Genomic DNA, 51812 nt, shown 5'->3' with positions numbered 1-51812 from the left:
TTGGTTGAAATCTTAAATTTGAAATTCAAAATTTGAAATTCGAAATTCGAAATTTGAAATTCAAAATTTAAAATTTAAAATTCAAAAATTAAAAATTTGAAATTTGGTTGAAATCTCAAATTTGAAATTTAAAATTTGAAATTTGAAATTTAAAATTTGAAATTCAAAATTTAAATTTTGAAATTGGTATATTTAGATATACTTGATCCTAGTAGTGAGTAATCTAATTGGGTTGGTTGCCATGGCCGTCCGATCATAGGAGAAAAGTAGGGTTTAAAGGCCCTCTCTTCCCATTCGATGGGGTCTCCTATGGCGGTAGGGGTGCCGATGCAATTATATCCCATGTCGATGAAGCAGCGAAAGGACTTAATTAAGAAATTTATCATGAATGTGTTAGATTAGATCTAAAAAAAATAAAAAAAAAAATTCATGATTTATTTTGAGTTATTTTCTGTTATGAAGTGAGCAATGAGATTGCTGTTTATGAAATGTGCTGATCCGTTTATGAAATGAGTCAACACATTTGGTAAACAAAAAATAAAATCTTTCAAAATTTGAAAATTTATTTTTGAAATGCCAAACCCTGACCCATCAGCCCAAGTACTTAATTAAAAGAATTAAGTGTTATCTAGTAGGTCTAGAATTATGAATTAAGACCTAAGACAATTGCATAAACTTGTAGGTCAATGGGTTAGATGAATTAGGTCCATAATTGGGTTAGACCTAAGGTTAGCTTAAAAAATGGACTAAATGGAGTAATTGGTCAAATCTAATCAAAAGTTGAATTAGATTAGGTCAAGGATACTCTAGACTCAACTTCAATAGTTGTAGTTGAATGGGTCCATGTCTTTAACTAGACCAAGATGGACTTAATTCATGGCTACGCGGTGGAGCCCTATTTACTAAATTGATCAAAATTAAAACTAATGAACTGGTTGGTGTCTAAGGTAAGTTCGGCAGTTTTGATCAGTGGTTCTTAAGCAGGAGCTACTCGCATTGATTCGATCATTGACGAGTTAATGGTAAATCTCCACCACTGATCTCACTTACCTGGCCAATCTGGTAAGTTAGATTTTGATTAGATCACTTGGTGATTAGAGCTCACCCATGTCATTAGGTAAATCAGTGTGACTGATTTAGGTGCTCCTAATGCCAGCTTTAATTAAATCTTTTTTTAATCTGACTTGGTGAAGTCAGTGGGAGGATTGAAATTGGCTGGATGATTTCTTCTCTACTATTCTTTAATAAAATCCTCAAAATTATTAGGTCCCTAAAATGATTAAGTTATAATAATAACTAAGTCATAGCCTCCCATTAAGTGAGTGATAATGAGTCCATTAGTTCAATGATCATTGGAGGCCCAAAGGCCTGGTGCTCATTGGCTAATGGAATTATTATTCATAATATGATAATTTGATTGAGTCTTTCTGATGGTGGTTAGGTTGGCCGGCCAAAGTCGGGCCTGATCATTTATTGGTCTGATTCACTAAATTAAGTCATGTTAATGGTTGGACCTAACCAGATCTTTTCAGTGGAGGCTAAAGCCTACTGATTAGGTTCTGGGGCAAAATCAATTACTAGAAGTTGTTTAGAGAAACAACTGGTTAAGAACCTACCCATAGATGCACATGGGTTGACCAACCAAAGTTGGGCTCGTGTGTAGTCTGTGTGGATTCTAGTACCCATTAAGGAATTAAAGTAATTCCTCGAATTGGAGGATGAGGCTATCAGTTCGTAAAAATATTGAAAAAAATTTTAGACTGAAGTTCAAGTCTTTAGTATTAATTTATGTGCTAATAGAGGTCTCGTTTTCCTTTATGCAGCTATGGCCACTACCCTGTCGCTCCGATCATTATTAGATAATGACAAGCTCATGGGACCCAATTTCGATAGCTGGTATCGAAAATTGAAAATCGTCCTTGAGCATGAGTAGATCCTTTATGTAGTAACGGATCCAGCACCTGAGGAGCCAGCTCCGAACGCTAGTAAGGCGATCCGAGGTACTTACTTAAAGTGGCTCAATGACCGCACCATCGTTTGATGTATTATGCTGGCAGCAATGAATGACGAGTTCAACCGAAGGTTTGAGAATGCCCAGCCACAGGAGATGCTTCAAATGTTGAACGACTCCTTTGGCACGTCTGACGATGTTGAAAGGCACAAAACTAGTTGTGCCATTTTCAATGCTCGGATGAGGGATGGGGCCTCAGTCACTGATCATATACTGTACATGATCGAGATGATTAAGCGCCTAAGCAAATTGGGCTTTCCTCTGCACGAGCAGCTCGGTAAGGATGCGATCCTTAATTCCTTGCCCAAGTCCTTCCTCCCATTCCTTACTCATTTTTGAATGACAAAGCCTGCAGTAAACTACCACGGATTGTTGGGTTGCTGCAGAACTTTGAGAAGGATCACCAACTCCATAAGGAGTCGGTGAATGTAGTGGGAGGATCTTCTTCTCGTCATCAATCCTTTGGGAAGGGGAAGAAGAACAAGAAGAAGAAAAATAAGAAGGTGCAATCTCATGCTGGGACAGTAGCACAGGGTCAGATCAAGAAGCGCAAGCACGACCAGAGCCAGGTGGAGTGCTTCTTTTGTAAGAAGCAGGGGCATTGGAAGAGGAACTGTCCTCAATACATTACCTCCCTGGACCCGAACAGGCCAAAGAAGAAGCAAGATAATTATATGATAACTCCTTGCAACTTTTCGATTTGTGATACTACTGCCTGGGTATTGGATACCGGAAGCCCTTATCATATTTGTAATTCGATGCAGGGTCTGCAGGTCAGTAGGAGATTTGATGAAGGCGAGAGGTTCCTGAACGTTGGAGATGGAAGCAAAGTTCCAGTTCTAGCTTTAGAAATCATGAGTCTTGTAATCAATTCTTGTAATGTAATTCTGAGTGAATGTCACTATTGTCCAAGTTTTTTTATTAAATATTATTTCTGTAGGCCTTTTGGCCATGTACGATTTTGATTTTTTAATAAAAAAAAATATTTGCAATATCATTTTGAATGGTGTTACAATATTTGTTAGATAATTAAATAATAAAATTTACTTACTATCACAGCCTGTTAATGTGGTTCAAAACTTCGGTAAACGCTCTAGAATAGATAATGTGTCAAAAGTCTATCTTTGGCACTGTAGGCTAGGTCATATCAATAAGAACAGGATAAACAGGTTGGCTCAAGAAGAAATTCTTGAAGTTAGTGATTGTGAATCACTTCCAACCTGTGAGTCCTGTCTTCTTGGGAAGATGATCAAGTCACCTTTTACTGAAAAAGGTGAGCGAGCCAGTGAACTCTTAGGTCTGGTACATTCTGATGTATGTGGACCCATGAGCTCAAGTGCAAGAGGTGGATTTTTCTACTTCATAACCTTCACAGATGACCTATCTAGGTATGGGTATGTCTATTTAATAAAGCATAAGTCGGAATCATTTGAAATGTTCAAACTATTCCGAAATGAGGTAGAAAAACAAACTGAAAAGTGTATTAAAACTCTTCGATCTGATCGAGGAGGTGAATACCTTTCCAATGAGTTTCTGACGTATCTAGGGGAGAATGAGATTCTCTCTCAGTGGACTCCTCCTGGAACACCACAGCATAATGGTGTGTCTGAAAGGAGGAATCGGATCATGTTAGACATGGTTTGATCCATGATGGGGTTTGCTGGTCTGCCGATCTTCTTCTGGGGATATGCGCTCGAATCGGCTTGTTACCTTCTAAATAGAGTTCCGAGTAAGTCTGTAGCCAAAATGCCATATGAGATATGGATAGGACGTAAGCCAGTACTCTCGCACCTTAGGATTTGGGGGTGTCCGGCTTATGTTAAACATTTAATTACAGATAAGCTTGGACCTAGGTCTGACAAGTATAATTTTATTGGGTACCCAAAAGAGACCAAAGGGTATTATTTCTACCTTGCTGATGAGCAAAAGGTGTTTGTCAGTCTTAAGACAATTTTTTTTAGAAAAGAAGTTCCTTAGTGAAAAAACTGTTGCCTCTAAGATCGAACTTGACAAAGTTCGATAGGTGAAAAAATCGACACATGTTACTGAACCTGAATCGGATTTGATTAGATCAGATCTGGAGCCCATTGATTATGCACCCTTAAGACGGTCTGGTAGAGTACCACATCAACCAGACAGATACTATGGTTTCTTGGTCCGGGATGGTGATCCTATCGAACTTGATGAAAACGATGAGGATCCGATCACCTACATGGATGCAATGCAGAGACCTGACTCTGAGAAATGGCTAGAGGCCATGAAATTCGAAATGGAGTCCATGAAGGTCAACGATGTGTGGACATTGGTTGACCCACCCGAAGGAGTAAAACCCATAGGGTGTAAGTGGGTCTTCAAAAGGAAGAGGGGCACAGACGGAAAGGTGGAGACCTATAAAGCCCGTCTGGTTGCCAAGGGATATCGTCAACGTTATGGTATAGACTATGACGAGACATTTTCTCCTGTGGCAATGCTCAAATCCATTCGGATTATGCTTGCGATAGCTGCCCATCTGGACTATGAAATCTGGCAGATGGATGTGAAGACAGCTTTCCTAAACGGAGAGCTGGACGAAAAGGTGTATATGATACAACCTGAAGGGTTCACATCCATAGATGAGTCTAAGGTGTGCAAGCTACAGAGGTCCATTTATGGACTTAAGCATGCATCTCGGAGTTGGAACATACGTTTTGATAGGACGATCAAAACGTATGGCTTCGTTAAGAACGGAGAAGAGCTCTGTATTTATAAGTGGGCTAATGGTCCAGTAATAGTATTTCTTGTATTGTATGTGGATGACATTCTCTTAATCGGGAATGATGTCCCTGTATTACAGGGAATAAAGATTTGGCTATCGTCACAGTTCTCCATGAAGGATCTGGGAGAAGCTTCCTACATCCTAGGGATGAGGATCTATAGGGATAGATCCAAAAAGTTGCTTGGCTTATCCCAGTCCACGTACATTGATACTATGCTGAAAAGGTTCAGCATGGAAAATTCCAAGAAAGGCTATCTACCGATAGGCCATAGAATTTTTCTCTCGAAGAGGGATTGTCCGACAACACCTCAAGAGAGAGCGTATGGGTAGGATTCCATATGCTTCGGCAGTGAGATCTATCATGTACGTCATGACATGTATACGACCAGATGTGGCATACTCACTAGGGGTAGTGAGTAGATACCAATCTGATCCAGGAGAGAATCACTGGAAGGTTGTTAAAACCATCCTGAAGTATTTAAGAAATACTAAGGACCAGTGGCTTATATATGGTGAATCAGACTTGAGACTTATAGGGTTTACAGACTCTAGTTTTCAGTCTGATCGCGATGATAGCAAGAGTGTGTCAGGATTTATTTTTACCCTTAATGGTGGGGCTGTCTGCTGGAAGAGTTCCAAGTAGCACACTGTGGCTGATTCAGTATGCGAAGCGGAGTATATTGCTGTATCAGAGCTGCCAAAGAAGTGGTGTGGCTGAGAAAATTCATCACCGAGCTCGGAGTAGCACCCTCCCTTGTTGGTCCAGTTCTGCTCTACTGCGACAGCTCTGGAGCCATTGCTCATGCGAAGGAACCAAAGGCACACCAGCGAACGAAGCATATTCTGCGCCACTACCATCTCATCCGGAAGATCGTGGATCGAGGTGACGTCGACCTTCAGAAGATCGACGGGAAGGAGAACCTGGCTGACCCATTCACTAAAGCCATTGCGGTGAAGGAGTTCAACGACTACAAGTCGAAGATGGGTATTAGATACTGCACCGATAGGCTTTAGGCCAAGTGGGAGATTATTGAGAATAGTGTCCCAAAGTCAATCGTCAGTCTGTTGACGGTTGTGCTCCTTTTGTATTAGTACATGAATTATAAATAAATAAAAGTTATTTTGATATTTTTTCATCACAAATGTTTCATCTTCTAATGAACTCCTGTGTTGTGGTGAAGTCCTTAGGACTATTTAGACTCGACAAAGGAGGATTTATCGCTTAGTCCTTAAACATGTTCGCGATCAAATGATACGTTGTTACCAAGGACAACAATGTTTATCGAGCATAGGTCATTGTGTGCCATATGGGTTGGTTGTCCTCATAACCAAAGAGTGTAGAGACACTCCTATGGCATACAGGTGAGATGTAATGGTACATCTGCACTGAACGTGACCAACTCCGGAGCTATTTCTGCTGTCAAGATTTGCTCCGATGGGATATGGGTATAAATGTCCCTCCGACCTGAGACCGCCACGGTGACTTGCAAGCAACTCACTGCACTTAGGCACTGGACTACCTGAATTTCTAATTCAATGACGGAAGGCTGCTGGGTGTAGTCAAGTACTTGACTTGTCGGTGCGTGTGTCAAGATGGGATTGACCACTCCAGTTTAGGAGCTGTGTACAGTCATGTTTTAATTTAGCAAAACTTTGGCCAGGGTAGTCCTAGTGAGGAGTCACGGGACTAATTGAGTTGAGCACGATTCGGATGATATCATCAAGGTTGACAGTTTAACTCTGAGTCATCCAAAACACAGGGGTCAAAAGGGATGAATTATACGGTAACCATATTCACGTAGGTTCTGAATGTTGTGATTGCGATTATTCGACCTATCCGATCGTCGGGTACCATTTCTAGATGGTCACTTCGATTGGTACAGAAATTGGTTCTTGTGCTACCGACTTAGGTTCGAACCTGTGGGGTCACACACATTAGTGGTTCCTTTCTGATCAGATGGCTGATTATGAGTCTTATGTGTCTGGGACTCTATGATTGAGAATTAGGATTCTCTGATCATGAGTTCCACACATTTTGGGTACCGGGATCAAAATTTTGAATTTTAAATTTTGAATTTGAAATTTGAACTCTTTGATCAGGGTTTCATATCGATGGTCTCTGATGTCTGATTGCCCATCGGATTTGGACTCAATATTTATGAGAGATTTAATTAGTGATTTGATCACTAATTAACTCAATTTGATTGAGTAATTATTTTTGGATCAAGTCCAATTGAATTGGATTCAGTTTGGATTGACCCGATTAGGTTAAATGTTGACCTAATTGCTAAGGTGGTTTAGTCCCTGATTTGATCAGGGGTTAGGTTTAGTTAATTTCTGATTTGATTAAGATTTTATTAAGCCTAATTAAATTGGATTTAATTTATTCTAATTGTGCTTAACCTATTTAGATTAGGTTGGCTCAATTAGGTTCAAACCACCTTGACTTTTCTCCCTGCGCCACCTCACTTCTTCTGTGCATATTTAAATTCATGAGAAGTAACTTCTCGTGAATTTTCTCCATGTAGAAGCCATCCCATGCCCACCCTTGTGTGCCAAATATCTGGATAAAAATAAGTTGGTTGGCTATTCAAATTCAAAAGAAAGTTTGAATTTGAATGAGCAACCAACTAATCCATGCGCCATGGTCTTATCTTGTGCGGCCCATATTTTGCACGAGAAAATGTTTCTCGTGTAAACTCTCCACACACAAATCAACTCATGCCCCTTCTCTTCTCACGCACAAGTGGATAGGGATGAGTTGGTTTTGCATTTGAATTCAAATTTGATTTGAATTCAAATGTGCAACCACTTATCTTTATCCTCTCACACGGATAAGACACGTTCGACGTTGTTTTAAAAAGAGAAGAAAGGTGGGACGTGCATAGATTTTTTAGGAGAGAAACTTTGGGGCGTGAGGAAAGTTTGTGCGCAAGGTGAAGGTCTAAAACCTTTCGAGAGAAAAAGAAAGAAAAGAAAGAAAATTGAGCGCAGAGTTTCTAGTGTGTACCCTAGGGTTTCTACTTAGGATTTGGGAAGTGAGATTGGTGTGCCACGAGTGTCGTGAGTCCACCAAATTTCAGGAAGAGATCCATCAGCCTCTCAAGCAATCGTGCAAATGATCCAGAGCATCCGAGGAGTCGGCACACATTGATCGAAGGAGTTCGATCAACATCTGCCATCAAAAGGGTGAAATCACGAACTAGCATTCGTGAGGAGCTGATCAGACGGGAGCTTCGTGTGGACGATCCACAGAGGCCAGACATTTGTGTCGCTGCGACGTGATGATCAGAGCCCTCCGACGGTGATCAGATTGCGGTGATCGACTACCCGCAAAAGGTGATGTGTTCTGAACACAGTACTGTAAAAGGTTTACTGATTCAAATTTGAATTTCAAATTTAAATACATGCTGTTGTATCATATTTAGATCCTAGTGTAGGGTTAATTAGTATTAATTAATGAGATTAATTAATAATTTTACTGTAAAATAGTAATTTTGAAAAAATTTTAAAATTACCATTTTGCCCCTGCACTAAATTTTCGCTACAGTAGAGTCATTGAACGTGGAATTATCCTTAATACATTGATTTCCTTAACTTGAACAAGCCAAATAAGAGAAAGAAGCAATCAATTACTGGTCAAGATAATTATATGATAACATCTTGCAACTTCTCTACTTGTGATACTATGATTTGGATATTAGATACTGATAGTCCTATTAATATTTGTAATTCATTGCAGGAACTTCAAGTTAGTAGGAGATTTGGAGATGGTGAGAGATTCCTGAATATTGAAGATGAAAGATCTGTTCCATTTCTTACTTTAGGAATTACTAAGCTTGTATTCAATTTTTATATCATTGGTTTGAGTGATTGTCCCTTTTGTCTTAGTTTCTTATTGAATGTAATTTTTGTAGGTCTTTTGGTCAAGAACAGTTATGAAATTTCAATAAAAAAATTTCTTGTGATATCATTTTGAATGGTGTTACTGTGATGAATGGATAATTGAATAATAACATCTATACTTTATCACGGCTTGTTAGTATAATGTACACATTAAATAAATATCCTAGATTAGATGATGTCTCGGATGCCTACCTTTGGCATTATAGGCTAGGTCATATTAACAAAAATAGAATGAACATGTTGACTTAAGAGGAAATCTCCGAGATCAATAATTGTGAATCATTGTCAATCTGTAAGTCTTATCTTTTTGAAAAGATAACTAAGTCATCTTTTATTGAAAAAGATGAATGAATTAGTGATGTTCTCAGTCTAATACATATTGATGTATGTAGACTCATGAACACTAGTGTCAAAAATGGATATCACTACTTCATTACGTTCACAAACGATCTATCTAGGTATATGTATGTCTATCTTATAAAGCATAAGTCTGAATCGTTTGAAACGTTTAAACGATTCTATAATGAGATAAAAAAATAAACTAAAAAGAGTATTAAAACTCTTCGATCTGATCGAGGAGGAGAATACCTCACTAGTAAGTTTATGACATATCTATAAGAGAATGAGATTTTTTCGTAATGGACTCCTCCTGAGACATCACAGCATAATGACGTCTCAAAAAGGAGAAATCGAATCATATTGGACATAGTTCGATCTATGATGGGCTTTGTTGGTCTGTCAATCTCTTTTTGGAGATATACACTCGAGTTAGGTTGTTATGTACTTAATAAAATTTCGAGTAAGTCTGAAAGTAAAACACCATATGAGATGTGGATATGGTGTAAGTCAGTACTCTCTCACCTTAGGGTTGGGGTTATTTGGCTTATGTCAAATATTTAAAAATAGACAAGCTCGGATCTAGGTTAGACAACCTCGCCCCTCCACCCTTGCCGACATCACCGCGCACTCACCCCTCCGCCCAACCCCCCTTTGCCCTTGCCTACATTCCTGCGGTCTTGGCCCAACTACTCCTCCGCCTGATGCTTTTGGCCTGATCGTCTCTTTGCCCGACGATCTGGACCCGACTGCCCTCTATGGCTCTGCCTTGCCTGCATTGCCATGCTCTTGGCCCAACCGCGCTCTTGCCACCTATAGACTCCAGTCTCCAACTCTGCTCGACCGCGCCCTCAGCCGCCTCCAGCCCTTCGCCCCACCAGGATCTCTCGATCGCCTCCATCTCCTTCGCCTCCGATAAGTCTCCGTGGTCTTGGCCTCCATAGTCTTCGCCTCCAGCAAGCCTCCGACGATGTGAAGAAGAAGGAAAGGGGAGGGCCGAGGGGAAGAGAAAAAAAGCCCTAACGGAGCTACAGGATGGAAACTAGGGCTCAGTCACTCGGGCGCGAAATCAAGAGGTAGCGTGGCGTGTTATCGACTATGGGATGTCAATATTATCACGTGGACACGATCCAATTGCCTACATGCAGGCAGGTGAGTTTGGGAAAAACGAGCGCGCTCCACACCGTAGGCTCACATGGGAGGAGTCTATTAGCCTATTATCCAATGGTCCAATTCATAATTAATCCAAAACTTATACGGGTTAAACGGGACAAGCAAGTTAGACATATAAAATCCGAATCTGACTCAAATAATAAACAAATCAAATGGGTCGATCTATTTACAATCCGAAGTTATTTAGTTCAAACCCAATCCTATTTATGGTAGGTCTTATACGGATCGAATTGACGGATTGGGTCATATTTTGCTACCCCTACTATTGAGTAGAGATACATCGAGTTGGCTATCACCTCAAGGTGATCTCTCTCTCGCTTGTTTCTCCCTTTCAAACCCCTCGCTTGGTGTGCCAAAAAAGTCAAAAAAAAAAATCCTCTTCCAAGTATCCTCGCTGGGACTAAAATCGGATCGAATATGGATCGAAAACTAGCATATCCATATCCATGTTTTTTTTGTCTCATGAATACAAATATGGAGACGGATATTATTTGGATAAAAAAGTTTATATCCATATACATTCTAACGGATCTTGATATAATTTGGATATTGAAAATATGGATATAATTATATATATAATATAAATAATTAAATTTTATAACTACAGAATCAAAGATGTTATTAAATATATAATAAATTAAATTAATAATATATTTATATATTATATATTTTTTAAAAAATTAATAAATAAAATATAAAATTATATACAAATATATATAAATTAAATACTCAGATATAAATCAGATAATTATTTATCTATATATATATATATATATATATATATATATATATATATATATTTTGATGAATATAAATATAAATATAAATATTAATCGGGTCTTGAAAACGATTCAGACGGATGATATCCATCCCACTTTCACTCCTGGTCCTCGCCTTGAAATCCTTGTCGGACGAAAGAATGGCGGACGACCCTCTCTTCCTCCACCTCCACAAGCTCCCAGCGGCGACGTCGGAGGAAACCCTAGCCCGCGTCCTCGAAATCCTCTGGAAGACCCGAAAGACCGGCCTCGCTCCTCACGAGAAGACCCGCCTCCACTCCCTCCTCAACCTCCCCACGCTCCAAGAGCTCGACCCCGTAAGCCTGCCCCCCCCCCCAACTTTCCACCTTGCGAAGTCCAGGGATTCAACCTGTTTTTATGCTTAACTTCGTTGATTTGATGCCCTTCCGCTCTCTTTCCCCTTTGAACTCTGGATCCGTTTTATGGAATGTTAATAGCCTCGATTGTCATTTTCTGTTACAATTAATGTTTCATATTGGGCTACGCATATCTCAATTGATAATTGATCAAAGTTCATTTGGAACTTTTTTTTTGCCCGATATTTTTGTGATTTTATAAATCTATCAATGTTGCTTTCCTAGTTATTTCCTTTTTAAAGCCCTTTTCTTTAGCAAAAATCTTATGTTCAAGCATTTAACTTAGTATGTTTTAGACCACCTTCGGTAATGCGCAAGCCTTTGTACCATCATAATGGTCTTGATGATCTATTTTGTTTCACATATCTTATCTTTTTTTTGATTGCTTGCGGGTCTTCGATCAGAAATCCCACTTAGATCTGTAGACTTCATTGTTCACCTGACAGAGTCTTGGTGCATGTTATGCTGCTAGGTTTTTGTATGACTCACAGGCTAGGTTGTTATTATAGTTAAATGAGCCTATTTCGGCCAAGTCTTGATCTCAGATTTCTTGTGCTATTAAAATATGAATTCAATTGTAGGTTTTGGCATGCCTTCGCTTGATTATCAGGAAGTGTGTACATGAGAAGCTCACAAGTGAAGATGTCCAAAGTTCATTTCCTGTTGATCTGTCTGTTGAACTTCAGAGCACTCTTGTGAAGGTACTTCAGAAATATCAGAACCAGTGGATGGAGGAAGCATCTAGAGACCAGGTATTCAAATCTTCTCTTAAAATCTTTACATAAATTAGAACGATGTTCTCATACAGCAATCAATCAGGGTAGTTTATTGGTGTACTGCAGGAAAGGATGTTTGACTGCCCTATCCGTAGTTCTTTGTTTTATACAGCTCAAGTTTCAAACTTTTAGCTTGTTCCAGAATTCAGATGGCGATAAATATAGGAAAAAAATTCTGAATTTTTTGGGAAAAGATATTGGTAGAGAAATGCAAAATTACGATGAAAATTAATAGTAAAAGATTCCACATCAAGTATATCATGGCAACCTCACTATCTTCTTGTGAATGAGTAAATTTCTAGATGCCTTCATGTCATATACTTTACAATTTGCTTCCATGTTACTTTTGGAAAGATAGACATGTGATCAAATATCAGAGTAGCTTATAAATTATAAGGTTCATCTAGAAGTTTGTTGGTCACTCTCTTCCTAGAAATTGATATTTCATGCTTGTCCTAAATTTCAGAAAAATCAGGATTCCCTCAGCTAACCTGTCTTCATTAAATTGGCTAGATCTTGCTTTATCTTGTAACTGCATAAATATAGAGGGTTCTGAAAGTTTACAAGCTAATGTTGCAAACATCTGGGAAGTTTGAGATAACACAGTCTGGCTTATGTCGTTTTCAATGTTGACTGCTATGTCATCAGTTGCTGGATATAGAATTTGGCAAGTTTCATACTTTTCTCTATATTTCTTATAATATCTAAGAAAGCTTTAGATCTTGATTTTTTTTTTTTTGATTGTATAATGAATTTCAGATACAATACTGATAAGCAAAAAGAAATTTGTAATGAGTATGGATTTAGAAATATTTATATTAAATTAGTGTTGCAAACTTTGATGCTCATGTGGATATTATTTTTCTCTTTTCTCTCTTGATGACTGATTCACCAATTTTTGTTGTTGTAATACATCCTTTTAGCCTCTTTGGCAACAGACAAGGGTGTCATATCAGGTTAGAGTCAATATGCCACCAGCGCTTCCACCTCTCCTGGCTTCGGAACAGTCGTCATCACTATGGCCACGGCAAGATAATGCAACTAACTATCCTAATGGCAATAATTTCTGTGGTTCTGTTCCAAGCAAAGCTGATCCAAATCTGCCACGCATCCCTCCAATTCCCCTTCAACGGGATAATGGTTCTTTTGATAATCTGGTATGGCACATATGCTCTAATTGGAGACTTATTGAGTTATTCAGGTGTTTGTTGACAGGGATGCATGGTGCCTCTTGGGCAGTAGATGTATTGATAGTCAGAATGTGTTAAGTGGTGGTATTGATAGTTAGAATGTGTTAAGTGGTGACTGTGACCCGTATATATATGAGTGCTAATGCCTTTTTTTTCAGTTGATGTTGACTTCAATATGAATATGCTTTGCTTTTTTATTTTTCTGCTTTATTCTGGTTTGATTTCATTATAGATCCTGGTTACAATAACTATAACCATAACTGTCAATCCTTGTTCCCACTATTTGGTGCTGACTTTTGGATATTTTTATAATTCTTTTTGTTGCTTCATCTGATGTTAGAGCATTAATCTTCTGATATATTTGGACACTAAGATACTATATCTGAGATTCAACAGTACATTGATTTTAGTAAGCATCATGATATGCAATTTATCAACAATGCAGTTTGTCTATGGAAAATGTCAACCTTGACATGAAATAGCAGTCATTTAGATAGTAAGAACATGAATGTCTGACTCTGCTAAGAGATTTATCTGCTGCTTCAATTATGAAGGTTCCCTTCTGGCTTGAGCAAAATATTAGCATAATTATGCCTCAGTTTAGAGTAATTTGAATGAGTATATTGCAGGCAATTCTTCCTCGACTCAAGTCAATGACATGGACTATGGAGAATCGAAATTCAACACCTGCAAATCGGGTGGCGATCATTACTTTGAAGGTAGTCTATTTATACATGTCAGGCTGTTCTTTTATCATAGATAAATTCATAATTTAAAATGCAAGCATATTTTATTGTTAGTGATGCCTATGTTCCATCTGCGAGTCAATGTATGACGTCTATTTTCTACTCCTGTTGTATAATATGCATGCATATATGTATGTATTTATTTATTCTGGATAGGAGAAAGGGTTTGAGGTTAACGGAGGACAGTTGTTTTTTGGCAGTAGACATCAGATATTCATAATATGCTGCAATTCCTTCCATATCCAGCCCGCCCCCTCCTCCTCTTGCCTCTTCTCTGATAGGCACAACAAACTAATGAAGATTATCATATGGAAAATTACCAACACATGGCCTAAACGGGTCCCTACTTAATGCTCCATAATGCTGCTTTTATGCAAAATGTAAAAGTGGTCGTTTTGGTTATGGCACATGTGTGTAGCTTGGCAATGCAAGAGTGCATCAAACATGTTATAATACATGAAACTGTAAATTTTCTCCCTTTTTTTCACTTTTCTAATTTGCTTATTCCGGCGGTCCACTTAACTGTTAGCTATTATAACCAGGATAAAAATTAATGCTTTAAAGTATCCATTACCATATTTTTTCTTCACCCTTTCCTCCCTTTTTTGTGCTTCCAGCTGCAAGATTATACAAAGTCTCCTTCAGGGGAAATAGAGGTGAAGTTTCAGCTTTCAAAAGACACACTGGAAGCCATGTTGAGATCAATGACCTACATCAGTGAGCAGCTCTCAAGCACTGTAAGATATTGACTCTAACCTGCTGTAGTTTTCTTGTATATAGATCACCATTGTTTTTTTGTCATTTTAATAATTTTAATACTAAATGAGTTGTCCAAAATGAACATCAGATAACTGAAAATATCAAATGCCTTACCATGATTCTGCTCGGGTAACACCACTTGACCTGGATTATGAATCCAGTGAACTGCCGTGCATAGCCAGCACAAATTTTTTGATTACAGATGTTCATCAAGCTAAATTATGACATTATGGTTTCGAATGGAAAGAGAAAAATCATGCTCTATGAATCTTTTGACCAATTTCTTTGTGGTTGACATGGATATTTTGTCTAGATTGGTGAACTTTGGATTCTAAATTCAACAATTCAAAGATTGTCTTTTTTTAAAAAAAAAAAAAAAAAATTGGTCCATGTGGCTGCATATGTATTGGGCCTCTTGACGGGGGCAGGATCTAAGCCACTTTTGTGGATAGACAGGCTGCATGGTGGACATCCAACCGACCGCATAAGCCCAAGCTTCAGTCCTTTATAATTTTTTCTTAATTTTCTGAATTATAATTAAACTATTTCTAGATGTTTTATTATTTTATCTATTGTTATGAACTTATTTATTTTTTAGATCTGTTACATACGAACTTCATGGGTGCCTGGCGAAGTGGACTTATACCATTACGGCACCATGTGGTACTTTGACTGCCCACGTATTGTGGTTGCTTTTTGAAACCTCAGCTGTGTTATGCGTCCAAATACATTTTTTTACATGTAAATGTATTATGTCATTATTTCTGGTTAGTTTGATGCAACTTTATCTTATCATTGTGGGATAGGAAAGTGTAGATACATAAATTAGAATGGGTGGCAATCATATCGAATTTGAAGGAGGTCATGTCCATCATTGTTATTGATCATCAGGTGATATCATGTTATTGGCTCGAGCAAGAAATCACTGAGAAAATACTAGTCCACAAAACATAGCAGGAAGAATAAGGAGAAAGTGATATATTCGTGTATGCAGTCTTCACAAAAAATATGGGTCCACAAGAAATCAGAGGCACACAAAACCCACCACCACATGTGTGGAAAAATAGCAGGAAGAGAGTGATTTGATTGTTTGTGCATTTTTCCCACTAATAAAATTAAATTTTGTGAAGCAATTGGTTGCACCAGCCACTTGGAGACAAATTGATTTATATTTTATGTTTCTGATTATTGATGTGAGATTTGGATCAGATAAGCTTCTACCTACCTATGCTCGACTTGGATCTTTTACTCCATAAATATGCCTACTTGAGTGTCAATTTGTCCTAAATTGGATTTATAAGTTCCAAATACTCTTTTTTGGAATAGTGGAAAGGTCACATTAGTTTGTCGAAAGAGGGGGTAATCAAAATCCGAAACTGATTGCTCACGAATTTGACTGCCAACCCATTTCTTTTAAGAGTAAACCATTAAGGGCCTTGAGATGAACATTCATTTATTGATCCTTAAACATGCTACAAAATTATAAGAAGCCATACTACACAAAAATATGAAGAACAACAATGCACATGCCTGACATTGATCATAAGCTGATGATGAACACTTTGAAAGTGCAAATCTATTCTTCACATCTTCCATCATTTCAAATATCCATTTGGTCTTATCTATTAACCACACCAAAATCACACTCAAGTTCAGCTTACACAACCAAGATTGTAACTCTCCTTATCATGTGTCCCATCTCCACCTTAATGCCTCCAGCCTATGAACACAACCAAGATTGTAACTCTCCTTATCATGTGTTCCATCTCCACCTTAACACCTCCAGCCTATGGCCCATTTACGATCGACTTCACTCCAGCACTCTCTCCTCTACACACGAGTGGCTTGTTGGGCATTGTCCTTTGATCCAAGCCTCTGACCAAAGACAGGCAGAGTCCACTGGGTTCGTATCCCATTTGCATCAATAAATGGCTTCAATCTCGGAACCTGAACACTAGATGTGTCCTTGCTAGCTTATTCAGCTACAGGCATGAGATTTTCGGTAGGAAATATCCTGTGGGATATAAGTCTTTATTGTGGTTAAGCTAGCGTGTGACTGATGTTAATTTGTCCTCATTTCAAGCTCTTTTTTTATCCTGAGAGCTTGCTTTGATTTTTTAAATTAACCGCTACCATTGGGAGAAGCGGTTTATACTTTATGCAGTGCAATCCCGAGTTTTTTTACTTTATAATTGGAGTCCGGTATGGAACTTCTATAATTGGTGCACAACACCTTGTATATAAGAGGCCCCACAGGGTTGTTCACCAGTAAAATGGGGGAGAATGATGTGGCTTAGTGGCTCCGTATACATTCCTTCTGACTTCAGAGCTGGGGACTAAGTCCTAACAAATGTTTTGTATTATGTAACTATGCAAAATCTAAACATCAATCTATAAGCTCAAAAAATGAGACTGCAGCGCAGCATTCAGTCTGGCCTTGGACATTTCATATATTATGTATGTTTATATGACTGCATGGTTGCTTGGTAGGTGGAGCCGCCGTCAGAACCATCATCAAAGAAGCCGCGGCAGTAAGAGTCGAATCCATCACTATCTTATTGCACCACCGAGTTTCAAAGCCAGCAACATCCGAGCAGGCATGCAGACTATCATGTTGATGTCATGGCACCCTCTCCAACTTCATTTGCAGACAATGAACATTTGTATGTATAAATTGCCACTTAATGTATTTTTCGTATTTGCTTCCTGAAAATGTGGTACCAACTACAGTATGAAATGATAGATGGATGAGCACTCGTCATTTTGTAGGGATGCAGGAACGACAGATATCACTGTTAGCGTGTGCGGAAAGAGAGATGGGAATGTTAAATTGTACTATTTATTAGTGGAATTGAGATTACCAAAAATTTGAAATAGACACATTGTAATGATTGTGAAAAAGAATAGTACTCTTTAATTTCATCTGCTTTCCAATTTCTAAGGAGAGACAGGTACTCCACATTTGCTCATACATCTGTAATCTCCAATGCTGGTGGCAGATGTGATTTTTTGGCTCGTTATCCTCCACTGCTGGTGGGATCTTGCCATCGGAAACATCAGAGAGACCGTTGCTCGTGTATTGACTACAGATCAGATTTTGTTATGATTTTTGATGTGCTACCCATATTGTGTTAGGTGGTACAATATGTGAACTTATGGGTTGCAAATTATAGCAGGCATCCTCATTAGCTGACACTATTCTCGATCAATTTCAGTATTTTGCATGTTGACAAAATTGAGTTTCAGGTATGCATATGTAGCATGAGATGATAGAAGAAATAATTTAAATGACTAGATGAGAAAATATAAAGTTAAGCAGGCAGTGAGTATTATATATTACGCTGGGTGATCAACAATGTGCAAAAACGTCCTGCTCATGCTAACCGTCAAAATAAATCCACTTAGGGTGAAAAATAAATCACACGATCTTAAAACACACATCATTAGCATTAAAAAGCCAACCAGATGAACGACCCACAAGCAGTGCACAATTTTAACAGTGCACCAAGTAAGCCTGCAGCTAACAGGTTGAATTTAGCATATCATAAATCATTTATATGCAACAACTTGATACCAAAAAAGACCTGACAAGATTTCACGAATAACTTTCAGAAATATCATATTTCTGAAATACCGGTGTAATGAAAAATGCTATAGCTTCAATAAATATCTCAGTCACACTACAACAATCATGGTTAGCAAACCTACCAGGGTAAGATTTCTAACAGCGATGGCATCCATAAAAACCCAAGGCTGCCCAAAGGCAAGTAAAATACTATATCCTACATTGCAAAATTACAGACACATCAAGTTGTTAGCAGATTGGTTTGGAACTTCAAAATTGCTGAGGTACCGAGAATGATACATGATTTAAAAAGTCAGATATCAGAACTGCTAATACCACAAGCATTCACCAATGTTAGAGAGTACATCTTAACCTGGCTCGTCTCACCAATGCCTTTTCCCACCAATCCGCCTTGCCAGCTGTATATCCTTTATCACTGCACCAAACACATCATATTTTAACCAGGGAGGTAGAGCACACAAGTGGGGAAAATTGAGTGTTAATTTCACTTCATATACTGTCTAATAATGCTTTATAGAACTTCAATCGATCATATGCAGTCCAATTCATAATCGTGATGCACAGTCATAATCTCATAGAATTTTCCTCATTGAACTTAAACTTGAGCTCATAAATGACAACAATATAGACTTGGAATTAATTTAATCAGTTGACAGTTACGCCCACCAGCTAAGTGAGCTCAAATTTAACTTGCTCTGGTAAAAACAAGAACGAACTCCATCAACATGCACCATGCATGGTAAGAATCCTCCTCCCCACCCACATTTTACATATTTAAATTACGCTTTCAAAGCTCCTAATCACATTTTATCATTGGGCAGATGTGTCATCACTTCTTTTATGGTGAGGGGGAGATCATGAAGAAGGGTGTGGAACAGCTTGAACCAATAAAAAATTTTGGTGATGTTTGGGCATTATTTAGCCAAATATGGAGGCAATATAGTGACAGAAGGTGATTATGAAAATCAATGCATCATAGGGAACAAAAGAAGCATGCAGGGACCATAAAAGCAGAATGTAGATGGCATAAGATGAGAAAGAACTGAATTTAGCATAATTGCCAGATTAGGCTTCAGGAGAGGATGGTAAAGAACGATCGGGCGGCAGAAAACAATAGAAAATATAACAGAGAGATATTCATAATTCGCAAAGAATAATTTTAATTTCCACTAAATCATCAAGCCTGAAATACAAATTGAAGCTTCTTAAAATACCGCACATGGAAAATCCTCGAGGCAACTCTAAATACGACTAGCAGGACAACGAGACTTCCAAATCACAGAATACTAAATGGACTGCATGAAAATTTTGATTCTCAAAATAGACTTCTAAAGTTACTGAAATCCAGCATCTTAATAAAGAAGCCTCCAATTTATAACATATCATGCCTTGATCATGACAGCCAAACTGATGAAAGTGGAACAAAGCTTGTTGGTTAAGCTGCTAGGACACATGCATCTGTTTAAAGAAAGATAGAGCATCATGTTTGGTCACATGAGGATCATGGTGACGTTGTCAAGGCCACTTCAGCCTTCTTCCAGTTGATCTACATCCAGTCATTGGAGCTTCATTCTTCACTCTGTACTCCTCCATGCAATGCCATTCGACAAAATTGGAGTAATTTGTTCCCCTTCTCAATTACGATCTTTCTGCTTTTCTGAAAGAGCTTGCTTATTCTGCAATACAGGCCATCTTTTCCTTTTGAATCAATATGTTCATTGCCATGCTTTCTTCAAGCACATATTCACCCTTAAAAATGGGTTCCCACATCAACTCTCTTGTATCAGCTTAATTTAGAGAAAACCAAAACACCCAACAATGCATTTTCATTACAAAACCAATCTATCAATGTGGTAACTTTGGTTTGAAATTTAATTCTCAAAGCTGTTGCAAAGAATTTTGAAAAGAAAACCTAAACATGCTTTGCAAATTGGGCAAGGCTGACAATTTTCTATATAAAAATAGTATTAAGCCTGAGTACTTTGATTTGATTAGCACAGCCAAGCATGGAGTTTTCAGATGCATGCAAATGCTATACAAGAGGCCTGCCAACTAAGGGCTTATATGTCTTTAAAGTACTGAATGATATTCTAGCAAAAAACAAAAGAAGAAGAAGAAGAAGAACCTTGTGTATTGGAATTCTAACTTACTAAGAGTAACACGTTTGGCATGAATTGCACATAGATTTGCATCTTCAAATAACCCATGTATATAACATTCTGTGGCCTGCAAGATTTTGACATGTAAATAAATGACAAAATGCATCAATGAGTATGAAGGTGGATTGTGTTCGACGCTATTCAGAGTGTGGAATACCGTATACTTTTGGTTTTAGAGAATAGAAATAGAAATAGATTTGTGTTGGAAAGATGCATGCACATACATAGCGTGCTGTCATTTGCAAGAGTTTATACTTTATAGTACATTGCATTATAGCATGACTAGAATTGCACAAAAAGAGGGAACGAGAGAGAGAGAGAGAGAGAGTAGCAGTCACCTCTTGAATTGCAAACAGAGCTTCAGCTGTCCATCGAGACACATCTCTTGAATAGAAGCTAGTAATCTCCTTTACCTAGAAATTTTAACAAACATAATTAGAGCCAAAGCAGATAATCACTCCATTTCTTCATAAACCCCAGCTTATTCTTGAAAAGAAAGCAACATGAGCAGGACAACAACAGGACAACAACGAGAACCACCCAACCATTCGAAATGACACTATTAGCTAATCAATTCCAAAATCCATATAAACGCATAAAACTATATTGAAAACCACATACCACTCCAAAGTACAAGTTCCAGCATCCCTACCCTAACTCTTGATCCAGAAACTAGAAATATCATTAATGTCACTAATATGTAGCAAATTTAGCCAAAAACTGAGTAATTCTAGCGGGGAAGAAGTGATTGAATGGCAAGTACTGACAAGTCTGACGAAGGGTGCGAAGGGGATCAGCAGCTTCCAAGTCCTCTGCAGCTTCCGGATCTCACGGAGAGCCACGGTCCCCGGCCGGAACCTCCGGCCCCGGCGGGTCTGGTCCGCAGGAGTTCCTTCTTCTACTTGAAAAAAAAAAAAGAAAAAAAGAAAATCCTTTTTTGATCAACTAGAAGGCCAATCTCCCGAAAAAAACCCTCGGAGAAACGAAAGAAAGCACATGACAAACTGATATAAAGCGAGAACTAGACCTTGAGGCGCCTCTGGTTCGCCACCTCTCGCACTCGGTCTCCCTCGCTGCCATCACGACGGCATAATACAAAAGACTTATCCAAAGAATTCATTAAAAAAAAAAAAGGACAAAAAGAGGGTAAAAAGAGGAGAAATCGGAGGCTTGCATGGATAGAGCGAGATCGCGTCCCCGAGGTACTCGCTTCACCTGGAAGAAAGATTGGGGGTTAGGGTTTCACTGATTTAGAAGCGCACGCACAGAGAGAGAGAAGGGGAGTGGGGGACCAGCTTGCTGCTGCGAAGGCTGGTTCCATCGAAGTCTTTTCTTCGGACGATAGCGGAGCTTGTTCGTGAAGTGTTTTGTCCTCGCCATGGGAGGCGCGGGATGGAAGAAGCCAAGATCAGAGAGATAGAGAGAGTTTTTTTTTTTTCTATTTTTGTTTTTCTAAAATTTGTTTGGTGAATGACTAAATGGAAATTTCCTGGGCTCTTTGTTAGGTTTTCGGAGGGATTTTGATTTTTTTAAGAAAATGCTTGCACTGTCTTTTCTTTAACTGCACACAGCATGTATATGCGGGAGTTCTAGTTGCCGTCCGATCTTCCGGCGTGAAGTAATCGCTTCCGCTCGTTTGGGGTCACTGAAAAACGGTGTACTCATAGAAAGATCTATGCGCACGAGTGGAAGATAGGGTTCGACCCACACCAGGATGCCATTCCTTTTCGTCAGGGGGAATGTTCCGCCAAAAATTTTGAGTTGGTTCGCTCATTTGAAAATGTCGACCGTTAAGCCATTATTCCCATTATTTTTTCCTTCATTTATATTATATATAATATAAAATTTACGGTAGAAAAATTACAGAAAATCCCACTCCGGAACTTGGTCAGGCCCCTGGAACATAAAAAGTGATTCCATCCAAACCAAGTCAAGACTCTACTCTAGTTTTTGGCTACTAAATCTAGTCATACACATCTCTGCCAGAAATTAGGTCTTTTAGGCCCATGTGTTCTCCCGAGACACCAGCATCTCATTAAAAGAGTAATTCTTTGTACACTGTTCTCAATGTAATAAATCCAACGTAGAGCGCATCGGATACTGTGATTGGACCACGTGATGCCTACGTGGGAAGCAGGATGGAGCCTCATTCTATGTAAAAAAAATAGAGGCGCCCGTCCCCCGACTGTAACGTTTATTAAATGCCTGTCACAATTTATTTTTTCAAATTTTTTTAGATAAAAATACCCTTTCTCTCCGCTGAGAGTAAATTTTTTAACTTTTCATTCTCTCTCTCGCTTTGTCATTTCAAATGCTGTCACTCTCTCTCTACCGTCAGAGTTGCTCTCCTTCCTCCCTAAGCTTTAAGGCATCCCAAGTCAATCTTGCTCTGACTATTTCATATGATAGAAGATTTTGAACAGCATTTTTTTTTCAAAATTGCTCGACAGCAGTATATCGGACTAATCAGAAAGTAAAAACACCATTGCCATCCCTTTTTTTTTTAAAGTGGTTTATTTATCATAGCATCTCCGTGAGTAGTTAGATGAAGTTAATACCTTGGTTAGGTTCCACATCGATTTCTGCCTTCGATTTTGACCTCCGATCACCATGGCTCCCCCCATCTTTTTTTCAATAGTTTATTTATCACAATATCTCTGTGGATAGTTAGACGAAGTCATTGCTTTAGCTAGGTGCCACGTCGAGTTCTGTTTTCAGTTCTGACCTCCGATCCTAGTATCGAAACAGCTTTTGATGGCGTCTTTTCAGACAAATATGCTATCACGCCCCCTAATTATGACATCCCGCAAACCGAGTATGACATCTTAGAGCTAAGGATGGCTGTACAGTCGATTGTGACAATTCTCTGAGCCGATTATGACTTTTCATGATCCTTCTATGACATCTTAGAGCCCATACAAGTACTTTTTTTTGGTAGGAGAACGACATCGCGTACTCCCTTCACTTCATGATATTCTGGGTGTGGATTATGACTTACCGTAATTGTAGGATGTTCTGTCAATGTTTCATGATTGTCAGTGCTGTTTCATAATTTTCGACGCTATTTCAGGATTTGCTCCACTGTTTCCTAATTCTTGGTACTTTTTATGAATTTCACCACTATTTCATGACATCCTATACTGTTTTATGACTTTCTGCATTCATTCACGATTTTTGACATTGTTTCCTGACTTTCTGCTTTGTTTCATCATTTTCTGTTCTGTTTTATGACATCCAATACTGTTTCATAACTCTCTACATTATTTTATGACATCCAATATTATTTCATGACTTTTTATTTTACTTTATGATTTTCTTCACTATTTTATGACATCTGACATTGTTTCATGAGGCTCTGCACTATTTTATGACTTTCGATATCAGTTTATCAATTTCTCTGTTGTTTCCTGATATCGAGCACTATTTTATAATTATTGAAAAATATAGATGATTTTATGCATATATTTAAATTTTTTTTAAATAAATCATAGCAGAAAGTAACTAAATTAATTATATTAATCTAACATGCATATGATCAGATCAATAATCAACCTACTTTAAGATCTATGACATGATATGTAGCATATAAAATCTGAAAATCAGAAGATAAAATCTGCATGCATAGATGTGAGCAGTAGATCAAATCTACTTCTAATCTGAGTTCAAAACTCCATACTTGAACACGGATCGATAATCATCGCTATTGATGAACATGGTAAAAAGGGTTCTTACTGGTTGCTCGCAGCCGTACATGTGTTCGACCTCTATAGATAGTCCACTCAAAGTTCTGATCTGATCAATTTCTTCGAGAATGCTAGCTCGCACGAAGATCATCTTGCTGGTTGATCTGGATCATTTTTTCAAATCTCTTGAATTTTTTCAGAGTTTAAAGAAGGACATCTAGAGAGATGAGGATGTGAAAAAAGTATGGAGAGGAGATACTCTTTTCTCTTCTTTTTTTCTTTCCAAATCCTTAGAAACAAATCCTAAAATTTTAGGTTTCGCTCACCCAAGGAGGAGAGGGCTCTCCTCTTTTTTTTTTTTCACACATGAAGTCACGTCCAACCCTTTCTCATCATGAAAAACACTTTTTCAAATGTCTCTTATGTATGCACAAAAGAAAAGATCCTTTTATTTGGGCATTCAAGTGGATAGGGTTTTAAGAGTCCAACAATGTTTGGACTCTTATTTGAGTTGTCACCCCATCTCACAAAACCCATGCCAAAAAAATATTGGATGCCCCAACCATCTTACTTTCATGGTAAATCAGATTTCCATCTGATTTCCCATGCCACATATTCCTCATTTTGTCGCACACAATGAAAGGAATACAAGGCATGGCGTGAAGGTGATTGGGATGAGATCCAATCTCATTTTGATAAGGAGTTATTTTTCAAATCAAATTTCAAACCTTCATTTTATCAAAACCTATCCATATTTGGCGATGAGAAAGGGGAGCAACATCAAAGTTTGGCATGAAGAAATCTCACACAAAAATATTTTTAGCGTGAAGATTTGTGGCATCCAAAATTGGTGGCGCAAGGGAAGAGGAGTCAAATCTTTTATGGACTCTTAGTTTCCTTATTTGACTCTAAACCAAATCACATTTGGTTAGGCCCAAATAGATAAGATGAAACCCAATCTAATTAGGTTCATAAATTTTTTATCAAATCTTAATCCAATTAGGAATTGATTGAATCAAAATCCTAATCAAATTAGAGATAATTTTTTCTTAGCGATTAGATCATCTCATAACCTAATCAGGTCAAACCTAATTGAATCTAATTCAATTAGATTTGATTTAATCTTTTTTGCTCAATTAAATTAAGTTAATCAGCAATCTAATGACTAATTAATCTTTCATTAATTCACTAACACTTGATGAATAAATTTATTATAATTTTTATATATGATTAACTATCAATTGAATTGATGATTAAATCTTTGAAAGATTCTCAATCATTGATCAGCCATATGATCATCGAAAATTTCTTTTGAGTGTGACCTCTTAGATTCGAATCTAAACTGGTAGCATAGAAATAATTTTTTGAACTAATCAATGTAACCATCTAGTAATAGGATCTGATGTTCGGATAGATCGAATGATGACAAAGCAACATTCAAGAACCTACTAACGTATGGTTACCGTATCATTCATCTCTTTAATCCTAATGCTCAAGGACGACCTAGGATTTAATTATCAACCCTAAATAAGTCGTCCATATTGTATTTTAATCTTTCAAATCCATCACATAGATTATCCAGAATCAGATTTTACTAAATTAAAATATATTGATACATTAACTCCTATTTATTTGGAGGGGTCAATCCCATCTTGACTCACACACTGACTTGATAACTACTTGACTGCACTCAGAAATCTTCCATCACGGAATTAGAAATTCAAGTGCTCCGATATTAAAGTACAGTGAGTTGCTTGCAAGTTATCATGGTGATCTTAGGTTGGAGAAATATTTATACCCATACCCTTCTCAAGCTACTTTTGACAGCAGAGTACTCCATAATTGATCACGTTCAGTAACGATGTACTCCGACATCTTATCTGCATGCCATACCAGTGTCTCTATACTATTTGGTTACGAAGACAACCAATGCATATAGCACATAATGACCTACACTTGATAATCACTATCATCCTAGTAATAGCGTATCGTTTAGTTATGAACTAGTTTAAGGACTATGCGATAAATCCTCCTTTATCGATTAAAATAGTCCTAAGAATTTCATCACAATACAGGAGTTCATTAGAAGACGTAATCTTATGATGAAAAAGATCAAATAACTTTTATTATTGATCAATTTATATATATTTATAATTAGTATAATTATCAAACGATGGATTTTAAGACCCAATTTCCAACAACTCCCACTCAGATTAAAGTCAATCAGTATAGTATCATATCTATCTTTGATTTATCATCTCAGAACTCCTAGATATCGAGACTCTAGTAAATAGGTTGGTCAAGTTCTCCTTTTCGTCGATCTTCTAAAGTTCAACATCACCTTAACAAATTTTTCGAATAAGATGGTAGTGATGCAAAATACTTGGTAAGCTAATGAAACTTTGGCTCCTTGGCATGAGCTATGGCTCTAATGCTGTACAATATAGTAGGACCATCATTGGAGGATGCCACTCCTAGCTTGCCAATGAATCTCTATGATAAGTGGCATATTTTTGCATTTATTGTAGATATTTTTGATAATTTATGGTGCTAATATCTTCTTAAAATCCTAATTTCATGAATAAATTAAATTTTTTTAAAAAATAAATATTTTTTTTTAAAAAATATAAAATTAGAATATATTTATAAAAAATAGATGTTAATTTAATTGAATAATTTAAGTATCAAAATAATAAATAATTTTTAAAAAAATTAATATATATATATATTTTTATTTTTCAAGTAAAAATTGAAGCAAAAATCAAGCCAAAATATCTTAAAAAACCTTAAAAATAGCCTTCGGTGCATAATGGACCGATCGCTCGATCCACAGAATCAGGATGCGATCCACAGGAAACCTTTCACAATCTACAAGCACGACTCACGATGAATTGAGATGATTTTATACGATCCAACGGATCACAATCATCCAGACTTAGATCCAACGACTGCTGTTCGTTATCGGTTGATAAGAGGAAGCTTTTGCACGATCCGACGGTCGAAACTCAATCCATCATGCGATCGGATGACCAGCATCAATTTCGACTTTGATAAAGAGTTAAACTATACGATCCGACGATCCAGAACAAATCGAAACCCAGATCGAATGGCTGTGGTTGAATCCGACTTTGATAAGGATTAAAATAGTGATTTTTGATCAGATTTGAGTAGTTCGAAGCTGATCCGACGGTCAAAAATAATTGTAAAGAGTTTTATATGATTTTTAAGGGTTTTAGGACTCTTTTTCCTACCAAAAAAATATGAAAAATTTATTTATAAATAGGAGATCTGAGAATAAGTCTAGAGAGCAGAAGAATTCAGTGAAAAAGATAGAAAAAGATAGAAAAAAATATTATATAGCTTTAGGGATCCGAAGAGAAGAAGGAAAAAAATTGGTTCGCTCTATGGAGTACGACGGAAGAAGGAGAGATCATCAACTATCTTCTCGACGAGGCTGTATTGATCAACTTAAGATCTTTATTATAATTTTATTTTTATTTTATTTTATTATTTTTTAAAAATTTTTTATACTTAAATTTTAATTTTAGTTAATATAAAATTTATTTTTTTATACTTTAAATTCTTATCTTTTATTTTTTTGCAAGTAGATGCTAGGATCTAGTTAGTAGACCTTAGTATCAATTTATTTTATATACTTTAAATTTTTATTATTTATTTTTATTGTAAGTAGAAGCTAGGATCTAAATAGTAGATCTTAGTATCTGATTTATTTTTTATGCTTTTAATTTCTATTTTCTGACTTAAAATTACTTTCTTTGAAATTTTATTTTTTTTAAATTAAAGATTTCAAATCAAAATCTTATCTTTTCTATGGATTCGACTCGACTCGTTATTTTTTATGTATTTTTAATTTTTATTGAAGTCAAAATTAGATTGATAATCACGATATCCTAACGACAACATTGCGAGCATATCTATTTTTGGCACCATTGCTAGGGAAGGCACCAATTTTAATGTTTGATTTCTTTAATTTTTTTGTAAATATAGTTTACTAACTTTTTTAATTTTTTTTATAAAAAAAATAAAAAAAAAGAGATAGAAGGCTTCCAATTTTGTTTGGTGAGATCAATCCTAACCCTAACCTTAACTATTTTTTTTAGTATTAATTGCTATTTTTTTTTTTAAATTAACCTAAAATTCACCTACATAAACCTAATAAAAATTGCATGATAAGAGTAAAAATATAATTATTTAGAAGCATTCATCATCTTAGATTTACTTTTGGTGATCGTTGGAGACAAGATAAGCTTTCAAGTTTGATTAATTTCATGCATCTAATTTAGTTGCATAGAACTCTTTGTTTGAAATTGGTTGTGCATATTCATCTCAAATCAATTTAAGGACAATATCCATAATAAGATAAGGTGGAGATCTCATCACCCTTTCTTAAGCCCAAAAACAACCAACCAGCATCCCGCATTAAACCTAGTCTAATTAAAATTTAGTAGACATTGGCCCCGAAGATCAACTGAGTTTGGTTTGAGTATTGTGGTGAAATCAAGTGCAAAGTAAGTTTGGATTCACCTCTGAAACTGGTGTCTAAGGCAAGAGGTTACAAAGACTCAGCCTAAGTGGACTCGTGGTTATTTAATTAGTTTCGTTAGCTTATCTGGTCAGTTTAATTGGTATCTAAGGCAAGCAACGGGGAGACCCCCACAACCCCACCTCTTATCTGGCTAGTTGAAGGAAGTGAGAACAAACCCAATTTGCATTTAGGCTAAGCCGCTCTACATAAAACTGTTAGGTCAAAGAAACCCGTAGGTGTCTAGGTTTAATTGCTTGCTAACTTGATTGCAGTTAACACTTAATTACAACTAATTCTTCTTATCTTTCGTCTTTAGGTCTAGAGCTTTCTTAAGGATCTCACCTTTAGAACTTCTCTCTTTCTTCCTCTTATCTTTTCTTTCTATTTTTTTTTAAAAAAAAAATCAATCATACATTAGGATTTGTACTGATACATGCACGGTATAATTTTTTACCCTGACCTAGTTGAACTTAATCTTGAAATTGAATGACTGATCCATGTTAAACATGATAATCAAATGGCTAGAAATTCTAAGAACCACCTAGGCAGATGAAGGAATAATTTATTCTTTCCATCTATAATCCATCAATGTTCCCATCATTCTATGGGATCAAATATTCTGACTCTAGTCCTGAGGCCGATTTGAATATGTTAGCCTAAAAATTAGATAAAATCGACCTTCTTATAGATAAATGCCTAGTCTTAAGTCTACAATCTTCTGTGCAATACACACCACCTCCCAATCATCAAGAGATTTGTTCTATCTGTGCTAGCTCAGCCCATCATGTGAGTAAATATCTCACGACTGCACAGTTTCTATCTTTTATCCAAGAACAAGTTCAAGCTACTCAAGGTTACTCCAATCCTATCAATGACCCATTCTTAAATGCATATAACCAAGATTGGAGGAACCATCTTAATTTTTCTTGGACACTCCAATAGACTTAGGCTAAGATCCAAATTTTTTCTGTGCAGAACTTTTAGAATAGGCCCTAATACCAAAATTATACTTACAATAGAGGTCAGTCTAGTTAGCCTATCTAGTCATCTTATTACAATCAGCTGTTATACCCACCTCCTCAACAGACCATCTAGCAGATGATAGGTTTAGCCAACTTCAATAAATGATCATGACCCAACAGCAATCCCTCGTCAGGCTAGAAGCACGAATAGGTCAATTAGCTGAGTCTACCATGAGGAGAGAACTAGGTCAATTATTGAGCCAACCAATACTGATTTTCGAAAACAACCCATCCATCCACCAACCACCTAGACCTAGTCATCAATCCAATGTCCTACCTAAGAATTCTCAATTTGAAAATGACAAAGTAATCTCTGAGCTTAAAAGTGATAAGATTCTTAAGGACCCATATCAAGTCCAGGTGAGTGAGGCTAGTACTGATGCTAGTCAAAGTGTGAATTTAAAAGAGGAGGTTAGTACTGAGGCTAACCCAATAGAAGAATCTGAGCCCGAAATTGTTATTGATCTGAGTGAAAAGGATAAAGAAAAGAAGAGAGTGAATGAGTTACCCAAGATATATTCATCAAAAGTCTCATTCCCTTCAGCCCCATAAGCTAGTTCTTTCACTTTAGAATCACCTTCTTCAGAACTGAAATTGCGCTTGGTCACATTTGAGTATACATGTTTAAAATCAACTGACACTCTTTTAGCACCCATTACTTCAAACTCAACTCCTAACCTAAAAACTCAATTCATGAGCATTTTAGAAAAATAAATAAGAAAAATTTTTGATAAACACGAGTCTGTAAATGGGTTTGTGAACTATCTTTCTAAAATTAAGAATAAAAATGTGAACTACTTTTAAAAATTGGTAATAAAATATTAAAATTTATTATAGACCATCTTCTTGAGCATGACAATCTAAAATTATTGAAATTTATCAATCTAATATTCGACACAGAGTAGGTGAAAGAATCAACATGGTCTGACTGAAGATGGTAAACTTAGCACTTTTTGAGAGGCAACCCAGTTTTAGTTTTAGCTTTTGCTTTTTATTATTCTTTTGCATTGTGTTTAAGTTAATCGAGTCTTACTTTGTATCTGACGATAATATTGACTAAGTTGGGGGGAGAATCAATTTTGAAAAGACTTCTAAATTAGGTGACATCTCTTTTTTTCTTTCTCTTTATATACACCCTTCATTTTTTCTACTCTATTGAAGATAATGTCAATTAAGTTGGGGAGGAGAATAATAAAAATTTTTGAATTTCTAAAGTCCTCAAGTAAGTTAGTATTTAATATTTAAGCACCTGATTATACTTAAGAATCAAGTTAAACTAAACATTTTTAAAAGAAAATTGATGTATAGATAAGAGATGTGAGATATTGAGGGATCAAGTATTAAGAAAATTTAATCAAGTGTTAAGTTTAGAACTTAAATAATTTTCTTTAAGCATTTCTAAATTTTTCTACCAGTATCAAAGAAGAGTTAACTTTTTATGGGCTTGTGTAGGATAACTATATGTTTCTTTATATGAAAATAATTTTTTTTTTCAAGTACTTCATGCTGAGTAATCGGACTTCTTTGCCTAAGCAAGCATTGAGTTTCGCATCAAAAAGTATGAAAGGTAAATAAGCTTATTGTAAAGCTAATTTTAATTCATAGCCTGTTTGATTCGAGCAAGTAGATTCGAAGGATATTTTATACCTAGTGCTCTAAAGCCGTCTGGTTCGGGAGTTACTGACTGAAAACTGACTACATGGGTCAAACAGAAAGCTTAAGAGGTTAAGACACTTAATAGTGATACAATGTTAAAAAAAAAAGAAAAAAAATTTAATAAATGAAGGATGAAAGTAACAATACACTTATCCATATGAAGATTAATGATTTGGAGATAAAGATAGGAATAATTTAGAAAAAATTCGAAAATAATTTAATATTTTTATCTTAACTCACACATTGATTAGTACTAATACTCCAATGACATACCTCACTCATGTTCTAATAGACATCAATAGCTTTTTAAAAATTATTTGATAAAATTTAAAATTTTAAGTTAGACGGTACTTAATTCTAAATTCTTTCTTTGTTCGAGGACGAACAAAGTTCAAGTTGGGGGGTATGATAAGTGACATATTTTTATATTTATTGTAGAAATTATTGATAATTTATGGTGCTAACATCTTCTTAAAATCTTAATTTCATGAATAAATTGATTTTTTTTTAAAAATAAATAATTTTAAAAAAATATAAAATTAGAACATATTTGTAAAAAATAAATATTAATTTAATTGAATAATTTAAGTATCAAAATAATGAATAATTTTTTAAAAAATTAATGCATATTTTTTTATTTTTCAGATAAAAATTAGAGCAAAAATCAAGCCAAAATATCTTAAAAAATTTTAAAAATAACCTTCGGTGTATGGTGGACTGACCGCTCGATCCACAGAATCAGGGTGCGATCCACAGAAAACCTTTCGCGGTCTACAGGCACGGCTCACGACGGGCTGAGATGATTTTGTGCAATCCAGTAGACCACAATCATCCCGACTTAGATCCAACGGCTGCTATTCGTTGTCGATTGATAAGAGGAAGCTTTTGCATGATCCGACGGTCGAAACTCAATCCATTATGTGATCGGACGGCCAGCATCATTTTTGACTTTAATAAGGAGTTAAACTGCACGATCCGACGGTCCAGAACAAATCTGAACCCAGATTAAATAGCTGTGGTTGAATCTGATTTTAATAAGGATTAAAACAGTAATTTTTTATCAGATCTGAACGATCCGAAGCTGATTCGACGGTTAGAAATAATTATAAAGAGTTTTATATGATTTCTAAGGGTTTTAGGAATCTTTTTCCTATCAAAAAAATATGAAAAATTTATCTATAAATAGGAGGTCCGAGAATAAGTCTGGGGAGCAAAAAAATTCAGTGAAAAGGATAAAGAAAATAGAGAAAAATATTATATAGCTTTAAGAATCCAAGAAGAAGGAGAAAAGTTGGTTCGCTCTACGGAATATGATGGAAGAAGGAGAGATCATCAACCATCTTTCCGACGAGACTGTGCTGATCAACTTCAGATCTTTGTTATAATTTTATTTTTATTTTATTTTATTATTTTTTTTTAAATTTTTTATATTTTAATTTTAATTAATATAAAATTTATTTTTTTATACTTTAAATTTCTATCTTTTATTTTTTTGTAAGTAGATGCTAGGATCTAGTTAGTAAATCTTCGTACCAATTTATTTTATACACTTTAAATTTTATTATTTTTTTTATTGCAAGTAGAAGCTAGGATCTAAATAGTAGATCTTAGTATCTGATTTATTTTTCACACTTTTAATTTCTATTTTTTGACTTAAAATTACTTTCTTCGAAATTTTATTTTTTTTTCTAAAATCAAAGATTTCAAATCAAAATCTTGCCTTCTCTGTGGATTCAATCTGACTCACTAATTTTTATGTATTTTTAATTTTTATTGAAGTCGGAATTAGATTGATAATCACGGTGTCCTAACGACAACATCGTGAGCATATCACTCTACAATCTTATAGCTTTCTTACAAGTATCGGATGCTGCAATGCATTCTATCTTGCAAATTAAATTGGCTATATTTTTTTACTTAAAACTTTTTCAGCAGATTGCTCCATTATTTAGGATAAAGATATATTTCGATATATTTTTGCTATTATTATGTCCAACTAAAAAATTAGAGTCAAGTTTTATAAGTTTTAAGCCAGATTCTTCATGATCGAGCCATCGGTCCTTAGTATTTCTCAAATACTTAAGAATTACTTGCTAGTGATTCTCATCTAGATCTTGCAGGTATGCACTCACTACCCTTAATGAGTATACTATATTTGATCTTGTACATGATGTACATGATAGAACAAATTCTACTTATAAATATTCTATGTACGTGGATTGGGATAACCCAAGCAGCTTCTTAGATCTATCTCTATAAATCTTTATCCCTCGGATGAAGGATGCTTTTCCCAAGTCCTTTATGGAGAATAATGATAACAGTAAAATCTTTATTCTCTGTAATATAAGAAATATCATTTTTAATTAAGAGAATTTCATTCACATACAAATTAAAAAATATACTCACAGAACTATTAACCCATTTGTATTTATAGGGTTCTTCTTCATTCTCAACGAAGTTATGTGTTTTGATCACTTATCAAAATATATGTTCCAACTCTGAAATACTTAGCATTACCACAGGAGAAAATATCTCGTTATGGTCAGTACCATAATATTGACAGTATCTTTAGGCAACTAGACGGGCTTTGTAGGTCTCCACCTTCTCATTTTCACCCTCTGATCCAATTGAAGATCCACTTATGCCCTATAGACTTTATCCTTTCAAGTGGATCAACGAATGTCCATACACCATTGATCTTTATGGACTCCATTTCAGACTTTATGGCTTCAAGCCACTAATCAGAGTCGGACCTCTATATGGCATCAATGTAGTTGGTCAGATCTTTATTATTCTCATCGAGTTTAACAGAATCACATCTCGAATCTCAAAAACCAAAGTATCTATCCGACGGATGCGGTACTCTATCGGATCTTCCTAATGGTGCCTTTACAACGAGTTTTAAATTTGATCTAATCAAATCCAGTTCTATGGATTCATTAGATTGTATCGATTCTTCTATCTGTCAAACTTCATAAGTTTCATGTTAAAAGCATCAGTTCCTTCATTAAGGTATTCTTTTTTTAAAAGGAATACCGAACAACTCTTGTTCTTTAGCAAGATAGAAGTAATATCTCTTAGATTCTTTGAGATATCCTATAAAATAATATTTATAGGATCAGGATCCAAGCTAATCGATCTGTAAATACTTGACATAAACCAAACACTCTCAAACCTTAAAGTAAGAGAGTACCGACTTACGTCTAGTCCATATCTCATATGGTGTCTTTACGACTGATTTGTTCAGAATCCTGTTGAGAATATGACAAGTAGTCTCAAGAGCGTAATCCTAAAAAGAGACTGACAAATTTGTAAATCCCATCATAAATAGAACTATGTCTGACAAAATCGATTCCAATAGGAAAGAATCCTATTCTCTTCTAGATATGTCAAAAATTTATTGAAAAGATATTTATCTTCTTAGTCTGACCAAAGAGTTTCAATACTTTTCTCAGTTTATTTCTTTATCTTATTATGAAATTATTTGAATATTTTAAATAATCTAAATTTATGATAAATATGTTCATAGATCCAATACATCAATACATATTAGACTCAAAATATCATTGGCTCATTCATCTTTTTCAATAAAAAGGGACTTGATCATCCTAATAAGAAGATAGGATTGACAGGTTGATAATGATTCACAATCATTAACTTCAAAAATTATCTCCTGTTGATCCTATTCTTGTTTATATGACCGAATCTAAATTTTCAAAGATAGACTTCCATGACATTATCTACACTAGGATGATTATTTGTTATGTACAATACATTAACAGGCTGTTGTTGCTCCTAGATTGATTTTGATGATTACAAAGCAGATTGAAGGGATACAATATTTTAAAATGAAAAAGTCCTTATGCTCTTCAAGGGCAAAATCATAATTTCACTAAAATCCTGATTTGATAGTACCATTTGGTAGAACAAATGATTTGAAATCTATTGGTGAAAATTTTATTGTGTTTGGACTTATATTTTTGAAGTTATGAAGGTTTGAAGTGCATGAGTCGACTCATGAGTCAACTCATGGCACTGTGAGCTGATTGGCACGCAAAAATCCTCCTTGGCATGCTAGTTTTCTGGCTTGGCACGATCTGTGAGTCGACTCATGAGTCGACCCACAAGGCATGAGTCGACTCATGAGTCGACCCCTGCTAAATTTGAGCCAAGAATTTCCAGAAACTCATTTTCTGGCTAATGCAACAGAAGTCGACTCATGAGTCGACTCCTGAAGCATGAGTCGACTCATGAGTCGACCCCTGCGACGGAAAATGTCAGCAACGGCTATTTTTTTGCCCATTTTAATTATCATTTATGCTTCCTAAAAATCCTCTAACGGCTCTTTATCTGTCTAAATTGTTTTCTCTTGCTACTAATGCCATAAAATGCTTAAAATGGTGAAAGGAAATTGCAGATTAAATAGCAGATCAAATTGCAAAGAAAATGTGTGGAAATCGGGAGATCAAACGTGAGATCAAAAGAGAAGAGAGGATCCAAAATCTGAGATCAACGAAATATTCAAGAAAAAGAGAGAGGATCCACAATATACAAGAGAGTTTGTGAAAAAGAAAAGCAAGAGCATTCAAAGAGAGAATCTTTCAAGTCGATTGTTTTCAACCTTGATCTAGAGATCGTTCAAAGCTTTCAAGAGATCTTCAATCAACGATCAACCTCTTCTCAAGCATTCGTTCAACCGTTCATCCATCTTGAGAAAATCTGAAAAGGGGTTCTTCATTTGAGTAAAGCTTTTATTGTTATATTTGCTCATTTAAGGAGCTGTTATTGTATTCATCTGTGCTCTAAATATTCTTATTCTTTGTGAGTTTTTGCTCTTATTTTTGGAGGATTTCCAAAATAAGGAAAGGTTGATCCGAACCTGAAATCGGAGTGTTTTGGGTTTGCTTGTACCCAGAAAACAAGTGTTCTAGCTTGGGATAGCTAGTGTCGGAGTTTCCGACGTCTTGTATTCTAGCTTGGGATAGCTAGTGTCGGAGTTTCCGACGTTTTGTATTCGGGTTGAATACAAAGGATAGTGGATTGAAATTCTCAAGTGGGATCTTGGGGAGTGGATGTAGGTGCAAGGTTAGCACCGAACCACTATAAATCCTTATGTTTATGGTGTGCTTTATTGCTTTATCTTATTTCTTTATTATATCCTTGCAATACTGCTTTAGGTAATTAATATTGATTTAAAGCCATTGTTTTGTTCTTCATAAATTATCTGTTGGGCTTAAAATTTTTAGAAACCCAATTCACCCCCCCTCTTGGGTTGCATAGCTGGGCAACAAGTGGTATCAGAGCCAGTGCTCTAGCCCTTCTTTGATCTAACAATCAAAGAGCCAAAGATCTATGGCAACCCATGTTGGAACTTCTCTAGCCGAGGGACAATCAACAAACCGACCTCCACTTTTCAATAGGTCTAATTACACCTATTGGAAAGCTCGGATGAAGATTTTCATACAAGCACTCGACTATGATATGTGGAGTATCATAGTGAATGGTCCTCACACACCCACCAAGATTATAGATGGTGAGGAGTCAACCAAACCCGAGAAAGAATGGGATGAGGTTGACAAGAAATTGGCATAATTAAATGTCAAAGCCATGAATGTTCTTTATTGTGCACTAGATGCTAGTAAATTTAATCGCATTTCTACTTGTGCATCTGCTAAAGAAATATGGAACAGGTTAGAAGTCACCCATGAGGGAACAAATCAGGTAAAAGAGTCTAAAATAAACATGCTTATACATAAATATGAATTGTTCAAAATAGAGCATGATGAGTCCATAACTGCTATGTTTACTCATTTTACTGATATAATCAATGGTTTAAAGAGTCTTGACAAATCTTATACTAACAGTGAACTTGTAAGGAAGATTCTCAGGTCACTGCCAAGAACTTGGGAAGCCAAGGTGACTGCCATCCAAGAAGCAAAAGACTTGAACACTCTACCTCTAGAAGAGCTTCTTGGATCCTTGATGACTCATGAACTTAGCATGAAGCAACATCAAGAGGATGAAGTCAAAAAGAAAAGAACCATTGCCCTCAAATCCACAACTTCGCCTGATTATGAAACGGATGACTCTGAAGATGAAGATCAGGATGAAGAGATGGCTTTCATCACCCGAAAATTTAAGAAGTTTCTAAGAAAAAGGAAACAGGGGATGAGAAAGAAATTCACAAAAGGGGATCAAAGCAAAGAAAAGGAGAAAGATCAAACTCCTATATGCTACGAGTGCAAGAAGCCGGGACATTTCAGATCCGAATGTCCACAATTGAAGAAAGGTCCAAAGAAGTTCAAAAAGAAGGCAATGATGGCGACCTGGAGTGCGAGTGATGACTCAAGCTCCGACGAGGAAACCTCAACAGAACAAGCCAATCTGTGCCTGATGGCACATGAAAATAAGGTAACTTCTGAATCCACTAGTGAATTTACTTTTGAAGAATTTCATGAAGCATTCTATGATTCAATTGATGAATTAAAGAAACTAGGGAAGAAAAACAAAGAGCTGAAATTGGAAAATCAGTCCTTAGTGAAACAAGCTGAAAATCTTTCAATTGAAAAATTCACCTTGATTCAAGAAAATCAAAACTTAAAGGATAAAATGAACAAGCTGAAATCTATAGTAGATAAGTTCACCTTAAGTTCAAACAAGCTAAATATGATCCTTGATAATCAGAAAGCTATATATGATAAGGCTGGACTTGGTTATAAATCCCTGAAGAAACAAAAATTTCTGAAGGATATTTATGCAAATTATTAAAGCAAAAAGTCTACAAATATTACTTGTTTTAAATGTGGAAGAATAGGACATAAATTATACACATGTCTTATTAATAAATATGCAAACACAAAGAAAATATGGGTTCCAAAAGGAACCATTCTGACTAACCTGAAAGGACCCAAGAAAGCTTGGGTACCTAAGACAGAAACTTGATCTGTGCTTGCAGGTGTGTCTAGCATCCCAAGAAGGAAACAGGAAATGGTATCTTGACAGCGGATGCTCGAGACACATGACTGGTGATGAATCACAATTCATCACGCTTGATGCTAAGGATGGAGGAATGGTCACCTTTGGAGATAATGGCAAAGGAAAGATCATCGGGATAGGTAACATTGGTATCACTCCCTCCAAATACATTGAGAATGTTTTACTAGTTAAAGGTTTAAAGCATAACTTACTTAGCATTAGTCAATTCTGTGATAAAGGGTATAAAGTAAATTTTGAATCATCTGTTTGCATTGTGACAAGTCCTATTAACGATGGCATTAAATTTATAGGACATAGGCATGGCAATGTTTATATGGTAGACTTGAATGATTTAACTAAATTAGACATGCAATGCCTAGTTTCCTTAAATGCTAAAATAAATGAGACTAGTTGGCTGTGGCATCGTAGACTTGCACATATTAGCATGCATTCTCTTTCAAAATTAATCAAAAAGGATTTAGTTCTCGGTTTGCCAAAATTGAATTTTGAAAAGGATAGAATTTGTGATGCATGCCAATTAGGTAAACAAACTAGAGTATCATTTAAATCCAAAAACACTATTTCAACTTCTAGACCTTTAGAGCTCTTACATATGGATTTATTTGGACCAACTAGAACCACTAGTCTAGGAGGAAAACGATATGGATTTGTAATAATTAATGATTACTCTCGTTTTACTTGGGTTTTCTTTTTAGCTCACAAAAATGAAACCTTTCAAATTTTCACTAAATTTCATCGAAAAGTCACTAATAAAAAAGGGTTTTCAATTCAAAATATTAGAAGTGATCATGAAACAGAATTTGAAAATCATGACTTTGAAAATTTTTGTGATGAAAATGGAATTGGCCATAACTTCTCTGCTCCTAGGACACCCCAACAGAATGGGGTAGTTGAAAGGAAAAATAGAACCTTAGAAGAAATGGCCCGTACCATGCTTTGTGAAAGCAACCTTCCAAGATATTTTTGGGCGGAAGCTATTAACACAGCATGTTACATTTTAAATCGTGCTTTAATTAGATAATTTTTAAAGAAAACCCCCTATAAACTTTGGAAAGGAAGAAAACCAAATATTGCATATTTTCATGTTTTTGGTTGCCGATGTTTTGTATTAGATAATGGCAAAAAAAAACTTGGTAAATTTGATGCAAAATCAGATGAAGCAATCCTTCTAGGTTACTCCTCCACTAGTAAAGCATTTAGAGTGTTCAACAAAAGAACCTTAGTAGTTGAGGAGTCCATACATGTTGTCTTTGATGAATCTAACGATCTTCCTTCAAGGAAGAATGAGGGTGTTGATGATGCAGATCCACTAATAGAAGGTATGAAGGAGATCACTCTGAAAGATTCAGCAACTCCAGAAGACAAGGATCAAGAAGATGAACAAAATGAGAAAGGTGAAGAAATTCAAGAACAATCTCAAGGTACAAATGACTTACCCAAGGAATGGAGGTATGTTCACAACCACCCTAAGGAATTAATTATCGGTGATCCTATGCATGGGGTAAAAACACGTTCTTCACTTAGAGATGTACTTAATCATTATGCTTTTGTATCTCAATTTGAACCTAAAACTTTTGAAGAAGCTGAAAATGATCATAACTGGATTAATGCTATGCAAGAGAAACTTAATCAATTTGAAAGAAATAATGTTTGGACCTTAGTAAAAAGATCTAAAGATTATTCAATAATTGGCACAAAATGGGTCTTTAGAAACAAATTAGATGAGCATGAAAATATAATTAGAAATAAAGCAAGACTGGTTGCTAAGGGATATAATCAAGAAGAAGGAATTGATTTTGATGAAACCTTTGCACCTGTTGCTAGATTAGAAGCTATTAGACTTCTACTTGCATATGCTTGCTTTATGAATTTCAAGTTATTTCAAATGGATGTTAAAAGTGTATTTTTAAATGGATATATTTCTGAAGAAGTATATGTAGAACAACCCCCTGGATTTGAAAATCATGCTTTTCCCAATCATGTCTTTAGATTAAATAAAGCTTTATATGGTCTAAAACAAGCACCTAGAGCATGGTATGAAAGGCTAAGCAAATTTTTACTAAATAATGGTTTCTCAAGAGGCAATGTAGACACAACCCTATTTATTAAAAGAAACCAAAATGATATGCTAATTATACAAATTTATGTTGATGACATAATTTTTGGGTCTACTAATGAATCCCTTTGTCAAGACTTTGCTAAGCTTATGCAGGGAGAGTTCGAGATGAGCATGATGGGAGAACTCACTTTCTTTCTCGGACTCCAAATCAAACAATCAAAAGAGGGAATCTTCATCACCCAAAGCAAGTACACCAAGGAACTACTCAAAAGATTTGGAATGGAGAACTGCAAACCTATTGGCACACCAATGAGTCCCTCAAGTAAGCTTGACAAGGATGATGAAGGTAAAAGCGTAGACTTAAAATACTACAGAGGTATGATTGGCTCATTATTATATCTAACTGCAAGTAGGCCTGATATCATGTTTAATGTTTGCTTATGTGCAAGATATCAATCTAATCCTAAGGAATCTCATTTGAATGCTGTTAAAAGAATCCTTAGATACTTAAATGGTACACAAACTATAGGGTTATGGTACTCTAAGGACTCACAAATTAATTTGTTAGGATATTCTGATGCTGATTTTGCTGGATGTAAATTAGATAGAAAAAGCACAAGTGGAACTTGCCAATTTCTTGGAGTTAACCTAATCTCATGGTTTAGCAAGAAATAAAATTCGGTGGCACTGTCTACGGCTGAGGCCGAATACATTGCAGCCGGAAGTTGTTGTGCTCAAATCTTGTGGATTAAGCAACAACTCGAAGATTTTGGAATCAAACTTAATAAAACTCCAATAAAATGTGATAATACAAGTGCCATAAATCTATCTAAAATCCAATACAACACTCAAGATCCAAACATATTGAAATAAGACATCATTTTATAAGAGAACATGTTCAAAATAAAAATATAATTCTTGAATATGTTTGCACTGAAAATCAATTAGCCGATATCTTTACAAAGGCCCTTAGTGAGGATAGATTCTGTGAAATTAGGAGAAATCTAGGAATTCTAGATCCATTTATCTAAAATTTCTCAATTTCCAAAGAATAGATGTCAAAAACTCTTAGAGCTCAATTTTCAACATCTATCCTGGTCCCAAAAGCTCAGATTTATCAGTCTAAAAACTTATCTTTAAGCAAAATTCCTTCTCTAAAAATTTTGAATTTTTCTGAAATTTATTTGTATTTTTCCTGAATTTCTGAACTTCATGAGTCGACCCCCATGAGTCGACTCAATGGCAAACTTGTAAATCCCACAAACTTCCCACGGGCTCATTGTTTTTAAACGGGAAACCCTGTTCGTGAGACGACTCATCTTCTCATCGTCTTCCTTCCGAAAGCCGTTCTTTCCAACTCTTTTTTGCTCCAAAACCAAGGATCAATTCTGAGGCAATTCTCCCTCCTACTCTCCATCAAAAAATCGCCTCTTTTGAAAAGGATTTTTCTGTGCTTTCTCGCAGTGATTGGCGCGGGTGGAACGTGCCCTAGAACTTCACCGTTCATTCAAAATCCACTTCTTTTTTCCACCAAAATTCTTCTTTACTCTTTTGTGATCCCTCCTCCACTGAATTCAAGTCTTCTTGTCTGCTATTTTTTGGATATGGCTCCAAAGATGAAACTTCCCCAAAGAAGGAAATCAATCCGTGAGCCTGAGGAAATTGTCCGAAAGAAAAGGCATGCTCAGTCTTCTAGTGTTCCCAATCCAGTTTCAGTACCTGCTCAAGGTCCCTCTCAATCCTCCATAAGCCCCAGTGTAAATCTTCTTTCTGATAGAAAAGTAGAAACCGAAAAAAATATAGATTTTCGGTTCTTTGAGAAAGAAGGCTTTACTTTTGCTACCAAGATCAAAAATCAAGGATGGGAACTTTATTGCTCTCTTAAGGAAGTCACCTATGTTGATCTAGTCAGAGAGTTCTACCAGAACCTAAATTATGGAAACGGGTCTGTGACTTCAACAGTCAAGGGGATTGACATCTATTTGGATTCTAGGATATTGGGAGAAATACTTCAGTTGCCTAGTGAAGGATACTCATATATGGAACTTCCAATTAAAGAAGAAGGGATCAGAATTATCTTAGGAGAAGCTATTTCAGGAAATTTAAACAAATTGGAAGCAAAGCTATTATCCATTGAGATGAGGGTCCTGCATCAGATTGTGACAAAACTATTCTTTCCTAGGAGTGGTAGACATGACTTACTATCTGGCAGAGATGTATGTGTTATGTTTCATATCATCACTCAGACCCCCCTAAACCTCCCTGCACTTATGATAGAGACCATGAGAGAAACTTTGAATAGATCCAAGGCACACTTGCCTTATGGTATGGCCCTTACTAGAGTATTTAGGAGGTTTGGAGTTAGCTGTGAGGGGAGGCACCTACCAAGCTATCTCATATGGATACTTTCAACCAACACAGCCTGCACCGAATGGGAATTACAAAGACTGATGGTGGTTGGATCAAGGGCTCTGAAGAAAGAGCTAAGGAGAGAGCTGAGGAAAGAGCTGAAAACAGAACTGAAGGCAGAGTAGAAGAAGAAGGTCCATCTTCTCCTGTACATGATTTCAGGGCAGCTTCACCAGATACCCAGTTCTTTCCTGATACTGAGGCTGGCCCTTCTGAGTTTACTAGGATGCCCACACCAGTGTATCAGCCAGAGAGCAGAGTACCTCATTCAGAGTTCAGACTGGCTGACGATCAGATCGAGCATATTTCACAGCGTGTGGCTTCTTTGCTGTCTAGCCAGTGGAGTAATACTTCTTTTACACCTGGAGCTACTTCTTCTGATCAGACCATTACTCCCACATCTCCACTGTATTTCAGATGATTTCAGATCAGTCCGTCAGGATACAGCAGCTTGAGGATACAGTCTGGAGACTTACTGGCAGAGTTCTTGACTTGCAGGGGCAAGTCCTTGCATTGGCCCATCCCCAGCCACAGGAGTCTACTATTGAGGTCACAGACCTCACTGCAGAGGCTGACAGGCTCAGAGGAGCATTAGAAGGTGGATATGAGCTACTGAGGAAAGAGATCAGAGGATCGAGTGAGCATGCTACCACCCAGTTCACTGCTCTACTTCAATCTATTTCCAGAGCATTGAACGTACTTGATTCTATCAGACTCATGGTATCAGCCCTAGTATCTCAGCATTCTTAGCCTCCCAGTTCATCTCGTTCTCCTACTCGTGGCAGAGGCAGACGGGGTAGAGGACGCACTTCTGATCCATCATCTTCTCATACCATATCTGATGACTCCGATCCATGATTTGCCTTGATCATTGACTTATCTTGATCTTTACTAGGTTCTAGGAGTTAGTATCTTATTCTAGGATCTATACCTTGGGGCTATGTATTGACATTTAGCTGGTTGAATTTTATGTATTGAAACAATTATGATATTAATGAAATCATCTTTTACCTATATCTTTGTAATAATTATATTTTGGTTATATTTCAATCTCTGATACATCTATTGAAATATTATCTTCTCCTTGTTGTTGTTTGCTATTGATAATTGCTATATTAAGGGGGAGCAAACATCTGTGAAAAACATCTGTGAAAAACTCTAAAGAGGAAGAAATTAAAGAATATTTCAGAAAAAGAAAAGAAAGAGTTAACTATGTTTGATGATGTCAAAAAGGGGGAGAAATTAAAATTAAACAAAAATTGAAATTAGACAAAAAGCAAAACCCTAAATTATGAGAAAAAGGGGAGAAATTAAATTAAAATAAATATTGAAGAAATTAAACAAATATTGGAGAAATTAGACAAAAAATAAGGATTGAAAGATTAAACAAAACTTTGAGAAATTTTGGTATCAAAATTTGGTATCAGACAAAACTTTAACAAAAAGTTATCCATCAAAAGCAAAATCATAAGTACAATGCAAATAAGTATTTTTTTATATATATAAGCTCTGATATTCAAACTTGCTTTTGAAATTTTACTCACCTTGATACATCAATAAGAAATTTGTTTTACTCTGATACATCCTACAATTTCTTTCAACTTGATCTGATACATGATAACATTTGATCCGATACAGTGTGAAGGTTTCTCTAATATATTATAACATTTGCTCTGATACAGTGTGAAATTTCTCTGACATTTGCTCTAATACAGTATAAAATTTTCTCTGATACATTATAAAATTTTCTTGCTCTGATATATTATAAAATCTTTTCTGATATCATTGTAAAAATTATTTTTGCTCTGATACATAGAAAAAGTTATTTATCTTCTCTTGCTCTGATATATCTTGAACTCAAAATGATCTAATACCCTTTTCAAATCTTTAAGAAAATGGACAAACTATTTTTGCATTTATATTACATGCCAAAAGAATCATACTCTTTTCAAGCATATACACCTATAATGGATTCTTTTGAAATTAATGCTTTAACATAAATATTTTTGTTCATATGTTTTGTCATCATCAAAAAGGGGGAGATTGTTGCTCCTAGATTGATTTTGATGATTACAAAGCAGATTGAAGGGATACAATATTTTAAAATGAAAAAGTCCTTATGCTCTTCAAGGGCAACATCGTAATTTCACTAAAATCCTGATTTGATAGTACCATTTGGTAGAACAAATGATTTGAAATCTATTGGTGAAAATTTCATTGTGTTTGGACTTATATTTTTGAAGTTATGAAGGTTTGAAGTGCATGAGTCGACTCATGAGTCAACTCATGGCACTGTGAGCTGATTGGCACGCAAAAATCCTCCTTGGCACGCTAGTTTTCTGGCTTGGCACGATCTGTGAGTCGACTCATGAGTCGACCCACAAGGCATGAGTCGACTCATGAGTCGACCCCTGCTAAATTTGAGCCAAGAATTTCCAGAAACTCATTTTCTGGCTAATGCAACAGAAGTCGACTCATGAGTCGACTCCTGAAGCATGAGTCGACTCATGAGTCGACCCCTGCGACGGAAAATGTCAGCAACGGCTATTTTTTTGTCCGTTTTAATTGTCATTTATGCTTCCTAAAAATCCTCTAACGGCTCTTTATCTGCCTAAATTGTTTTCTCTTGCTACTAATGCCATAAAATGCTTAAAATGGTGAAAGGAAATTGCAGATTAAATAGCAGATCAAATTGCAAAGAAAATGTGTGGAAATCGGGAGATCAAACGTGAGATCAAAAGAGAAGAGAGGATCCGAAATCTGAGATCAATGAAATATTCAAGAAAAAGAGAGAGGATCCACAATATACAAGAGAGTTTGTGAAAAAGAAAAGCAAGAGCATTCAAAGAGAGAATCTTTCAAGTCGATTGTTTTCAACCTTGATCTAGAGATCGTTCAAAGCTTTCAAGAGATCTTCAATCAACGATCAACCTCTTCTCAAGCATTCGTTCAACCGTTCATCCATCTTGAGAAAATCTGAAAAGGGGTTCTTCATTTGAGTAAAGCTTTTATTGTTATATTTGCTCATTTAAGGAGCTGTTATTGTATTCATCTGTGCTCTAAATATTCTTATTCTTTGTGAGTTTTTGCTCTTGTTTTTGGAGGATTTCCAAAACAAGGAAAGGTTGATCTGAACCTGAAATCGGAGTGTTTTGGGTTTGCTTGTACCCAAAAAACAAGTGTTCTAGCTTGGGATAGCTAGTGTCTGAGTATCCGACGTCTTGTATTCTAGCTTGGGATAGCTAGTGTCGGAGTTTCCGACGTTTTGTATTCGGGTTGAATACAAAGGATAGTGGATTGAAATTCCCAAGTGGGATCTTGGGGAGTGGATGTAGGTGCAAGGTTAGCACCGAACCACTATAAATCCTTGTGTTTATGGTGTGCTTTATTGCTTTATCTTATTTCTTTATTATATCCTTGCAATACTGTTTTAGGTAATTAATATTGATTTAAAGCCATTGTTTTGTTCTTCATAAATTATCTGTTGGGCTTAAAATTTTTAGAAACCCAATTCACCCCCCCTCTTGGGTTGCATAGCTGGGCAACAGCTGTGACTATTCGTAAATATCATTTCTTAGTTGTCCACTATAATTTTGACATCATTCATAATGACATCACAAAATCATTCTATATTGACAATGTAAATCTATCTTTGATCAGAAGGCCTACGATAGTTACATTTATCAAAAGATGAATAACAGTGACAATCACTTAAAATGATATCATTAGAATCAAAAATTTATTTGAGAATTTCTAAAGTCAGAACTGAAACATGACTTTCAGCTCCAACATTCAGAAATCTTTTGCTATTTTCAATCTTTCTATTAATCTGAAGTCGTTGCAATAATTTGTAAATATGAATCAGACTTCTGGTATTTAATATCCATGTAGTATTATCACGGATAGAGAAATTACTAGGTGTTATCACATAAGCATCATACCCAGCAACCATTTGCTGATTTTTCTTCTTTAGCCTGTTGGGTCATGAAAAATTAGATACAAAAAATAATTTCTCTTCCAATATCTTTGCTTCTTCTAAAAAAGTACTCTGCCAGACTCGGATTAACCTAAAACTCATTTGTCAGTTTGAGCTCCATAGCCCAAGCACAACACGCTTGCACATACCCTTTCTTCTCTTTCTCAAAGGACTGATGCCCTATAGAAGACACATCCTCAGAGGTGTCAAAGAACTCTTTCAACATTTGAAAGATTTTCTTCGGCTAGCGTTCTTGAATTTACAACTAAATTCATTGTTCAACGCTGTCCTCATAATCTACGGCATTGTGATTCAATCATTTAGCTACTTTTGATAAGTATCTCTGATTTCATCACGTGCATTGGATGTGAAAATATTAGGTGCTGGATCCGTAATTATATATAGGATTCATTCGGATCCTAGAACTATTTACAAGTTCTGATACCAACTATCGAAGTTGGGTCCTATAAGTTAGTTTTTGTCAAACAGTGAACGGAGCAATGGACATTTAGCCATAACTGAAAGAAAAATATGAGACTTCTATGTTTATGACTTGATTAAGCCTAAAGACTTAGACTTTAGTATAAAGATTCTCCTACTATTTTATACGAACTGGTAGCCTCTACCTCCAATTCAAGAAATTATACTAATTCCTTAGTAGGTACTAGAATCCACATAGTTGCACATGAGCCTGACTTTGGCCGGCCCACCCATATGCATTTATGGATAGGTTCTCAACCAATTATTTTATCAAATAATTTTAATAATTTATTTTACCCCAAATAACTTTTTAGTTGACTTTGATCTTCTCTACAAGTCCTGATTAGGTCCAACTATTAACATGATCATTCTCAAGAATCTAACTATCAAATGATCAGACCCGACTTTGGTCGGCCAACCTGACCACTCACTAGAGAGACTCCATTGAGTCATCATATCATGAATGATAATTTCAATAGCGGATAAGCACTAGGCCTTTGGGCCTGCAATGATCATCCAACTAATAGATCCATTATCATCCAACTTAATGGGAGGCAATGATCTAGTTATCACCATAACTATCTCATTTTAAGAACCTAATAATTTAGAAGATTTAAGAATTAATTTAGAAAAGTGATTTGACCAACTAATCAACAATCCTCCCACTGACTTCACCAAGTCATGAAGAGAACTACAGACAGGATAATTTAGAAGCATCTAAATCAGTCACATTAATTTACCTATGCAGCATAGGTTAGCACGAATCAATGAGCAACCTAATCAAAAGCTGATTAACCACATCGGTCAGATAAGTGAGATCGATGGGAGGGATATGCCATTAACTCATCATAGACTCAATCTATGCGAGTAGCTCCCAATTAATGATCGTCGATCAAGACTGTTTGGACATCAATTAGTTCATCAGTTTTAATTTAGTTTGCCTAAAGACTCGAGCTCGATACTGAGCCACGATCGAGGTCCATCTTGGTTTAATCATAGATATGGACTTGACCAACTATAACTATTGTATTGGTTCTAAAAATTTTTGATTTAATCTAGTTCAACTTTTAATTAGATTTAATCAAATTTTTTATTAAGTCCATTTAATTCTAATCTTAGGTTTAACCTAATTAAGAGGACCTAATCAAGCTAACCCACAGACCCATATTTTATGTGAATATTATTAGATCTTAATCATAATTCTAGATCTAAATACATATTTTTTAATTCTCAATTAAGTGTAGCATTAATATGGGTCAAAATTTTTTAATGAATTAATTTCAATTAGTAAACTTATTTACATTGATTTTATGCATAAATATTTAGTTTTGAAAATTGAGTCGGCTCACCCCTGGATTGAGCTGGCTTCATATAATGAGTCGATTAAGTTCTAAACTTAGTCGGCTTATTGAGATAAGTAATAATATTATTTTTTATCTATGTAAATTGGGTCAGCTTAGTAGGAAGCTGATTCGACAAATCAGGATACTAGGTCGACTCAAATCAAAATCAAGTCGACTCAGCAGGTAGAAACAACAACACTTTGTATAATTTTCAGATCTAAATAATTTTATATAAATTAAAATAAAATCAATCATAAATTAATTTTAGATCTCATCTAAATTTATTTATGATTCTAAATTTTATTTTTATGATCAAAATAATTTTAATCATATAGATTAGATGTTACTACTTTTCGTACAACTTGTATTACATACAATAATCCTAGTGTTTCAATTCTAGGGTTTTGTAGAAAAATAAATTTCTTCCTTTCATGGTTTATCTTTATGAACAAACAGCATTCCTACATGCCATAAGAGATCCCACATAATGAGAGGAGAGGGTCTTAAAATCCTATTTTCTCTGATGATCGGATGGTCAAGAATGTCCAATCTAATTACTTGACTACTAGGCATCTAATCAAAATATATCATATATGAGAAAATTTAGATCAAATCTAAATCATATCAGATCTGATTTCAATATTAGATTATATCTAAATCAGATCAAAAACATCACATACATGATATAAAATTAGATTTTATGAAAGATCAATATAAACTAAGACAACCTTTTCACTGTAAAGGGTAAACCCTACAGTAGGACAACCTTATCTCAGTTTGTGTGATCTATTATTAATTAAATTCAGATCTAAGATATTATATATTAGATCTAAATAAAATTAAATTTTAGATTTAATATGCACATATAATATATCATAATGAACCTAGGATCTGATACTACTGTTGAAAAATATAGGCGATTTCATACATATATTTTAAAATTTTAAAATAAATTATTATAAAATAAACTAGATTAATCATATTAATCTAATATGTATATGATTAGATTAATAAATCAATCTATTCTGGAATCTATAACATGATATGTGGTATATAAATCTAAAAATTAAAAGATAAAATCAGCATGCATAGATATGAGCAGTAGATCAAATCTACTTTTAATCTGAGTTCAAAACTTCATATTGAGTACGGATCGATGATCGCCATAGCTGATGAACATGGTAAAGAGGATCCTCACTGGTTACTCGTAGCCACATATATGTCCGATGTCTATGAATAATCCACTCGAAGCTTCGATTTGATCGGTCTCTCTGGGAGTGCTAGCTTGTGTGAAATCATCTTGCAGGCTGATCTAGATCCTTTCTTCAAATCTTTTGAACCTTTCAAAGGTTGAAAAAGGACATCTAGAGGAGATGAAAATGTGAAAGAAGTATGGAGATGAGATACTCTTCTCTCTTCTTTTTTTTTCTTCCCAAACCCTTAGGAACAAACCCTAGAATTCTAAGTTTCGCTCACCCAAAGAGGAGAGGGCACTCCTCTTTTTTTTTCACACCATGAAGTCTTGCCCAACCCTTTCTCATCTTGAAAAACACTTTTTCAGATGTCTCTTACATATGCACAAAAGAAAAGATCCTTTTATTTGGGCATTTTTGTGGATAGGGTTTGAAGAGTCCAACAATGTTTAGACTCTTATTTGAGTTGTCGCCCCCTCTCACAAACCCATACCAAAAAAAATATTGGATGCCCCAACCATCTTGCTTTCATGGTAAATCAGATTCCATCTAATTTTCCACACCACATATTCCTCATTTTGTCATACACAATGAAAGGAATACAAGGCATGGCGTGAAGGTGGTTGGGATGAGATCCAATCTCATTTGATAAGAGTTATTTTTGAAATCAAATTTTAAACCTTTCTTTTATCAAAACCTATCCATATTTGGTGGTGAGAAAGGGGAGCAACATCAGAGTTTGGTGTGAAGAAATCTCATGCAAAAATATTTTAGTGTGAGATTTATGGCATCCAAATTGGTGGCGCAAGGAAAGAGGAGTCCAATCTTTTATGGACTCTTGGTTTCCTTATTTGACTCCAAACCAAATCACATTTGGTTTGGCCCAAATAGATAAATGAAATCTAATTTAATTAGATTTATAAATTTTTTATCAAATCTTAATCCAATTAAAAATTGATTGAACCAAAATTCTGATCAAATCAGGGATAATTTTTTCTTAGCGATTAGGTCATCTCATAATCTATCGGGTCAAACCTAATTGAATCTAATTCATTTAGATTTGATCTAATCTTTTGCTCAATCAAATTAGTTAATCAATAATTTAATTATTAATTAATCTATCATTAATTTATTAACACTTAGTGATAAATTTATTACACTTAGTGAATAAATTCATTACAACTTTTGCATATGGTTAACCATCAATCGAATAGACAATTAATCCTTGAACGATTCTCAATCGTTAATCAACCAATGATCAGTCAAAATTTTTTTTTGAGTGTGACTCTTTAGGTTCGAATCTAAGTCGACAACATAGAAATAATTTTTAAACTAATCGATATAACCATCTAGTAATGGATCCGATTCGGATAGGTCGATGATGACAAAGCAACATTCAAGAATCTATTGACGTATGATTATCATATATATTCATCCCTTTGATCCTAAGCCTCAAGGATAACTTAGAGTTTAACTTCAACCTAGATATCATCTACATAGTATTCAATCTTTTAAATCCATTCAAATGGATTTTCGGACTCAGATTTTACTAAATTGAAATATATTGATACATTAACTCCTACTTATTCGGAGGGATCAATCCCATCTTGACTCACGCACCAACTTAATAAGTACTTGACTATACCCCAAAATTTTTCATCATTAAATTAAAAATTAGTTAGTTCAGCATCAAAGTACAGTAAGTTGCTTGCAAGTCACCGTGATGATTTCAGATCGAAGGAAACTTATACCCATACCCTTCGTGAGTTACTTTTGAAAGCAGAGTACTCTGCAATTGATCATATTCAGTGATGATGTACTCTTACATTTCACCGGCATGCCATACCAGTTGTCTCCATACTATTCGATTATGAAGACAACCAACGCATATGGTAC

General features: G+C 35.7%; 2 protein-coding genes across 7 annotated transcripts; one reads left to right on the top strand and one right to left on the bottom strand.

Annotated features, from left to right (window-relative positions):
- Positions 1 to 11034: 11034 nt before the first annotated feature.
- On the top strand, positions 11035 to 17730 carry LOC105052398 (uncharacterized). 2 transcript variants are annotated; one of them, XR_833363.4, is made up of 7 exons: positions 11035 to 11277; positions 11919 to 12089; positions 13037 to 13270; positions 13933 to 14022; positions 14667 to 14786; positions 17299 to 17471; positions 17578 to 17730. XR_833363.4 is itself a non-coding variant. In XM_010933195.4 (6 exons), the coding sequence occupies exons 1-6, from the start codon at positions 11041 to 11043 to the stop codon at positions 17341 to 17343; spliced, it is 897 nt and encodes a 298-aa protein (XP_010931497.1). In that variant the 5' UTR covers positions 11035 to 11040; the 3' UTR covers positions 17344 to 17730. The 2 variants fall into 2 exon arrangements, 1 of the variants encoding a protein (XP_010931497.1); XM_010933195.4 differs by having other exon boundaries at positions 17299 to 17730.
- A 717-nt stretch (positions 17731 to 18447) lies between these two features.
- Positions 18448 to 22035, bottom strand: LOC105052399 (histone H3-like centromeric protein CENH3). Of its 5 annotated transcripts, none has more exons than XM_010933196.4 (7): positions 21846 to 22030; positions 21728 to 21768; positions 21581 to 21626; positions 21321 to 21451; positions 20892 to 20966; positions 20545 to 20620; positions 18448 to 18809 (listed from the first exon to the last, which is right to left on the bottom strand). In XM_010933196.4, the coding sequence occupies exons 1-7, from the start codon at positions 21931 to 21933 to the stop codon at positions 18757 to 18759; spliced, it is 510 nt and encodes a 169-aa protein (XP_010931498.1). In that variant the 5' UTR covers positions 21934 to 22030; the 3' UTR covers positions 18448 to 18756. The 5 variants fall into 5 exon arrangements, with proteins under 5 accessions (XP_010931498.1, XP_073100276.1, XP_073100278.1 ...); XM_073244175.1 differs by lacking the exon at positions 18448 to 18809 and adding an exon at positions 19538 to 20181 and having other exon boundaries at positions 21846 to 22033; XM_073244177.1 differs by lacking the exon at positions 18448 to 18809 and adding an exon at positions 19538 to 20070 and having other exon boundaries at positions 21846 to 22031.
- Between the last annotated feature and the right edge of the window lie 29777 nt (positions 22036 to 51812).

The sequence above is a fragment of the Elaeis guineensis genome, chromosome 10, assembly GCF_000442705.2.
Source record: "Elaeis guineensis isolate ETL-2024a chromosome 10, EG11, whole genome shotgun sequence".
Taxonomy (NCBI): domain Eukaryota; kingdom Viridiplantae; phylum Streptophyta; class Magnoliopsida; order Arecales; family Arecaceae; genus Elaeis; species Elaeis guineensis.
This window is presented reverse-complemented; position numbering and strand designations above follow the sequence as displayed.

What these genes read in the sequence shown, in the direction of transcription:
- LOC105052398 (XM_010933195.4), top strand. Translation starts at nt 11,041, where the DNA reads ATGATATCCATCCCACTTTCACTCCTGGTCCTCGCCTTGAAATCCTTG. An exon ending in CGCTCCAAGAGCTCGACCCC is followed by an intron (nt 11,278 to 11,918) that starts GTAAGCCTGCCC and finishes ATTCAATTGTAG; the next exon opens with GTTTTGGCATGCCTTCGCTT. An exon ending in GTGAGCAGCTCTCAAGCACT is followed by an intron (nt 14,787 to 17,298) that starts GTAAGATATTGA and finishes GTTGCTTGGTAG; the next exon opens with GTGGAGCCGCCGTCAGAACC.
- LOC105052399 (XM_073244175.1), bottom strand. Translation starts at nt 21,933, where the DNA reads ATGGCGAGGACAAAACACTTCACGAACAAGCTCCGCTATCGTCCGAAG. An exon ending in GCCTTCGCAGCAGCAAGCTG is followed by an intron (nt 21,769 to 21,845) that starts GTCCCCCACTCC and finishes TCTTTCTTCCAG; the next exon opens with GTGAAGCGAGTACCTCGGGG. An exon ending in CGCGATCTCGCTCTATCCAT is followed by an intron (nt 21,627 to 21,727) that starts GCAAGCCTCCGA and finishes TCGTGATGGCAG; the next exon opens with CGAGGGAGACCGAGTGCGAG.